Source organism: Cervus canadensis, chromosome 17 (assembly GCF_019320065.1).
Source record: "Cervus canadensis isolate Bull #8, Minnesota chromosome 17, ASM1932006v1, whole genome shotgun sequence".
NCBI lineage: Eukaryota > Metazoa > Chordata > Mammalia > Artiodactyla > Cervidae > Cervus > Cervus canadensis.
This window is the reverse complement of record NC_057402.1, coordinates 18959016-19031104: the sequence shown is the minus strand read 5'-3', so window position 1 is coordinate 19031104 and position 72089 is coordinate 18959016. Positions and strand designations below refer to the sequence as shown.

Here is a 72089-nt window from a genome sequence, read left to right as displayed (position 1 = left end):
ACAGAACAGACTAAACCAAACATGTAGCTGGGACTGAACCTATTTAAGACTTGCTGGTAACAACAGAGATGCCCCCACATGGCGTGCAGACACACGAATAAGAATAAATGTTATTTTAAGCCACTGAGTTTTGGGATGATATAGTCTGCAGCCTTACTATGGCAATAGATGGCCAGAAGTTGACACTGGGAAATGAGGTGCCATTTCAACAAAATGTGATTCTGATCAGGGCTATCGGCTGCAAGAAAACTGCTATAAATGGCCAGAAAAAGTGAGGAAACTCTAATGAAATAGTAGAAAAATCTGACCTGTGGATTTTAGTACTGAAACTTTTACTAAAGTTATTGCCTGGAAAAAATAAATAAATAAGTAAAGTTATTGCCTGTATTTGGAGGATTATGTGCCTGATAAACATACAGAGGTACCAATAAATGATGAAATCTGAAAAGAAACAGCCAGTTTTTGAGCAGTGTTTAGTAGTAGTATGATAATACAAGATTGCAGAGTTGCTAAATGAAATTATTTTTCGACAAATTAAAGGTGCGGCTAATAAGACAAGGAAAATGCCTAACTCAAAAGTTATCACTAAAAATAATATCAGGATAAAGATTCGGTGAAGCCTGTTATCTAATCTTTTATTAAAACTTCTAAATTAATTAATATCCCTTAAAATTATGCCTCTAAAATGAACAAAATGCCATTCAGCAAGATAAAAGTGATGCTGGATGAATAAAGTAGTATTTTTACTAAAACATGATACATCCAAAATACATATAATTGCATCTGGAGAAAGAGGTTTGGGGAAAGAATTATGGACATACTAATAGATTTTGGCAGAAAGTGAAAGTCTCTCAGTTGCGTCCAACTCTTTGTGACCCTATGTAATATATAGTCCATGGAATTCTCCAGGATGAAATACTGAAGTGGATAGCCTTTCCCTTCTCCAGGGGATCTTCCCAACCCAAGTTGGGAAGATCAAACCCAGGTCTCCTGAATTGCAGGTGGATTCTTTACCAGCTGAGCCACAAAGGAAGCCCAATTTTGGCAGAGTGGACTGAAATATACATTTTTAAAAACCCACATATATTTATCGGTAAAGTATAGTTGTGTTAGCAAAAAGCACCACCATCTTAGACAAGAAGAGATTAAGAGTTCTTGAGACATTAATTGCTTCTTGGTCTCCAAAATTCTGCACATAGTTAAATAGACTGCCAAAAAAATGTCTTCCAATCTTCTCTTCATAATTGACCAAGGAGGTGATTAAAAAAAAGAAATTAATTCCTAGAAGGCAGGGCTGAGAATAGTAGTCTATGGACCTATGAAAAGGATATAAGTCAAGGAATATTTTCAAGCCCCAGTTAGTGTCAAGTGGAATTTCAAAATTGTTATGGACCCATGATTACTAAATCCTTCCCACCTTCCAAAATTAAATGGGAGAGTTTGTTGTTATCCCATGACTCTTGTATCATCATATGACAGATAATTTGACTTTAGTTCATAAGTCTTCAGATCAAGAGACTCTGCAACTAGATCTCAACCTGATTAAGAGATGTTGGACTTTGTACCTGATATCACGACTGGGTGAAACTTTTACAAGTCCTGTGATAATGAAAGGGAGAATCAGATGCTTTTATAGCAAGACATGATCTTAACTGTACAGTTAAAAATGAAATCATAGCCTAGTGGTTAGGAGTTTATTGAGTAGCTAAACTAGAATTTTAAATACTAACTTGTACTTTATATTCAATATGGTACTAATAATATATACCTAATCTTATTGTAATGAGTATTTAATGTACCATATGCAAGTCTGACATACCATGATGACTCTGTATATTGTGGTCCATGCTGTTCTCAGCTGAATTACCAGTTTTAATTCATTTTATATCCATTTTTGGCATACTAAAAGACTACATTTTCAATAAGGCAATAGTCATGATGACACACAAAGGCTTTGAAGGCTAATGAAATATTTTAACTGTAATTTGTTCTTACATATAATTCTACCATCAACAAAGATATTTAGTCTATTCAAATGTCCTATTTTTAATGATAATGATCTACTCGTATAACTATGCTAATGATATATGTTAATTTCAGCTATAAATTCTGGTTATTAAACTTTTGTATTACTAATTTATATGAAAATAATATATTAATAGCTAAGAAAAGGTATATTTAATACAATAATTTTAGGTCAGATTCTCTTAGAAATGTTTTTTGAATATACCTATGTTAAGAATTTTCATTTGCCAAGTGGATACAGTAGTTTTGCAATTTGCATTTTAGTTTCCTATTTTTTAATTTTGAGAATCATCATTCAACCATTCTTTTGCACAACAAAATGCTATAACAGCACTTGCAGTGTGTTATGAGTCAGTTTATTATGACAGAGCTATTCAGCCAACATTATACTATTGTTTTCAGAAACAAATCACAAGTTTTAAAAGGGACCTGCTCCTTATTTCTGCCATACACACAAACAGCCAGCCACAAACACACTCAAGTTTTGCGGAAGCAAGTCTAAGTCATAAATACTGATTGTATCTAAAATGAAGTTGCTATTATTATTTCATAATAATAACAGGGAAGCCTGGCATGCTGCAGTCCATGGGGTTGCAAAGAACTGGACAGAGTGACTAAATGACAACAAACTATTACTTTTAGAGGTAAATTTAAAAGTTGGTTACATCTGGTTCTAAAAGAAGCTAAACTGAATTTTAGTAGGTTAATAGCCATGAAATTAAAAGACGCTTACTCTTTGGAAGGAAAGTTATGACCAACCTAGACAGCATATTAAAAAGCAAAGACATTACTTTGCCAACAAAGGTCCGTCTAGTCAAGGCTATGGTTTTTCCAGTGGTCATGTGTGGATGTGAGAGTTGGACTATAAAGAAAGCTGAGCGCCAAAAAACTGATGCTTTTGAACTGTGGTGTTGGAGAAGACTCTTGAGAGTCCCTTGGACTGCAAGGAGATCCAACCAGTCCATCCTGAAGGAGATCAGTCCTGGGTGTTCATTGGAAGGACTGATGCTAAAGCTGAAACTCCAATACTTCGGCCACCTCATGTGAAGAGCTGACTCATTGGAAAAGACCCTGATGCTGGGAGGGGTTGGGGGCAGGAGGAGAAGGGGCTGACAGAGGATGAAATGGTTGGATGGCATCACGGACTCGATGGACATGAGTTTGAGTAAACTCTGGGAGTTGGTGATGGACAGGGAGGCCTGGCGTGCTGTGATTCATGGGGTTGCAAAGAGTCGGACACAACTGAGCGACTGAACTGAATATTACTAAACAATTATGATAAACAGAACTTTACACTGGACTGTCTCTTAAGATCTTGTTCACAGGTTTAGAAGTGATGTGGCTTTGTAACCCCTATAGTCAAGTGTTCCTATCAACATTATGTATCCAGAAAAAAATGAAAACACTAATTCAAAAAGATATATGTACCCAATGTTCACAGCAGCACTACTTAAAATATCCAAGCACAGAAACAACACAAGGGCCCTTCAACAGATGACTGGTTTAAGAAGATGTGATCTTCATACAATGGAATATCACTCGGCCATAAAAGGAGTGAAATATTGCCAGCTGCAGCAACATGGATGGACCAAGATACTACCCATACTAAGTGAAGTAACGTCAGAGAAAGATGATTATTCTATGATATCACTGTAAATGTAATATAAAAAATAAGACAAATAAACCTACATACAAAACAGAAATAGACTCACAGACATAGAAAGCAAACTTATAGTTAGGAAAGGTGAACGACAGGGAGGGGACAAATAAAATAGGAGTATGAGATTAGCAGATACAAGCTGAAAGTGAAAGTCACTCAGTCGTGTCCTACTCTTTGCGACCCCATGAACAATACAATCCATGGAATTCTCCAGGACAGAATACTAGAGTGGGTAGCCTTTCCCTTCTCCAGAGGATCTTCCCAACCCAGGGATGGAACCCAGGTCTCCCACATTGCAGGCAGATTCTTTACCAGCTGAGCCACAAGGGAAGCCCAAGAATACTGGAGTGGGAAGCCTATCCCTTCTCCAGAGGATCTTCCCAACCCAAGAACTGAACTGGGATCTCCTGCATTGCAGGTGGATTCTTTACCAACTGACCTATCAGGGAAGGAAAGCCCTAGATACAAGCTACAATAAATAAAATAGATAAGCAATGAGGATTTACTGTATAGCACAAGGGACTATATTCAACATCTTGTAATAACTTATAATGAAAATCAATATATATATATTTACACACACACATATATATACACACACACATATAACTGAATCACTTTTATGTATACCTGAAATTAATATAATATTGTAAATCATCTATAATTAAATTTTTCTAAAAATGGAAAAGGAATAGGTAAGCAGCTGGGCTTGTTTCAGATCCTCTCTTGCAGTTTTATGCATAAGGACACTTGCATTGGATGGTAAAGGATAACATCCCATAAATACAGTTATCTGGTAGCCCCTTGGGGAGAGTGGCCTTATGCTTTAACTTGGCTGTTTTTACTCAGAAGATCATATCTATAATTCTCTTCTAGAGTAAGAAATCCTTTCCTCTAGGACAACTGTAGCCGTTGGCTCAAATGCTATTTCTCAGCCTGAGGTAACTATGAAAATCTTCTCTTGAGTTCCTCATAATTAATCCTGAGAAGTAGAGTATATTCTGAGACTTGTATTGATATCATTTAAATAGTTTGTTGCTTAATGTCATCACTGATTATGTCCTATATATAACTGACAGGATGAATCACAGATACATACACTTTAAGTATATTCCACATAGCTTGTAGTATATCTACACTTTTGGCATTTCTTGCTTTCTCTTGTATAAGACCACTGGAATTTATTTGTAATCTTTAACAGAGAGTTGTTCATATTTTGATTTGTTATCACAGTTAACTATCAGCTATTTTCTTACTTCATTCCTTAGATCTATTGTTACCCAGTGAAGTATTTCTTTCACCATTAGTACAGTCATAGCATATGGAACATATAAATCATTTCACTCTCTTCTTTAAAATTACTTGTGACAAAGCTTTACTAAGGGGTAGGAAAATGAGATGAAAAAACCTTAGCTGAACAACTGTCAACTCTTAAGCAATTAGTCAACCGTAAATTCTATAATTCATGGCATTTTGCGTTAGTGGAAAATCTTTCGAAATCTAACCTCAATAAATTTTCCAGCCTCAATACTGTTTTTTTTTTTTTTTAAAAGGAAACCATTTGGTCCATTTGACCCTCAGAGACAACCAAGTAGACAGCCAGCGTAAGGTTTTGATAACATATGGGTTAATTTAACAAGGTCTAACCAGTCAGGGGAACTGTTGGATTTAAAGGCATTTAATAAGATTAGACATTCAAACATTATTTGGTGCATTAATTCAAATATGCAAATTGGCACAGCCCAGAGGCCCAGGCATTAAAAAAAAAAATGAGGGCAGATAGAAATAAAATTAAATTTTAGAAAGGTATTAAAATAAAAGTACACTCACAATCTGAAATTGAGAACTGGAATTAGAGTTACTCAGCCTATTAAAGCTCACTGCTATTAGTATATGAGGCCAATAAGGGAGGTAGATTGGTAATGGCGCAAGTAGGTATACATTTAAAATTAGAAATTATCACTTTTGGGGGCATTAAATTTGAATCTTCTATACAGTCTACTCAGATAATTGCTACCAATACTAGAGCATATTTAAAGTATTAAAAATAAGACAGCATTCTATGAATTATAATTGAGGATTTTTGCTCTATAGCTGGTTTGGCATTTCAGGCTCATCATGCTAATGCCTACCTGTTTACTTCTGCTGCCTGTAATAGCCTATTATAATTCAGATTTAGGCCAGTGTGTAAACCACAGAAAGAAAAAGTAAACTCTTGCTCTGAGAACTCAATACCATGGAAATCAACTTTGAAAACAGAAATATAAAATCATTAAAGGCATATCCTGCCAGGCCCTTCTAAAATATAATATTTGTTGTATTTATGAGATAGCGTGCTTTTCTGTAGTTAGAAAATTAAAACTAAAATGAAATTAAAATAGAGCCTGTTTCCACCATGTGGTAAATTAAAGTTATTATAATTCCATACCAAATATGAGTCAATTAATTCTACCTCAGCCAAAGCTCTGATATTTCAGAGAACAGCAGATGTTACCCTTTCTACTACTCCATTAATATACCTAGTCAGTTATTCCACTGTTCTCCCTAGGGCAGAGAATAAAGGCATATTTTCCTTTCTGTTCTTTAAGCAAACCTACTTGCTCCCCAAAGCACAAGATTTAATTATCCTTGCTGCATTATATTTGCTTGAATAGCTACAGAAGCTATTAATGGGCATAACATTTTCTGATCTTTTCTTCAAGAAATTCAACTATGATATTTATGCTGATTTAATTACATCTAGCACATTAATTAGTCTACTGGTAAGAATGAAGGACTTAGGATTGACAACAAAATTTATTTCTATTGATTATTATAATATGCGACAGTTTGGTTACTCGGAAGTTTAGGCACAGAATTCACATATTGTATGTAAGTGTCTGGAAGTAGCAATTGGAGACTCACTGTATTAACTAGCTGTATATGAGAGTATCTACCAAGAAAGGACCCTGGAGCCCTCGTGGGTCCTAGATCAATCACTAAGATCACTAAGCGGCTGTATCACCTTAGAAAATAATTTAACCTCTCTGTGTCTCAGTTCTATCATTTGTAAAAAGGAAATAATGATACTCTTTATGTTACAGGATTCTTTTTATATTGGTTTAATTTCTGTAAAGCACTGAGATCTGGCATACATATTCTCTATATTAAGTGTATTGTCGCTTTTCTTATTATTATTATTGAAAACAAGCAGAAGAGACAGACTGAAAAAACAGTGAATTTATATTTGGTCACTTTGACTATTGAAGTTAAGTTGCTCAGTCGTGTCCGACTCTTTGTGACCTCATGGACTGTAGCCTAACAGGCTCCTCTGTCCATGGGGTTTTCTAGGCAAGAGTTCTGGAGTGGTTTGCCATTTCCTTCTCCAGGGGATCTTCCCATCCCAGGGATCGAACCCAGGTCTCTCACATTGTAGGCAGACGCTTTACCAGAATCTAATAAATATTAACGTACTAAGGGCTATTATGACCATGGATCTGGATTTCTGAGTATGTCAGAATTATTGGACTTCATAGTTTTGGGTAACATGAAATTGCAGTTACTATTTAAAGATAAGAAATGAAGGAGAAATTTGAGGAAAACATGAAAATTTGAGAGTGTTAGGACCAAACATGGGCATTGAAAGAATTTTGTCAGGAAAGGAATGTGAAGGATACTGGGGTGGAGAGAAAGAGATGGTTGTAAAAGGAGCAAGAAGAATTACAGTACAAAAAAACATGGAGAGTGATGTACAGCGTTATAAGCAGTAAACTAAAGACATTAAAGGAAGCTAATGGTTTTCAGTATGAAGTGTACTGGTATCCTTGGCGTGTAGTTTGAGAAGAATCTGGGGGAAAGAAAGACACTGACTGCAATAAATTGGGGAGTAAAGGTGAGCTGAAGCAAAGGAAACAGTTCAGAAAACTGAAAATTTAGATGGTCAGAGTGGCCTTTAAACTTGAGTGAAAAATGAAAAGGAAACAATAACCACAAGCCATCCATAACATGAGATGTCACCACCTGACTGTCTTAAAACCCTTAAGCTCTGAGGTTAGCTTGAAGTGGCTGAGTTGATAGTGGAGAAGCAAAATCAGAGACTCTCCGGAGAAACCCATTTCCACACAGACCTTGAATAATTTGCATATTTAATGTTCCAGAAAATGTGAGCTTCTCATAGGAAATCAGAAAATGCCTATAAAAACAAAAGTATCATGAGTAAGATTTAGCAGAAGCAATGCAAAGCAGATTCAGAAACACAACAATGTCAAATATAGTTTAAAATAAGCACTTCTTAAAGTAATGAAAGTAGGGATTACAAATATGAGCAAAAAGAAACAGATTAGAAAAATGACTAAGCATAGTGAAATGCTTATGAAATAAGTGAAATAAAATAAAATACAAATTCCAGAAATGAAAAGCATATTTAAGAAAGAAAACCTTAAAACGTTTTATTGTGAGTCTGTCAAAACATGAAGATGTAATTTTTAATCAAACATAGTTCATAGTTTAAAGTTATGTATGCATGATATATATTAGTTTTCCATGCTGCATAACAAATTATTGCAAGCATATCAGTGTAAAAACAACCCACATTTCTTTTCTGAAAGTTTCTGTGGGTCAGGAGCATGGCCACAGACTCTGCAAGGCTGTAATCACTGCGGTGGCTAGGACTGGGTTCTTATTGAGTAACTTGATGTGGGATAAACTTGCTTTCAAGTTCACTCATGTTGCTGCAGAAATGACTTCCTTGAAGGTATAATACTAAAGGCCCTGGCTTCTTGCTGGCTGTTGTCTATAGGCTGACCTCAACTCCATGGCACATGTCCTCCCAGCATAGTCACTTTATCAAGCCGGTCAAGAGAGAGAGAGACTCTAAGTGAGTCTAGGACACATCATCGCCTTTGCCCTATTCAACTGGTTAGAAGCAACTCGCAGGCCTCATTAGCACTTAAGGGGAAGGGATGACGTAAGCACAGGCTGTAAGCAGCAGGACACAGGCATCAGGGGTTTACCTTACCTTAGAGTCAGTCTGCCACGTGGTAAAAATTAAAGCCATATAGAAATATATAACACGAAATGCATAAAATAAAGTGAAAAGCAAAAGTGTCCCTCCTCCTCTCCTGATCTCTTGTTCTCCCCAATAGTGTCTGCTATATGTAAGGGTTTCTTTTGCATTCTTCTGGAAAATAAAATACTTTGCCTTATATCCTCCCCAAATGAAAAATGGCCATTAGTACATGCTACTAACTAAACTATGTCACTTCTACCGCCAAATTCATACGCTGAAGTTCTAATTGTATTCGGAGATAGCGTCTTTAAGGAGATAGTAATTAAGGTTAAGTGGGGTTACCAGGTAGAGTCCTAATCCAATAGGACTGCTGTCCTTGTGAGAAGAGGCAGACATCAGGGATGCATGTGCGCAGAGAAAAGGTCACGTGAAGACATGTGAGAAAGTGACAATCTGTAAGCCAAGGAGAGAGGTCTTACCAAAAACCAAACCTGATGCTTGATCTTGCATTTCCAGTTTTCAGAACTGTGAGAATAATGAATTTCCATTGTTTAAGCCACACAGCTTGTGGTATTCTATTATGGCAGCCCTAGCAGATCAATACAGTAGATTATACTTTTAGTGAACCTGAAGGTGTATCTGAAGACATTAATTGGAATGTGGCAAAGAAAAGGATGAAATACATGAGAGAAATATCATGGAAGAGGAATAGAGTAAAACGTACTAACAGTACTGCAGTAGGGTACCAGAAAGAGAGGAGAAAAAGAATGTGACAAGAGGAATATACAAATAAATAATGGCTTCAAGAATTATGCAAAACTGATAAACATCACTCCAGAGCTTTGAAGGGTTTGAGATTTTATACTACTTGCAAATTAACTGGCCAGTTTTACAGAAGTTGGCAGAAGACAAAAGATGCCTTGCTCAGAGAAAGGACTTTATTACTCATGGACAAGTAGGGACATTATAGTTTATGTTTGTTTAAGTAGTTCCTGATCTCCAAATCTGATAAGGAGATGTAGAGGAGGGTCTAGGAGGATAATATTCATAGTAGATTGTGTGACAGCTGGGGAATTCTGAGTTTAGGGAACACAAAATTTTAAAGTGGTGGTCCAGTGGCTAAGACTCTGCTTCCAATGCAGGGGGCACAGGTTTGATCCCTAGTTGCAGAACCAGGATCCCACATGCGGTGTGATATAGCAAAAAAAAAAAAAAAAAAAGAACAGAAAAGTGATTTTAGCAATGCTGCCCAATTTACCTAGAGGGACACACTATTTTTTATTATTCTGATCAGGAAACAAATTTCTCTTTTGATCTGAAGGAAAATTGTATATTCCAAGGCTGTTTTCTATGCAGACAACCTTAAAAAGATAAGCTGGAACAAAGCTCCCAATATCTTTTCATGAGATGTACAGGAATGTAGGAGACCCATGTAGAATTGCTTCCCAACAAAGTCAATGTCTCTCAGAAAGTCCACTAACTTTCAGGATCGAAGAATTTAATGAAATTCTCATATGCATGTGAGTGTGTGTGTGTGTACATATATATATATGAAAATTAAACTGCAAAACACCAAAGGCAAAGAGGAATCTCAGAAGCAGCCTAAAAGACAGCTTACTTCCAAAGAAAGGCAGTAGTCAGTAGTTAACTTTTCAAATTAACTTTTCAAACTTTTCAATATTTAGTCCTGAATATTCACTGGAAGGACTGATGTTGAAGCTGAAACTCCAATACTTTGGACACTGATGCGAAGAACTGACTCATTTGAAAAGACCCTGATGCTGACAAAGATTGAAGGTGGGAGGAGAAGGAGACGACAGAGGATGAGATGGTTGGATGGCATCACTGACTCAATGAACATGAGTGTGAGTAAACTCTGGGAGTTGGTGATGGACAGGGAGGCCTGGCGTGCTGCAGTCCATGGGGTCGCAAAGAGTTGGACACGACTGAGCGACTGAACTGAGCTGAACTTTTCAAAAGTGACAATGGAAAGCTGGCAGCAAGAACTAAAATAACCTAAGAAAAGACAACTATCCACCTAGAACTGAATAACCAGTTTCATTTTTCCAAACAAAACAACAACAGAACAGAATTTGCTACCAAGAGAATCTCACTGTTTAGACAGAGGAACCTCATTATTTAGCCAGAGGAAAAGTGATCTTACTGGAAGGACTGAGATATATAAAGAGATATGATGAGCAAAGAGAAGTGTCAAATATAGTTATAAATCTACACAAATATTTTCTAAAAAGTAGTGATAATTTTTCTGTGGGTTATGACAGAACTCAAATACACAAAAAAACAGCATTTAAATCAGGAAGGGGATTATAGAAGTTAAACTGCTCAGCAGAAGGATAAACATTAACTTTGATTTTAGAGTTTGATAAGATTTAGAAGGCACTATTATAAAATTTACTGAAAGATCAGAAAGAGTACATATCTTTCAGAAAAGTAAAGGAAAATAAAAGGACTGTCACAGCTACCATGAAGACCCCAGTAAAATGTTTAATATAGTAAAACTGATCTTTAGATTAATAGACAGACTCTGAGTAAAACAGAACAATATTATTTCTCCAAAGGAAAAACATACAAATACCTTTGCTGAAAGTGTTTTTTCCAAGATTGCTGATAATTTAACAATAGTTGAAAGAAGATATTTTCCCTAGATGAGTTTTACTGACTACGAAGAACAGACTTTGGAAACTGACCACCAAACTCATCGTTTTCTAAAACTTTTATGTGTCAGTACAGATCCACTTCAAGCTTTGTCTCATATTGGGCAAGTTGACTGATTGTTTTTGTGAATTATCTTTCACAAATAGTATATTTTTTCAGGAATGTTTTCCAGTCTATTATTTATTTATTTAAAGTTGCCTTGCTTTTTGAGTTAATTATTTCAGTGCCTTGTAGATTCAACTTCAGAATGATGCAGACACTTAAATTGTCCATATTATATCAATTTTTGTGTAGCTATTTTGAAAAAAAAAAAAAATGTTCTTTCAGTGAAAATCTGTTCAAAAGCTATATAAGTTAAATTAATCAGGATATAGAAAAAATATATTTTGTGATTTTGACCAGTTTGACTTTATCCTATTAGTGAGTTCCATTAATTCACATCTGCAATAAAAATAGGAAAATACAAAATATGCTTTAATATAAAAAAGATTACATGTTCTGAAACCATATAACAATATATTTCAAAAAAGATAAAAAGTCATACAGAATAAATCAAACATTCACAATTTCAATTGCTGTACATAAAAATATTTTAAAAATACAATTATAGCAGTGGCATTTAATTAATCCATTTCAAACACTGATAGCATTTTTTATGACAACCTGTAATTATATCCTTCACATGTTAGAAGTTAGAGAAAAGATATGTATTATAAATATGTAAAAAGACTCTCTTTTTAAAATGGAAAAAACTACAAATGTAGAAAAAGGGCTGAATTTCAAAATGTAATAAATTACCTCTATTTTAATGTATTCTTTTCAGTACTTCGCACCATCTATAATGGTACTCTTCCCCAGAGGCTCAGCACCTTGCCCTTATATGGGTACTGTTGTTAAGGACTTAAGTAAACTTGGTAAAAGGTCTAATTATTGACAGAAAGTATTTGCCCTTTTATTTTCTGATACACAGTGGTATCAGCATATTATGTTAATTATGGAACAGAGATTGCTTTATAGGTCTGATTTACTAGGCAGAAAAAAAATATTCTCTCAAAAATCAGTTCAAATGCATGTGTTGTAGAATTTCATGCATCTATATTGTTCTGACCCATCTCCTAGCTAATTATACATTGAATGGAAAGGAGGCTAAAGTGCTGACAGAGGATCAAGTGGTATCTTCTGGTGACAGGAGAAAATGAGTAGGCACACCAATATGAATTGACACGCCTTAAAGCAATTTTCTGCCATTGAAAAAGTTAAAACTAATGGACAAAAAGTATTCCTTCTGTTCAGATAGGAGGCTAACTATAATTAAAGTTTCAGAAACAAAAAATAGAAAGTGTTAAGTTTCTACATTTAAGAGTTGTCATATGTCGGGATGGGGAATACATGTAACTCCATGGCTGATTCATGTCAATGTATGACAAAACCCACTGAAATGTTGTGAAGTAATTAGCCTCCAACTAATAAAAAAAATAATAATAATAAAAAAGAGGTTAAAAAAAAAAGTTGTCATAATACTGAAAAATTTTATACTGGTTTTAACATGACTGGAGAAGAAAATTCTGTCCGGATAATCTCCAAAGGTTAATAGTTACAAAAATGTATTTTAGAGTTGTTTTTAAAGTCTGAGGGATCATTTAAAATTTTATTTGAACAATCTGAAGGTTAAACATTTGGAAATTAATTGACTCAAACACACTTATTTCAAATACTCAATCCACCAATAATTACCAATTACAGTTTCCCTCTATTATTAATTACACCCTCTGAAAAAATATGTTTTCCTGTTTTGTTTTACAGTCATATAGCATAAAGGATATCATGAGAGTCAAAATTTAAAAGCAAGGAAAAAAAAATAGTGGAGAAGATCAAAGGGGCAGAATAGATGGACATGGAGCTCACTGCCCCGGACAAACATATCAAAAATACATCTACATGTGGAACAACTTTCACAGAAAGCCAACTGAAAGCTACAAAAGATTTCTTATATAACCAAAGCTACAGGAAAGATCCCCATGTGACTGGGTAGAACAAAAGGGAAAAAATGGAATCAAATGGGACCTGTACCCTTGGGAGTGAGCTGTGAAAGGAAGGGTCCCTTGCTCTGGGAAACTCCACCTGCATGCCTGCTGGTGCGTGTGGTACCTGAGTGCTTAAACTCAGGATTCAGTGCACAGAACTGGGGACAGGACTTGGTATGGCTACATGCAGACAGCCTGGAGGGCCAAGCGTGTACAGGCAGCTATCACTGACCTGCATGGGATGGAGTGAGGGCCCACCACAGGAGCCCCATTATTATCACGCAGAGGGTGGGGGATGCATCTGCCATAGGAGCCCTTTTGTCAACAGCCTGACAGTGAGGTACAGCTCCAGTGGCTGCACAAGTGGAGAGCCTAGACTTGCCAGGAGTGGGACTGATGGCCCAGCCCACAGGGAAAGCTGTGGAGCCAGCAGCAATGGAATTTGTGGGTGCATACAATGGGGGGCAGGCAGCATCCTGGTGACAGCTCCTGAGAAGGAGAAGGCAGTGCCTATTTTTACAGAAGTACTGACTCAGTTCTACTCCTCACACTATAGCTTAGAACTGGGTCTAGGGGCCTCTACTCCAACAGCCAGGGAGCAGACCCTGCATTAGCAGGGCTGTCAACAGCCAGAGAGCAAAGTGGAGGCACCACCAACATCCAAGGTAGGCTCTCATCACTGCAACACCAAATACATCCCCTATCAAGGCGATAATGGCCAGGACATTCTGATGAAAGACATGGCAGGCATCTATAACAAAAAGAGCATCTGCACCAAAAATATTGGACTTACCACACAGTCTACGTAGAGAAGCTCTCACATAAAAACAGCCCTTAAAGACCACAGTAGATAACTGTTTCCCCTAAATTCAGTCAGAGAATTTAAATAAAATGAAAAAGCAGAGGAACTACTACCTATTAAAAGAACAAGAGAAATCCCCTGAAAGAACAAACAGTGAAACAGACCACATGGGTCTACTAGACCCTGAATTCAAACAGGAGGTAATAAAGATGCTAAAGTAATTAAGAATGATTATAAAAAGAAATGCAGATCACTGTAACAAGGAACTAGAAACTATAAGGAGGAGCCAATTAAAATTAGACAACTCAATTGCCAAAATAAAAAACAAGCTAAAGGCGACAAATAGTACACTAAATAATGAAGAAGAATGAATAATCATCTGGAAAACAGAATAATGGAAATCATCCAATTAGATAAAAAATGAAAGCAACACATGAGATTCTATGAGATATTTAATAATATAATGCATGGTAATGTACTCAAATAGGTATTTCAGAAGGAAAAGAAAAAGAAAAGGGGATCGTAAATATATTTGAAGAACTTATGACTGAAAACTGCCCAAACCTAAAGAAGGAAACATATATCCAGGAACAGGAAGCACAGAGGGTCCCAAAGATGAAGAAGACTCACACCAAGACATATCATAATTGAAATGGCAAAGTTAAAGAAAATTAGAGGATTCTAAAGGCAGAAAGAGAAATAGTCAGTTACAAGGAAACCTCCATAAGGCTATCAGTTGATTTCTCTGTAGAAACTTCACAGAAAAGAAAGATATATTCAAAGTCATGAAAGTGGAAAACCTGAAATCTAGGATACTCTACTCAGTAAGATTATCATTTAGAATAGAAGCAGAAACTAAGAATTTCTCAGACAAGAAAAAACTAAAACAATACGATGCTTAATCCAATCTCAAAAACAATACCTAAAGATCTTCCCTAAATAGAGAAGAATCTATATGAAAAAGAAAAACATAATATGAAAGGCAAATGTATAAAAGGACTGAAGGTCACTTAAATCAGTACACAGATTAATAAAACAATCAGAATTGTGTAAAAGAGACAAGTACAATTAATGGCAAAAAGATGTAAAACAGGAGATCAAAATAAAAAAATTGGGAGAGAAAAGTAAAAACTGTAGATCTTATAGAATGTATTTGAACTTATATGACTATCAATCTAAAGCTGGTAGATAAAGCTATGGGTAACCACAAATCCAACAGTTAGAACTCTGTATGGAAGAACTGACTGGCTTAAGACTGAGAAAGGAGTATGACAGGGCTGTCTACGGTCACCCTGTTAGTTTAACCTATGCTGAGAACATCATGAGAAATGCCAGGCTGAATGAGTTACAAGCTGGAATCAAGATAGATGGGAGAAACAGCAACAACCTCAGATATGTAAACGATACCACTCTAAAGGCAGAAAGTGAAGAGGAACTAAAGAACCTCTTGATAAGAGTAAAGGAGGAGAGTGAAAGAGCTGGCTTAAAACTAAATATTAAAAAAACTAAGATCATGGCATCAGGCCTCATTACTTCATGGCAAATTAGAAGGGGAAAAGGTGGATGTAGTGACAGATTTTCTCTTCTGAGGCCCTAAAATCACTGTGGATGGTGACTGCAGCCATGAAATCAGAAGATGATTGCTTCTTAGCAGGAAAGCTATGGCAAACCAAGACATGGTGTTGAAAAGCAGAGACATCACTCTGCCGACAAAGGTCACATATGGTTTTGAGAGCTGGACCATTAAGAAGACAGAGCACAAGAATTGATGTCTTTGAATTTTGGTGCTGGAGAAGACTCGTGAGAGCCCCTTGGACAGCAAGGAGATCAAAATAGTCAAGCTTTAAGGAAACCAACCCTGAATACTCATTGGAAGGACTGATGCTGAAGCTGAAGCTCCAGTATTTTGGTCACCAGATGTGAAGAGCCAACTCATTAGAAAAGCCCCTAAAGCTGGGAAAGATTGAGGGCAGGAAGAGAAGAAGGCATCAGAAGGTGAGATGGCTGGGTGGCATCACCAATACAATGGACACAGACTTGGGCAAGCTCCAGGAGATGGTGAGGGACAGGGAAGCCTGGAGTGCTGTCGTCCATGGTGTTGAAAAGAGCTGACATGACTGGGCGACTGAACAACCACCACCACAAATCAAAAGCATAAATAGAATCACAAACATCAAAAAGAAAGGAAGTTAAGCATATAACGGACACAATGCCGCAGTCAAAAGACAGAGAGTGCAAGACTGAATAGCAAACAAGTACCTATAATATGCTGCCTACAGTAGACTCAATTTCTGGTGAAAGACACACATACATTGAAAGTGAGATGATGGAAAAAGCTATTTCTTGCAAATGGAAATGACACAAAAGTGGGAGTAGCAATATTCAAATAGACAAAACAGACTTAAATCAAAGTCCAAGAACAGACAAAGGAGGCTGCTCTGTAACGGTAAAAAGATCAATACAAGAAGAGGATACTATGCTTGCTAACACATAGGCACATAATTTAGAAGCACCTAAAGATAAAAAACAAATCCTAAGAGACAGAGAGTAAGAAACTGATAGGAACACAGTAATGAGGGAGCCTTTATCACCTCAATGACATCAGTGAACAGACGTTCCAGACGGAATGTCAATAAGGCAATAGGTATAATAAATAACATAGAACAGTTTGACTTACTTGATATCTACTGGACACTACATCCAAAGACAACAGAATACACGTGCTTCTCCAGTGCTCATTGAATATTCTCTAGCATAGACCACACACTAGTATACAAAGCAAGCCTCAACACATTTAAGAGAACAGAAATTATTTCAATCATCTTTTCTGATCACAATCGTATGAAATTACAAGCCAACACAGAAAGAGAAATAAGGAAAGAAATCTGATTGTATGGAGACTAAAAAACATGATACTAAAAAACCAATGGGTCATTGATGAAATCAAGAAATCATAAAATACCCAGAGACAAAAAACAATGAAAACAAAACTTTGCAAAAATCTATGCATTAAAAAAGTTCTAAGAGTAACATTCATAGTAACACAGGCCTTTCCCAGTAAATTAAAACACACACACAACCATATCCTACCACCTATAAGAATTAGAAAATGAACAAACAAAAACCAGATTCAGCAGAAGGAAGAAAATAATAAAGATCAGAGAGGAAATGAATAAAACAAAGATTAAAAGAACAATAGGAAAGATCAATAAAACCAAGAGCTAGTTTTTGAAAGGACAAATTGACAAACACTTAGCCAGGCTAAGAGAGAAAACAGAGAAAAGAAGAAAAGAGAGGGGATCCAAACACCTAGGAAATGAATGATGAGACATAGTAAATACTGCAGAAAAAAAAAAAACACATAAGAAAATACTGTGAAGAATTATAGGCCAGTGAATTGAAGAACCTAGAAGAAATGGACATGTTTCTCAAAACATACAGTCTTTAAAATTGAGTCAATAAACAGATAATTTGAACAGATCAATCACTAGAAGTAAAACTTGATCTGTAAAAAAAAAACAACCAAACCAACCACCCACCCCCTCAACTCCTTGTATACAAAAGTTCAGGACCAGATGTCTTCACTGGGGAATTCTACCAAACATACAAAGAGGACCTAACACTGATCCTTCTCAAACTCTTCGAAAAGACTGAAGAGCAGGGAACACTCCCAAAGTCATGCTATGAAGCTACCATCACCCTGATATCAAAACCAAACTCTGATGAATACAGATGCAAGTCTTCAATAAAATATTAGCAAACTGAAACCGACAACACAAAAAGGATCATAACGCACTATAGTCAAGTCGAATTAATTCCAGGTTGAAAGGATGGTTCCTCACATGTAAATTAATGTCATACACCACATCAAGTGGAGGGAAAAAACCCATAAAATTTTGTCAATAGATAAAGAAAATGCTAGACTGTGTCTAAAAAACCCTCATCAAATTGGGTATAGAGTGAACACATCTCAACATAATAAAAGCCATTTATGATAAACCCACAGTCAATATAATACTCAATGGTGAAAAGTTGAAAGCCTTTCCACTAAATTCTGGAACAAGACAAGGAAGCTGACTCTCACCATGTCTGTTCAACATAGTACTGGAAGTCCGAGCCAAGCAATCAGATAAGAAATAAAAGGTAATCAAGTTAGAATGGAAGAGGTAAAATTGTCATTATATGTAGGCTCTATATAGAAAATCCTAAATTCCCCACCCTAAAACTATTAGAAGTGACAAGTGAATTCAGCAAGGTAGACTAATTCAATATTAATATACAGAAATTTGTTGCATTTCATTACACTAACAATGAAATATCAAAAAGTAAAAAACAATTCCATTTAAAACCGCATCAAAAAAAATACCTATGAATAGCCTAACCAAGGATGTAAAAGACCTATAAACTGAGAACTATAAAACACTGGTAAAGAAAATTGAAGAAGATGCAAAGAAATGGAAAGATATTCCATGCTCTTGGATTAGAATAATACTGTTAAAATGGTCATACTACCCAACGTAGTCTACAGATTTAATGTGATCCCTTCAACTTACCTAAAACATTTTCCACAGAATTTGAGCAAATAATCATAAAATTTAAACAGAACCACAAAAGACCAGAATTATCAAAGTAATCCTAAGAAAAAAGAAATGTAGATACAACCCTCCAGTTTCCTTCAGAAAAAGCTGGAGACATAACCCTCCCACACTTCAGACAATAGGACAAAGCTGCAGTAATCAAAACAGTGTTTTATTGGCACAAAAATAGACATACAAATGGAATAGAATAGAGACCAGAAATAAACCCCACACTTATGATCAATTAATCTTCACAAAGAACACAAGAATAAACAATGGAGAAAAGACAGTCTTTCAGCAAGTGGTGTTGGGAAAACTGGACTGTCTCATGAAAATCAATGAAATTAGAATACCCCTCACACCAGATACCAGGATTCCCTCATAGCTCAGTTGGTAAACAATCTGCCTGAAATGCAGGAGACCCAGGTTCAATTCCTAGGTCAGGAAGATCCCCTGGAGAAGGGATAGGCTACTCACTCCAGTATTCTGGCCTAGAGAATTCCATGGACTGTATAGTCTATGGGGTCGCAAAGACTCAGACATGACTGAATGACCTTCACTTTCACATTACTTTCACACCATATACAAAAATAAATTAAAAATATTTTAAAAGTCTAAATAAAAGGCACAAACTCCTAGAAGAGAACAGAGGCAAAACATTCTTGGACAAAATTGTAGTAATTTTTTTCTTTGATCAGTTTCCCAAGGCAAAATAAATAAAAGCAAAATTAAACAAATGGGATCTAATCAAACTTATAAGCTTTTGCACAGCAAAGGAAACCATAAACAAAAAGACAATCTACAGACTGGGAGAAAATATTTGCAAACAATATGGCTACAAGGGGTTAATTTCCAAAGTATACAAACAGCTCATATAGTTCAATATTAAACAAGCAAACAAACAACCCAATCCAAAAAAAAAAAAGGGCCAAAGACCTGGACACTTTTTCAAAGAAGATGTACAAATGGCCAAGAGACACATGAAAAAATGCTCAACATTGCTATTAATTAGAGATGTGCAAATTTAAAACTATGATGGAGGTATCACCTGAAACTGGTTATAATAGCTATCATCAAAAGTCTACAAATAATAAACGCTGGAGACGGTGTGGAGAAAAGGGAACCCTCCTAAACTGTGGGTGGGAATGTAAATTCGTATAGCCACTATGGAGAACAGTATGGAGGTTCCTTAAAACACTAAAAATAAAGCTAATATATGATACAGCATCCCCACTCCTGGGATATATCTGGAAAAGATGAAAATTCTAATTTGAAAAGATACATACACCCCAATGTTCACTTTGCAGCACTATTTACAATAGCCAAGACATGGAAGCAACACAAGTGCCCATTGACAGATGAACGCATAAAGAAGTGACATATGTGTACAATGGAGTTTTAGTCAGCCTTAAAAAAGTATGAAATACTGCCATTTGCAACAACATGGATGGATGCAGAGATTACCATGCAAATATTAGATGATATCAGTTATATGTGGAATCTAAAAAGCAATACAATGAATCTATATCCAAAGCAAAACAGACTCAGAGAGAAAACAAACATAGTTTCTAAAGAGGGAAGGAATGCTGGGATAAATTAGGAGTATGGGATTAGGAAATACAGACCACTATATATATATATATAACAGGTAAACAAAAGGGATTTACTGCATGGCACACTGAAATATACTCAAGATCTTGTAATAACCTATAATAGAAAAGAATCTGAGAAACTGTGTACATATGTGTATTATATGCATGTGTGTGTGTGTAGATATATATACACATATGTATAGCTGAATCACTTTGCTTTATAAGTGTAGCTAACATGATATTGTAAGTCAACTACACTTGAACAGAAGTTAAAGAAATAATATGAGTCTGTGTAGTATGTGGAAACAAAAGGAGCAAGTAATATGAAGCTCTCTTTAACTGTGAGCTCGATCATTTTCACTGAGAAAAATCAATAAATCCATTTTTGCAAGTTTCCTTATCTATAAAATTCACAGAGTAAGATGATCTCTTCTAGTGTGAAAATAATTTTTTTCTTGAGTCAATGAATGTTAAATAAATTTATTTCCTACTGGCAGAGATTTTTTGGAATTAGAAAAATATTTCTGAGTTTGAAAAAGGTAGGATATTTTAGTGAAGTTGCATACTTTGTGTATGTGTTCAATACATTTTTATTTTCCTCCCATATTTCACTCTTTCTGGTCAAATTAGTGAAGTTGGAAGGGGTTAGAAAAATGAAGTCAGAATTTCCTATAGAATATCAAGGGTCAATTCTCAATTTCTTATCATGATGGAAAATCAAGACTGAGTCCACTCTGGGGGATGTTAGCTTCAATTTTCATATTGTAATTGTTTACTAGTGTGTATTAACAGATTTAAAGCTTTTATGAACTCACTATTATCTCTTAAAAATAAAGCAATGTAGCTCTGTCAGTAAAAGACCTAAGAAAAAGTAGGCACTTGAACCCAGATTGTGATCTTTAAACACGAAGAAAAAAAAAAAGGGCCACTATTTCTCTGAGAATTGTCTGAGTCAAATCTGGAATAGGAAATGTACAAGATGATGACAAAGTATTTTATCTACAAGAAATATAGGAAACTATACAAAATTATCAAGACTGTGAGATGGTCTGGGACCTGGACTCTCTCCAGGAGGGTCAAACTCTCCTTGAGCAACGGAATACAAATGAACTATAAAGAACTAAATATAATTGCACACAAGTGCAGCTGGGGCAATTCTGAACAAAAAGGCCACATGCCAACCATCCTATTTTGATGTGTGGAGCAAAAGCAGGCTTCTGTGAATGATCCCTGAACACAGAATCACCAAAGGGGTGGAGAGACCACCCAAGCTATACCTCCCGCCCAATCCGCTGATCCACTCCTGGCATTACTCTCTTTAAGGAACTAGCTAGCCTCCTCTTGGGGAGTGAGCAAGAACAAAGCTTCTTGTTTTTGTTTTCCCATGCTGCATCACGGGTCTAATAATACCCTGCCTGAAATCCGTGTGGGCCTCTTACCAATGTCTATTTATTAAAAAGTTCAAGGACCTAGGTCAGTAACATGTTTAGTGACCACTAAGGGATGCCCATGGAGCTTCTGTTTATCTTGACCACATAGGGGGGACCTAGGCATTTGAGGGCCGCCAAATGCAGCTTCTTCTCAGCTGACAAGTGGCCACCTAAACCTTTTGCCTCAGTTTCACTGCATTTGGTGAGCCTGCGCAGGCCCCAGAACTCTCATTTAGGCACCACTTGTCCCTTCTCCTTGGTCCTTTGCCTTCTCTTCATCTCTACTTCTTTTTCTGTCCTCTCCTTCCGAGAAAGTGGATGTGGGGCAGCTACAGCCTGACTCCTCTCAGCTTATGACACTAGGCTTCCTTGACTGACAACAGCTCAGAACGACAGATGACAAGCAGAGGTGGGAGAGGCTCGCCTCATACCGTGCAGATCTTGGCCTCGTGGCCTCTCCTGCTGGGAGATGTAAGAGTGATAGAGATTCGAGGCTCATATCAAGTCATGGCTAGAAGTCCAATCTTCACAAAATTCTCATTTTCCGCCCCCCTGTCACCAAGAGAATTTCTATCAGGAACAGGCTGAAGCAGTTAAGACTTTTCTGTGTGAAATGATTGGTTCCTGGCCTTTCAGGAAATTGGAAGTGCCTGCATAGGTACCCACAGAGGGGCGGTTTAAATGGTAATTTCATTCTCTTTCTCTGACTCTTCCTCTAACTCTCCCCTGGTCTTCAGACCTACACTCCTGCCCCTTGCGTCTTGGACACTCCATCCTGGTCACTCTCTTCATGACCCCTAACATCTTTCTGTTGTGTCACCAACTCTGAGGAAGGGAATTCTGTGATCTCCTTTGCTATCTCCCCCTTTGGTTTTGTCACCCTAGTCTTGAGGGCTCCCTCAACCACCCCCAGGATCTCCAGTTGTCAGCCCTCAGATTTCTATGTAAACATGGGAAATGCCTAGCAACCAATTCCAGTATTCTTGCCTGAGAAATCCCTTGGACAGAGGAGCCTGGCAGGCTACAGACCATGGGGTTGCAAAAGAATCAGACACGACTTTTAGCTATGAAACAACAATAACAAGACCCCCAGGCTAAGAAACTCCTACTGTGTGAATGTGTAGCCTCTCTTTCCATTTTTCCAAAAGACTGGGAGGCAGAACTTCTCACATATCTCCACTTCTAATGGCTAACTAGCCATCAGCTCAGTAAGTCTCTTCCTCAGAAGCCTGTTCACTCCACTTTAACATGGCTTTCAGCCTCTAGACCTACCCCTTCCTTACCCTTTCAAGTCAGAAATTCCCAAATCAGAGCTCCCAGTGCTGTCTCCAATCAGGTTTAAAATTAGTTCCCACTTTTGCTTCACAGACCCTTTATCTGATCCAGAAACAGCTGACAGAAATGGGGCAAGTACTAGAGTGCATGTCCCCTTCTCAATGGGTGAACAAGTAATCTATAAGGATAGGTTTGGCAGGTTCTTGGGAGAACCCCAACAAATTTAGGGATGGGTTTATCAGATTGGGATTAAGGTTCTTTCTGACCTGGCAGGACATCACAATTATTCTGGCCCCACTGTTGTTCCTCAGGTGATAAGAACGGATACAAGCAAGGCCAGAGAACATGCAGATAGCCTAATGGCAACAAATCTGCACCACCAGATTTATCAAACAGGGGTGACACAATCCCAGATCATGACCCACAATAGGACTAGTGGGTCCTATACGCGCAAAGCTAGTATGAGACATTGTATTACTTGTGTATCAGAAAGAATGAAACTTGTATGGTGAAGCCTGTAAACTATGATAAGGTCTGATAAGTTACACAGGAAAGAGATGGAAACCAGGCAGTCTTCTTGAGCCAGGAGACAGGGCCATTCAGGAAGTACACTGGGATAGACCCTGATTCTGCAGAAGGGAGGCTGACACTGGCTATGCATTTTATCACCCAGTCTGCTCTTGACATCAGGAGAAAATTTAAAAAGTGTCAGTCTGGGCCGCAAACCTCATGTCAACCTTGGTAAAGAGATCCTCAAGGTCTATAATAACTGAGATTTAACAGAGGAAGCCAATAAGAATAGGATAGGACATTTGTAAAGAAGATGAAGCTTTTGGTTGCTCTGATTCACCCATCACCTTGAGGGGACCCTAGAGGCCAAGAAGACCAAAGAAACAGTGGAGAAGCCTCCTGGGCCACAATCAGTGGACATTCTGTCAAAAGGAGGGGCACTAGGAAGAGGGAATGTCCCAAGTACCCTCTTGTGAGATGCCAGAAGGACAACCCTAACTGGCTCCAGTTCCTCCCAAATTTGTCAGATTCCTACACATGAATGAATGGGCCTGAAGTGCCTGCCTAACCCTACTCAATCCATCCTCATCACTCCAACAGAGCCTCAGGTCACTCTTGATGTGGCAGGAAGGAGAATGGAATTCCTTACGGATACTGGAACTGCCTACTGTGTTCTGACTTAGCTGGCTGGCCACGTCTCCAACTATGGCTGTACTGTGATGAGAGTTAATGGACAGACAAAGCTAAGGTGATTAATATTTCCTTTTACCTATAATTATTGCCCATTCATTTTTGTATATGTCAGAATGACTGTCCCCCGCCTCAAAAGGAAGAGACTTACTAGATAAAATGAGAGCCAGTATTTTCTTAGAACAAGGTGAGATTCAACAGATGACAAACCAGAGCAGAGAATACACCTATTGGCAACCTCAGACAGCCTGCCTGCTGATTCCTAAGGTGTTTCCCAAGGACTTAAACAGGTAGATTTGCGGGACTGAGATATTTCTGTGCCAGGAAGGGTGAAATATGCTTCCCTGATAGAAGATTAGAGGGACAGAGAGAAGATGGTGGAGTAGAGAGACGTGAACTCACCTCTTCTTATGAAGACACAAAACCACAACTAACTGCTAAAAAACCATTGGCAAAAAATGTTAAGTCTATCAAAAATAAAATATCCTATACCCAAAGATAAGTCTTAATATACCAAGTCCTTTAGCCACAAACTGGAAGTAGGAAAAACCACTAGGCCATTCAGGTATGACCTAATCAAATCCATTACGCTCATACAGTGGAAGTGACAAATAGATTCAAGGGATTAGATCTGGTAGACAGAGAGCCTGAAGAACTGTGGATGGAGGTTCGTAAGGCAGTGACCAAATCCTTCCCCAAGAAAAAGAAATTCAACAAGGAACAATGGTTGTCTGAGGAGGCCTTACAAATAGTTGAGAAAAGTGAGAAGTGAAAGGCAAAGGAAAGAAGGAAAGATATATCCATCTGAATGCAGAGTTCCGAACAATAGCAAGGACAGATAAGAAAGCCTTAAGTGAACAATGCAAAGAAATAGAAGAAACCAATAGAATGGGAAAGACTAGAGATCTCCTCAGGAAAATTAGAGACATCAAGGGAATATTTCATGCAAAGGTAGGCACAATAAAGGACAGAAATGGTATGGACCTAACAGAATTAGAAGATATTAAGAAGAGGTGGCAAGAATACACAGAACTGTACAAAAAAGGTCTTCATGACGCAGATAACCACAATGGTGTGATCACTCACCTAGAGTCAGTATTCCTGGAGTGTGAATTCAAGTGGGCCTTAGGAAGCATTACTACAAACAAAGCTAGTGGAGGTGATGGAATTCCAGTTGAGCTATTTCAAATCCTAAAGGATGATGCTGTTAAAGTGCTACATTCAATATGCTAGCATATCTGGAAAACACAGCAGTGGCCATAGGACTGGAAAAAGTCAGTTTTCATTCCAATCCTAAAGAAGGGCAATGCCAAAGAATGTTCATATGCCCTCACAATTGTGCTTGTTTCACATGCTAGTGAAGAATTCTCAAAATCCTTCAAGCTAGGCTTCAGCAGTACGTGAACCAAGAACTTCCAGATGTTCAAGCTGGATTTAGAAAAAGTAGAAGAATCAGCTACAACATTGCCAACATCCAGGACCAGATGGCTTCACAGGCAAATTCTATCAAATATTTAGAGAAGCGTTAGTACCTATCCTTCTGAAACTATTCCAAAAATTGCAGAGGAAAGAACACTTGCAAACTCATTCTATGAGGCCACCATCACCTTAATACCAAAACCAAAGGTACCACAGAAAAAGGAAATACCAGGTTAATAATATCACTGATGAACACAGACACAAAAATTCTCAACAAATTCTAGCAAATCAAATTTAACAATACACTTAAAGGATCATATACCATGACCAAGTGAAACTTATCCCAATATCTCTGATATTTTTCAATATTGCAAATCAATCAGTGTGATACAGCACAACAAATTGAAGAATAAAAACTATATGATCATCCCCATAGATGCAGAAAAATCTTTTGACAAAATCCAGCACCCGTTTATGACAAAAACTCTCCAGAAAGGTAACACACCTCAACATGAAAGTGAAAGTGAAAATTGCTCAGTCGTGTCCAACTCTTTGTGACCCCATGGACTATACAGTCCATCAAATTCTCCAGGACAAAATACTGGAGTGGGTAGCATTTCCCATCTCCAGGTGATCTTCCCAACCCCAGGGAACAAACCCAGGTCTCCCACATTGCAGGTAGATTCTTTACCAGAGCCATAAGGAAAGCCCAAGAATACTGGAGTGGGTAGCCTATCCTTTTTCCAGCAGATCTTCCTGACCTAGGAATCAAACCAGGGTCTCCTGCTTGTGGGTAGATTCTTTACCAACTGAGCTATCAGGGAAGCCCTTTACCTCAACATAGTAAAACTCATATTAAGACAAAACTACAACTAACACCATACTCAATGGAAAAAAGCTGAAAACATTTCTTTTAAGGGATACAACAAAATGTCCATTCCCTAGTCATAACAATCACAGAAGAAAAAGAAAATAACTCCAAATTGGACAAGAAGAAGTAAAACTGTCACTGTCTGCAGATAACATGATACTTCACATAGAAAATCCTAAAGATGCTATCAGAAAACTACTAGAGTTCATCAATTAATTAGGTAGAGTTGCATAACACAACATTAACACACAGAAATCTCTTGCATTCCTACACACTAACAATGAAAGATCATAAAGAGCAATTAAGGAAACAATCCCATTTATCATCACATCAAAAAGAACAAATTACCTAGGAGTAAACCTACCTAAGGAAGCAAAAGACCTATAGTCAGAAAACTATAACATACTGATAAAAGAAATAAAAAATGACACAAACAAATGGAAAGATATACCATATTCTTGGATTGGAAGAATAAATATTGTTAAAATGACTATACTACTCAAAGAAATCTACAGAATGAATGCAATCCCTATGAAATTACTAAATGCATTTTTCACAGAAGTAGAATTAAAAAATGTTACAATTTGTGTGGAAACACAAGAGACCCTGAAAAGCCAAAGCAATCTTGGGGAAAAAAATTGGAGCTGGAGGAACTGGTCTTCTTGACTTCAGACTATATTACAAAGCTACATTCATCAAGAGAGTATGGTGCTCACACAAAAACAGAATTATGGATCAGTGGAACAAGATAGAAAGTCCAGAGATAAACTCATGCACCTAGGGTCACCTAATGTGTGACAAAGGAGGTAAAAATATACAATGGAGAAAAGACCGTCTCTTCAATAAGTGTTGCTGGGGAACTGGAGAGCTACATGTAAAAAATTAAATTAGAATACTCCTTAACACTATACATGAAACTTAACTCAAAATGGATTGAAGACCTAAATCCAAGGCCAGACACTAAAACTCTTATAGGAAAGCAGAGAATACACTTTGACATAAACTGCAGCAAGATCTTTTTAAATTCAACCCCTGAAGTGATGAAAATACAAACAGAAATAAACAACTAGGCCCTTATCATAGGAGAAAATATTTTCAAATGAAGCAACTGACAAGGGATTAATATAAAAATATACAAACAGCTCATGCAGCCCACTATAGAAAAATATCAAAAAATGAGCAAAAGGTCCAAAGAGATATTTCTCCAAAGATGCCCTACAGGTGGCCAAAAAGTACATGAAAAGATGCTCAACATCATTAATTATCAGAGAAATGCAAATCAAAACAACAAAGTATCTCCTCACATCCATCAGAAAGGCCATCATAAAAAAAATCTACAAATGATAAATGCTGGAGAAGATGTGAAGAAAAGGGAACCCTCCTATACTGCTGGTGGGAAATAAATTGGTAAAGCCACTATGGAGAAGAGTTGGGAGATTCCTTAAAACACTAAATACAGAACTACCATATGATCCAGTAATCCCATGCCTGCACATATATCCAGAGGGAACTATAATTCAAAAAGACACATGCACTCCAATGTTCACTGAAGCACTATTTACATTTAGTCAGGACATGGAAGCAACCTAAATGTCCATCAATAGAAAAATGGAAAAAGAAGGTGTGGTACATGTATACAACAGAATATTACTCAGTCATAAGAGAGAAAGAAATAATGCTATTTGCAGCAACATGAATGAACCTAGAGCTGGTCATACTGAGTGAAATATGTCAGACAGAAAGACAAATATCATATGGTATCACTTAAAAAATGGTAAAAATAGGCTTATCTAAAACAGAAAGAGAGTTATAGATATAGAAAACAAATTTATAATTACCAACAAATAACAGGTAGAAGGGATAAACTGGGAGATTGGAATTGACACATACAGAGTACTATATATAAAATAGATAATTAATAAGGACTTACTGTGTAGAACAGGGAAGTCTACTTAGTACTCTGTAATGACCTATATGGGTAAAGAATCTAAAACAAAAAAGTGGATACATATATAACTGATTCACTTGGCTGTACATCTGAGAGTAATAACATTGTAAAACAACTATACTTCAATCAAAATTTTTAAAAATCAAAATAATATGGGCCAAGAAAAGGTTAAAAAAAATACACTAATAACAGATAGTGCTATTAGTCACTCAGTCATGTATGACTCTTTGTGACCCCATGGATTGTAGCCCACCAGACTCCTCTATACATGGAATTCTCCAGGCAAGAACACTGGAGTGGGTTGCCATTTCCTCCTCCAGGGGATCTTCCTGACTCAGGGATTGAACCCAGGTCTCCAGCATTGCAGGTAGACTCTTTACCTACTAAGTCACCAGGCAGAGAAATTAAACAAACAATCCCATTTACCATCACATCAAGAAGAACAAAATGTGTGTGCCTGCCTGTTGCGGTCAAGGCAGCTGCAGGCTCGAGTGTGGTAAGGCAAGTGGAGGAGCGTGGAGATCTGGCTCAGACCCACATACAACAACTTAGCGAAGCCACTGGCAAAGATAATCACTTTTTAATTCTGGCTTCTGCACATCTAGAAAAATTGAAACTTTTGTGCTAAGAAGACAAAAAATGTTCAAATCCATCAAATCTTCAACAACCTTACAGACAGGCTATTTGGACAGGACATATTTTGTGTAGAACAAGCTAGGAGATGAAGATTTTCTTGAAGCTACTGCACAAAAAGAGTTGATCAATTTTCTTTCAGAGCCAGAAACTTTACTTAAAGAAAATAATGTGCATCTGAAACATTGTGATTTCCTTGGGGATGAACTCCTGGAATGTATCCCTTGGAGACGAGGAGCTCTACTCTACATGTATTGTCATTCTCTGACCAAAAGGAGAGAATGGCTGAGAAGAAAATCCAACTTGCTTAAAAAGTACCTTGTTGGTGGAATCAGTTGTTGAATTTTCAGTGTCCCATCCAGTTAAATAAAGGTGTTTCTTTCCAAGACCTAGACATAGCTAATTAACTGAGTGAAGGAATATTTAGTGACATTCATTTGCTGGCTATGATGTATAGTGGAGAAATGTGTTATTGGGGATTGAAGAATTGTGTGGATCAACAGCCAGAAAATCATGAAATTATTAAATGCCATTACCGTCTTTCACAGGAGGCAGGTCAGGTGGTCAGTCTGGTATTCCCATCTCTTAAGAATTTTCCACAGTTTGTTGTGATCCACACAGTTAAAAGCTTTGGCATAGTCAATAAAGCAGAAATAGATGTTTTTCTGGAACTCTATTGCTTTTTTGATGATCCAGCGGATATTGGCAATTTGATCTCTGGTTCCTCTGCCTTTTCTAAAACCAGCTTGAACATCTGGAAGTTCACGGTTCACATATTGCTGAAGCCTGGCTCGGAGAATTTTGAGCATTACTTTACTAGCGTGTGAAATGAGTGCAATTGTGCAGTAGCTTGAGCATTCTTTGGCATTGCCTTTCTTTGGGATTGGAATGAAAACTGGCTTTTTCCAGTCCTGTGGCTACTGCTGAGTTTTCTAAATGTGATGGCATATTGAGTGCAGCATGTTCACACCCTCAGAAATCTGTATGCAGGTCAGGAAGCAACAGTTAGAACTGGACATGGAACAACAGACTGGTTCCAAATTGGGAAAGGAGTACGTCAAGGCTGTATATTGTCACCTTGCCTATTTAACTTATATGCAGAATACATCATGAGAAACTCTGGGATGGATGAAGCACAAGCTGGAATCAAGATTTCCAGGAGAAATATAAATAACCTCATATATGCAGATGACACTACTCTTATGCAGAAAAAGAACTAAAGATCCTTTTGATGAAAGCAAAAGAGGAGATTGAAAAGTTGGCTTAAAACTCTACATTCAGAAAACTAAGATCATGACATCTGGTCCCATCACTTCATGGCAAATAGATGGAGAAGCAATGGAAACAGTTACAGACTTTATTTCTGAGGGCTCCAAAAACACTGCAGATGGTGACTGCAGCCATGAAATTAAAAGATGCTTACTCCTTGGAAGGAAACTTATGAGCAACCTAGACAGCTTATAAAAAGCAGAGACATGACTTTGCCAAAAAACATACATCTAGTGAAAGCTACAGTTTTTCCAGTGGTCATGTATGAATGTGAGAGTTGGACAATAAAGAAAGCTGAGCACCGAAGAACTGATGCTTTTGAACTGTGCTGTTGGAGAAGACTCTTGAGAGTCCCCTGGACTGCAAGGAGATCCAACCAGTCCATCCTAAGGGTAATCAGTCCTGAATATTCATTGCAAGGACTGATGTTGAAGCTGAAACTCCAATTCTTTGGCCACCTGATGTGAAGAGCTGACTCATTTGAAAAGACCCTGATGCTGGGAAAGATTGAAGGTGGGAGGAGAAGGGGATGACAGAGGATGAGACGGTTGGATGGCATCACTGACTCAATGGACATGAGTTTGAGTAAACTCTGGGAGTTGGTGACCGACAGGGAGGCCTGGACTCCTGAGGTCACAAAGAGTCGGACACAACTGAGTGACTGAACTTAACTGAACTGTTTTTTTATTATATATCCTTAAACTTGTGAAGGAATGCTTCTTTAATTTAAAAAAAATGGCATTTGTGTTATTCTAACTCAGTTTGAACTACTGATACCCTATAACTAATATTAAGGAGGAATCCATTTTATCTCTATAAAGATTTCTTCTCTTACTTTATAGTTTTCTTATTTTGGTACAATATACATAACATAGAATTGAACATTTTAACTGTTTTTAGATCATTCTTTAATTTCCTTATCTTGAAGTTTGCTGTGCTTCAGAGATTAAAATCATGTCACCTTTTTGCTTTGGATATATCCTATGGATATATTTAAAAATTAGTAAATAGAAAAATGGTGACTCAAATCCAGAATAGTATTTCCACAATAAAATAAATAATGAAAGATTTCACAAAATAATTTTCATTTGTTTTACCACATACTACTAATTGCATTTAAAATTTTTAGTCTGTTAGGCATTTTATAAAAATTTTAAAGTGATTTTCATATTTTGTTTAAAGGAATATGCATGGTTTATTAAATGAATAATGAAGATAAAACCAAGTTAGGTTAGTCTGCCATTAGTCATATCTCTATGGCACATCTTTCCATACATTTTGAAATTTTAACATTTTTTGTCTTTAATTGTAGGGGCGAGTCTTAATGTTTAAGAGCCTAACTTGGTATCCTGCTGACAGTCTTTCTATCTCAGTTCCTACTGTTGTCCTGGGATGACCTGTATGATGCCTTGCCAATATCCCTGAGCTGCTTTGATTGGCTTCATCACATTCCAGGAACTTAACTATCATGGCCACACCACAGATATCACCATCCTAAGTTTTTCTTTCTGTAATCTTAAATTTCAATAACTAATGAGATTCTCATCATTCCAGCTTTTCACTTTCTTACTGAAACTAATTTTTCTCTCTTTTCTGTCTCTTTAGCTTCTTGATAGTTTCCCCCTCTTGCTGCCCCCTTTTCTCCTTACTTTCAGCCACTTTCAGATTTTCTTCCTTCTCTGTCCGGCCTTGGCCTTATGGGGCACCATATGAAGTGCTCTCCACAGCCCTTTCAAATTTATCTTCCCCTTGTCCTTCAACCTAACCATTATCATTCCCTCTTCTTTTATGGAATGCTGAGTTCCAGGTGAAGTTCCCATAGCTCCTCAAACTGGAGTCACTCTAAGTATCTCACCTTCAACTTCAGAAGAGCCCTCAGTGTAAATAAAACCTTTCATCTGTTGCTAGCATGGCCCCTGCCCCTTTTCCACTGTGGCTAATCCAGACCTCTGATTTGCCTCACTTTTCTCTGGCCCCTTGTTAGTTTCCCTATCACATGGCCTTAGTCCTGTCTAACAGAAAACAGACTATAGGAGATCACTGTCTGTGTCCCCACTTTGCCCTACTCATTTTCCCACTTTTTAGGGGAAAAGAGGTCTCCTGCTTCTTACGGGAAGACCACTTTTCCTCTATGCTGGTTTTCTCCTTTTTCCTGGAGCTTCTCTTTTTTTCAGCCAATACCCTGCAGGTGTTGCTCTTTTTCATCCTTCTCCCCTTTCCCCTTCTTTGCTTTCTCGTTTTCTTGTTTTTCACTTACTCTAAATACAGTTGACCCTTGAAAAACACAGGCTTGAACTACATGGGTCTACTTAAACATTATTTTTTTTCGATAGTAAATACTACAGCAATACACAATCAGTGGTTGGTTACATCTAAAGAAATCACAGATATGGAGGGCTGCACTCAGATTTCTGACTGCCAGAGGGTTGCACCCTAACCCCCAGGTTGTCAAGGGTCAGCTGTACTTTTATGTGATGTTACTCATAGCCAAGGTTTTTACAACCTGTAATGTTAGGCTGACTCCCAGACTTACATTTTGAATCCCTGCTTTTGCTCTCTTAACCTTCTTTCTAACTGCTTATTATATATCTTCACTTAGACATCCCCTAGTAATTTTAATTTCAATATTTTCAAACTAATCCTCATCTTTCATCTAAAATCTTTACTGGTTCACATTTTCTCTTTTTTCGGTCTTCCACAAAGCAGGGCAACACAGAAGGCTGGAACCTTCTTTCTTCCACTGACCTTGCCAGCCTCATCTCTGCAGATCTCGCTGTGTGATCATATTCTAGTTCAGTGCTCCTTAGGCTCCTTTTTGATAAACATTCTGATAGTCCCTCTTGGGACAAGGAGAATCTCTCCCTATCTCTCCGTGTTCATCCTTACACAGCTAAAAAGATGTTTAGTCTCCTTATCATTACACAGCTAAGAAGATGTTTATTTAACTTAACTTTTAACAGGTTTTGCTATGAAAATACCTCTGTGCTTTCTGAATATTTAAATCACAGATTTTCCACCCTCATCCCACCCTTTCTGGAGCATCATGATCAGTTCCAAGTTTACCAGTCACTTCCCCCAGGGGCTGTGCATTTTTATCCCCTCGATATCCTTGTGGCTTCTGACTGGAATGCTCTGCCCTTCTTTGTGGCCAAGTGAATACCTATTTTACTTTTAGAACTCAGTTCCAGTGATACTGTATTCAGAAGGCTTCTGCCAGCCCTTTTCAGTCAAAGTTACATGTTCCTTTGCTTTTACTCCCTCAATCTCTCACACTGATCACATTGCTTTACAGTCATTTGTCCTATGAGTTGGCAAACTCTATGTTTTAAAAATCTATCCTTCTGCATAGTGCTTATTGAATGGTAGGCCCTTAGTGTTGTTCTTTGAATTAATAAGAGATGTGATTCCTAAGTGCCGAACTTTGCCAGAAAAGGGTTACTGCTCTTGGATTCCAAACTGCCGTGTCTTCTGTACCAGTGGTTGACAAGGCCCAGAGAGAATTATTCCTGAGAGGAGTAAGGTATTATTTAGATTTAGAATCACAGAAAATAAGGGAACTTTGTCTTCAGAAGCTGGGAGCTCCATGCTGTCTTCATGATCATTTTGAAGCACTTCACCTGGGTCTCTCACTGGTCAGTACACTAATGAGGGTGCTGGTGCTTTTAGTACAATATTTTCATCCCCCACATAATTGGAGAATAATTTGTAGATCATAGCAGTTACAATGCTTTCTACTCTGATGTATTACAAAACAATGAACAAAAGCCTGCTAAAGTAAATTCTGTTTCATTTAGAATGGATTAACTTCAAGATACCAAATACTCCACCTAAGGAAAGTACTATAATTCACACATCAACAATTATTATGTATTTACTACATGCTAGGTTCATACTAGGTATTGAGAATACAGATTTGTAAAACACCGGAGTTTGCATTCTAATGAAATTAATGCATTTTTAGAAATAAATGTGTAGTGTGGTGAGTGGTGAGTGCTATGAAGAATAAAGCAGGGCATGGGGCTAGTGTGACTCTCGAGAAGGATGGTGTTTTATTTAAGGTGGTTGGGGAGGCACCTCAAAGCACCTATCTACTTCAGCATTTGTGTTGCTCCTCTGTTAAACATGATCAAATGTTCCAATACACATTCAGTATATTCATAAAATTTGTCTTTCTTATGGAAGTTTTGATGCTGAAATGAATGAATCACTACCTAGGAACTTCTCATTTTGATCTCATTTAAAGGATTTCTCCCCAGTGTGGGGTTTACTAATGGGTAAATGATAACCTAAAAGCCTTGTAGAATTTATTACACTTGGAGTTTCTCTCCATTTTGAGCTCTTTGATGGTTACTAAAATTTAAACTCTTGTTACAGCATTTTTCATAATCTTTAAATTGCATGTTTTTTTTCCAGTACGAATTTTCTTATGTTAACTAGGCTTTGAGACTTAGTTAAGGCTTGACTGCTTTGAGGCATTTATAGTGTTTCTGGCTAAAAGGAATTGTTTGATGCGGATTAAGGTGCACATCATGACTGAACACTTTCCCTTATTTCTTCACTTACAGCACAGTGAGGTGAAAGTTATGGCTAAAACCTCACAATACAATTTCCATTCTTGCCTTTACAATCCCACTGGGAATTCTCTGATGTTCTCTGAAGGGGGAATTATCTCTAAAGGCATTCTCAGATTCATTTTAACACCATTTTTTAAAAAACCCACAGCCGGCTCATACGCGAGTTGTAGACCACATGTAACTTCTCTCTCTTCACTTTCCAGGGCTCCTTTTTTTTGGCTCCCATGAGGATATCCCTTCTGCTACAGAGTACAAGATTATGTAGCTCTCTAGTATCATCTCTTTGTATTATTTTTGAACACAATATGAGCTATCATGTTATGGAAGTATTACATTAATATACATTTAATACATCTATAATTAAAGTATTCATTATGTATTTGTGCTGCTGTTCCTTAATTTTTTTTCTTATTTCTAGTGAAAATTTCCAAGTAGAATGTTTTGGAGCATATAAAATTTTTTAAAAAGTCCCATAAAAAAGAATAAAATACCAAGGAATAAACAATGACATGGTCACTCAACTAGAGCCAGACATCCTGGAATGTGAAATCAAGTGGGCCTTAGGAAGCATCACTATGAAAAAAGCTAGTGGAGGTGATAGAATTCCAGTTGAGCTATTATTTCAAAACCTAAAAGATGATGCTGTTAAAGTAATACACTCAATATGCCAGCAAATTTGGAAAACACAGCAGTGGCCACAGGACTGGAAAAGGTCAGTTTTCATTCCAATCCCAAAGAAGAGCAATGCCAAAGAATGTTCAAACTATTGCACAATTGCACTCATTTCACATGCTAGCAAAGTAATGCTCAAAATTCTCCAAGCCAGGCTTCAACAGTATGTGAATCAAGAATTTCCATATGTTCTACAGATATAAGAGGCAGAGGAACCAGAGATCAAATTGCCAACATCCGTTGGATCACTGAAAAAGCAAGAGAGTTCCAGAAAAACATTATTTCTGCTTTATTGACTACACCAAAGCCTTTGACTGTGTGGATCGCAACAAACTGTGGAAAATTCTCCAAGAGGAGGACATATCAGACCACCTTACCTGCTTCCTAAGAAAACTGTATGCAGGTCAAGAAGCAACATTTAGAACTGAACATGGAACAATGGACTGTTTCCAAATTGTTAATCAAGTATACTCTGCTATTAAATAAAAACTTTAAAAAATAGGATTAAAACCTAAGAGAAAATATCCCCGAAAGAAACAGTATCTTTTAAAGCCCTAGAACCTAAAGGGGAACCAACCATTGCTCACCAAATTCTGAAAACACGAACTCATTAGGCTCTGCCAATTCCCTTGCAACACCCTGATTCTCCTTGTTTCAAAGCCTAGTGGGGATTACTGGTTTGTGCAAGACACAGGAGCTGTAAATGAATCATCCCTATTCACCCAATGGTGTCAAACCCATGCACCCTCTTCACCCAAATGCCAGGGAGTGCTCAGTGTTCTGTGTTGGACTTACAGCATACATTTTTCTGCATCCCCTTGCCTCTGGACTCAATACCTTTTTGCCTTTGAATGGTGGGACCCTGACACCCTGGAAGCTACTTGATACACTTGGACAGTGCTTCCACAGGATTTTCGAGACAGGCCTTTCTTTGAAAATGCTTTAACAGAGTAGTTGAAAGAGAATGGAAGTCAGTTAAAAAATCTTGATGACTTACTGATTAGTTGTGAGACAAAATGAAATTCAGATGAGAATACAGTTAAGGTTTTGTTTTCTGGCAGAAAAGGGATATGAAGTCTCATGTCTCAGATCTCAAGACTCTGATCTCACAGTAGCAGATTCAATATTTAGGATTTGTTTTGACCCCAGGGTGAGAGCCCTGACCATAGATCAGAAGACAGCAATTAGTGCATTACTATCTTCAACCACAAAGAGACAACTCTAAGGCTTTCCTGGGATGGCTGGGTTCTGTTGTACCTGGATTCTGAATTATGGCCTTATAGCCAAAACTCTATATGAAACCTTGATGGGGGAAGAAAGGGAACCACTACAATGGAACAGGGACCACCAGCATGACTTCAAGACTCTAAAGTCTGAATTGAGCAGAAAACCAGCACGGGGGCTTCAAAATTTAGACAAACCTTTTATCCTATATGTTCATGAGAATAGTTCTAGGTGTCCTGACCCAAAAACTGGGGTCAAAGACTAGTAGCTTACTTTTTAAAACAACTGGACTCAGTAGCCCTGGGATAGTCAAGCTGCCTGCAGGTGGAGTAGCCACCGTGTTGGTTAACTAAGGTAACATTTACACGTATTAACACTTCATCAGTTACAATCCATGCTAGAAGAGCACCACTTGTTGCCTGGGAAGGTTGAGAAGATACCAGCCTCTCCTAATGGACACCCTCAACATTACCTTAAAGATGTGTCAAACTTTGAACCCAGTAACTCTGCTTCTAGCTGTTGAGAGACTTATTGCATCAGTGTACAAAAACTATAGAGCAAAATTATTCCAGCAGGTCTGATCTTCTAGATGAACCTCTTTACAGCCCAGCGGTCCAATGGTTTGCTGATGGGAGTTGTTTTATAGAAACTGGAACCTTAAAGGCAGGGTATACGATAGCCCAGAAGTCATAGAAGCTGAGTCTCTGTCACCCCAGACTTTGACCCAGAAGGCTGAAATCAATGTATTAATTAGAGCTCTGCAGTTAGGGAAGGATAAGAAACTAAATATTGATACTGACTCTAAGTATGAGTTCCATGTGCTTCAAGCTCATGCTGTCATTTGGAAAGAAAAAGGATGTTAACTGCTGGAAACTCTCCCATAAAACACAAACATTCAATCCTGGCTCTTTTAGAGGCAGAGCAGCTCCTGACCCAGATGGCAGTAATCTACTATAGAAGGGTGGATCTTCTGTGAACCAAGAGAACAGAAGAGCTGATCCAGCTACAAAATAGGCAGCTTGAGTGCAAGAGGTTGAGCAGGTTGTGATCTTAGTGATCGACCCCCTCCCCCTTGGGGCTCCCTGGCTTTCTCCAGTATTTCCAACAGGAATAAGAAAAACTGAAAAAACAGCGTTATGAGAAAAGAAGCACTGGTTGGTATATGAAGGATGACAAGGTGCTTATTTATCTGAGACTTAAACAGTGGAAATACAAGTTTACCTTGCCACCAACTAGGGATACATGATGGAATTTAATGCAAAAGACCTTTTTAGGGAAGGTGCTTAAAAGAACAGCAAAATAAGTGACACTGACCTGTCATCTGTGTGTTCATAATAACCCACAGACCCATATGATCCCCCCCTCACTTCTCAAGCTAGTTCATCACCAAGAGAAACACCCAGAGGAAAAGAGACCAGTTTATTTCACCCAAATGACCCTACAGTTAAGATATAAATATCTTCTTGAATTTGCTGACACCTTCACGTGATGGGCTGGAGCCTTCCCTACTCCAACTAAAAAGGCTACTAAAGTCTGTAAGTCCCTCTTAAAGGAAATAAGTTCAAAATCGCTCCAGAGCGATAACAAGTTTTCTCTTATAGCCAAAATCACACAGGGGCTCTCAAGGGCTCTAGAAACAGGTTATAACCTACACACCTCCTGGTAGCCCCAACCTTCAGGAAAGGTAGAGAAAATGAACCACAGTTTAAAGAAAACTTTAGCAAGACAGATTCTTGAACCTTAGACCAACCGGTTTCCTATTGTACTCCTCAGGGTCTGTACAGCCCCCAGGAGTAATCAGCAATTCAGCCCATTTGAAATGACCTATGATCTTTTCTTACTATTGACATTCTCTCTGAAGAAGAAATGAGCCAAACTGAGCAGTTTATTATTAATCTCAGACAAATTCACACAGCAATCCTGGACTATGCCAACAAACCACTGTAAGATCCTGCTTAAAACAAAACAAAACAAAAACAGAAGGGGCAGTCCCTTCACAAATTAACCCTGGAGACCAGGTTCTTCTTAAAACTTGGAAGGAAGGATCCCCCTAATATCGACAATTGCCAAAATGAAAGGGTAATCTGAGCCCCCCCACAGCCCCACAGTCAAAATGCAAGTGATACCTAGTTGGGTAACATTTGTCCACAATAAAGCTCTTACCTCCCAAAACTCTGCAGGCCACGACAGAGGAATACACCTGTGAGCCGGCGGAAGATCTGAGATACCTATGCAAAAGACAAGACAATCAACAGATAAGTAACAACTGATGTGGTGGGTTGTATTCCTATTTGCCACTCTTATTGGCATATTTCTGATTGCATTTTGCTGGTCTGCTCAGCGACTCCCACCAGGAATGCAGCTCCTTTGTCCTCACTGGGTCTAAAGGAAATACTCCACAAGCATGCCCCACCCATTGATTCTGATCACTTCACTGGTCCCTGTAACCAGAGGACAATGGTGCAAAACTCACTCATCAACATTTCCAGAATCACATCTGAAGGAGGACATTTAAGAGAATGCTGGATAAGCCATCAGCAATCTCAATTAGGTACTGTCCCTGCTTGCAGTCCCTCTGAATCTGTTAACTCCAGTGGTGATTAATGATCTAAATGGAGGATGGTTGCCACCCTCTTGATCTGTTAGTCTTAGCTGTGCCTTTCTCAGATGCCAGTAGCAAAGGTAGGCTACTGAGCATAATCCCTGCACACAGTACCAGCAAAGGAGTGGGCAGACCATGGAAGCTATGCCTCCTGGCCAACCTGGTGATCTGCCCCAGCTGTTACTCCATTTAAGAAACTAGCTCACTCTCCCACTCAGGGAATAAGCAAGGGCACCTGTTTCTTGTTTTTGCTCCCTCACACTGCAGCATAGCCATCAATAAAGTCTTGCTGAAATCCTCAGACCTGTAATAAGTTTCTATTGATTACAGAGTCCAAGGACCCAGGTTGGTAATAGTTGTGTCAAAAGAACTCAAGAGCCAACATGAAGGGGATTCTGTTGTCCAAATATAAAACAATTTGACCAATAACAATAACTACCCTTGTTGAAAATAACAGATACTTAAAATCCTAATATGTATCACATATACTGAAATGAGATAACATTTAATGAAAATACTAATACATAAAAATACTAATTTTCAATGTTGTAGGATACAAGTAAATCCTTTCCTTATTTTGAAAATAAGGAAAATATTTGGAAAATAATGTGAAAGAATTAAGCAAGCAAAATAGAGGAGAGGGAGACTAACTTTATGGGAAGTTTCCAGATAATAATATAAGAATGACCAGAATAACATTTTGTAATGCCCAATCAATCTACTGAATCTAAGTACTTGATCATCAGTTAACACGTAGGAAGCAGTCCATTTCTCTAAATCATACTGGAGTTTGATCTAAGTTGAATATACATTTTATGGGAAATCTAGAAGATAGAGGAAGATGTTTATACTTTGAGGATGCAATCAGCAAAATTCAGATGGAGAATGATTCTATAATAGTTGGTTTTTCTCAAAAGAAAGTGGCAAGGAAAAAATAAAGAAATATGAGGCATGTTAACCAACCACAAAGTGTGGGCTTCATTTGGATTCTGATTAAATAAACTGTCAAGAAGAAATGACACTTATGAAGATATTAGAAATTTTACTCACTTATTTAAAGATAATAATCAACATTTTCTTATTATAATAGTATGGTTATGGCTTTTAAAACTATCATTGAGTGATAGTGAAATATGTATGGATGACATGACAGGATGACAGATTTGCTTCATAATGATATGGAGTTGGGAAATGGATGAATTCATGAGTCTCATGAATTGACAATTATTGAAACTAGGATGGGTACACGGGGGTTGATCTCATCAAGGTGTCTATTTTAGTATGTTAAATTTATCCTGACTAAAAGTTTTAAGTACAGATTTTGCTGCACTATGAAGGTCAAAGTGCAGCTCCTGACCTAAAGGTATATTTAATTCCATCAGCTTTTTAATTACACTTGGATCTTGGCAGATAGCTTGACTTTCTCCAGGTTCATTTTATAAAAAAAGAGGGGATCTCTTTTAAATGTTTATGGACAAATGGGTAAGCCCCTCACCTGGGATTATTTTGAATTGTTAATTTTTATTAGTAGAAAAAGGCTGAAAAAAAAAAAAAGGCTGTATTCCCCAAGACCTCTAAAATCAACAAGATATATTTCCACATTTAACAAATTTAATTCTATACTAAAACAAACTTGTTTTCTCAGTTCCAAATTTCTTCTTTTTATTAGAGAAATTTAAGTTTTTAATTAAATCAATGTTTGCTTGCATCATCCTGCTTTTTACTCTTCCATCTTAAAGTCAGTACAGGGAAAATTGTGAAAATAGTAGGATCTTGATCTATCACTTGTTAAGTGGCAAGCTTGTGTATTATTTTATGTTTTTATCCTTACTAAAATTCTGCCTCACACGCTTTCATAGGAATCTGAAACAAAGCCCATGGGATCTAGATCTGAGAGCATGTATCTGATATTAAATGTAATCCCAAATAGGTCATAAACTGTCAAGAACCAACAAATATGAACACAGTCATACATTTTACCTTTCTAAACGCAGAGATAATAGTAAGGGATTGATTTCAGCTTGGCTTTCCCAGTTTCCGGACATCCATGTCAGATCTCCATCTTGGAGAATGAGGTCGTCACGATTCTGGTCATTGCTGTCTTCCGTCGTCAGTTCATGTCTTCTCCAGGGAGTGCCTGCACCATCTCCTCCTTCCTCACACTTATCTGAAGGCCCTCTGCTTGGGCCTGATTTGGGACCTGGGCGAGCTCCTCTTTTGCCAGCTTTAGTTTCTCTCCTGCCTGGCCTTCCTTTCTTACTCTGCAATTCTCAACACGCATCCTTGTTGTGCGGTGACAGCATGTCCCTGATGCGCCCCACGGGCAGCAGCGGAGCCCCACGCCAAGCAGGACACAGGGGAGCCAGCCAGGCCGGAGAACATCCGGGACTCGCAGAAAACCAGGTTCTGCGAGCTTGGCCTCGGGCGCGCGTGCAGGCTGGTCTCACGGCCCGGGTCTCAGCAGACCTTCCTTAAAGGAGCCGATGGAACTTGAGGTATAAGGACTGTTTCCACCAGGCTGAGTCCTTAACCAGGGACGCCCCAAACTGCTCCAGAGTCCATCCACCCCGCCTGGTACCTGGAAGCTCAGTTGGTTCGGAGGTGCTCCTCATTCACATCCAAGGCCGCTCTGGCCACACGGAGGAGGGGATGAGCCCCGGGCTCACCGACCGCACTGCTGACGGGAGCCCGCACACCCAGAGAATCCCGGGCTTGCCTGCCGCTCCTGGAGGTCCCTGCCCTGGCCTACAGTGGAGGGGTGTCATCCAACGGAGGTGGACGGCACCTTGCTCCACCGAGGTGAGTGGTCGTCAAAGGCCCTGCTCTGAGCCGTCCAGCCTCAGGCTCCGCCAGCCTGTTTGAGGGTCCTCGTGGGGAGCCGGGTCTCTCTGCATCCTCCGAACAGGTTAAAGTTTGGGTCACACAGCTCGTCCCAATCCACGCTGTAAGCAGAGGAGGGGGAAAGGGGCCCTCCTCTGCCTGCTCCGGGGCCTTTTCCTGCCTCGGTCTCCTGGAGGGACGTTTGAGGCTGGGCCCCTTTCCCAGTTTCCTCGGTGAGGGGGTTGTGTAGGGGTGGTGGTGGGGGGCTTTGTTGGCAGCGTCCTCAGAGACGTCAAATTCTAGCTTTAGGAGCCCACTCCTGGAAGAGTCAGCCACTTGGGCATTAGCTCTTCCTTCTGAGGACGTGGGGACGTGGCCACTCCGGCCTTCGGAGGGCAGGCGGGTCAGTGTTCCCCGGACTCGGCGTATACTCCGCAGTGGCTGCGGCGGGCCAGGGGCCCGAGCTCCGTGGGCTCCTTCTAGGGGCCAAGCGGTGCAGGCGCAGACGCCACGCCAGCTTTCTCCTTCCGCGCTGCGTGGGCCTCTCTTCTGTCTTGGGAAGACATCCCCAGGGAGCCGTCCAGGATTGGGGAGTTCTTATTTACGGGAGAACTAACGTTTTTGTTGACGGCTTGCTCGCGGCTGCCAGATACTCCTGCCGGAGACGCCGCTTTTGTTTTTAAGACTTCTGGGGTCCGGCAAGAGTTCGAAAGATCTAGGAATTTTCAAAATTCCTAAACTTTTCTAAGCCACACTTTAGTTGCATTTTGTAAATTTTAGTAAGTTGTTTTTTGAGTTTTATTCAGTTAAAATATTTTTCGGTTTCTCTTTTGATACTATTTAATCAGTAGAAATTGGTTAGCAGGCGCCAGGAAAATTTCCGACAAAGCTTTACTAGGTTTTGCGGTGCAGCTGGAGGGAGCAAAAACAAGAAACAGGTGTCCTTGGCCAGCTGGTTCCTTAAATGAGATAACAAGGTGGAGGTGGGTGGCTTGGGCAGGAGGTATAGTTCGAGTGGTCTGTCCATCGCCTTGGTGGGCCCGGGGGCAGGCATCACCAGCAGTAGCCTGCTTTTTCTTGTGGCATCTAAGAAAGACAGAATTGTTTTGTGGCATTTTTGCGTCGTTTTGTTCATAATTGCCTAAGTGTGAAGTTAATTTCAGTCCCTGATAGTTTCTTTGTAGTCTGTTGGGCAAGGAGACATTTGTCCCGGCCCAAGCACTCTGGTAGAAGGTCTCAGGCCCTAGCCTATCTCACACTGACCCATACCTTATTTAGAAATGGTGCTGCTTGATTTCTAAATCATTAGGAATTTTCATCTGTCTTTCTGATAACTGTTTTCTAAATCAATTCCATTGCTGATTGAGAATATACTTTGTATAATTCCTGTTCTTTTAAAATTAAGGTCTGTTTTATGGCTTAGAACGTGGTCCATCTTGGTGAAATCAACATTAGCTTGAGAAATATATGGATTCTGCTGCTGTTGAATATTCTATAGATGTCAGTTAGATCAGGTGTACTGTAGTGCAGGTTATGGAAAGCTGTGCTGAATTGATCCATCAACTGATGGAGGATACTGATGTCTCTGACTGTAATGGTGAATATTTCTGTTTCTCTTTTCAGTTTTATCATTTTTTTTTCCCACCTGTATTTTGATGTTCTGTTAGGTACATCTGCATTTAGGAGTTTAATGTCTTTTGAAGATTGACCCTTTTTATCATTATGCAATGCCCTTCTTAATCCCAGATAATCTCTTCTTCTGAATAAGCTTTATGTGAAGTTAATGTAGTTATTCCAGGTTTCTTTGGATGTTTGTTAGTATATCTTTCGCCTTTCCTTTACTTTATACCTAGATGTAGTTTTTGTATGTAGAGTGTGTTTCTTGTAGTCAACATATTTCAGCATCTCGTTTTCTTTTTTCTGTTTAAACCACTCTGATAATTTCAGTTTTTTCAGTTGATGTTTTTCAGACCACTTGAAAAGTGATCATTATTATAGTTGGATTATTATCTAGTGTTTTAATTGAGCTGTTATGTGATTTCATTTTATTTCCTCACTTAGAATATCAATTGTATTTTTTAAACTATTATTTAGTGGTGTTCCTGGATTTTATAAGATACATATTTTTAACTAATCTAAGTCCACCTTCAAAAAACACTGTACCACTTTCAATGTAGTGTAGGTACTCAGAACATTTCCAGTTTCTCTTGTTGCTTCTTATATTACTGTATTTGTCTGCTTGGGCCACTATAACAAAATACCACAGACTGTGTGCCTTAAGGGCTTACTGGTGGCTTAGATGGTAGAGTCTGCCTGCAGTGCAGAAGACCTGCATTTGATCTCTGGGTGGGGAAGATCCCTGGAAAAGGAAATGGCAACCCATTCCAGTATTTTTGCCTGTAAAATCCCATGGACAGAGGATCGTGGCAGGCTATAGTCCATGGGGTTGCAAAGAGTCAGACACGACTGAGCAACTTCACTGCTACCTGCTGTATGCCTTAAAGAAAAGAAATTTATTTTTCAACAGATCTGAAGTTTGGGATGTCCAAGAACAAGGTGATAACCAGTTCAGTGGCTGATGGGAGCTCTCTTTCTGGCATGTATTTATATGGTTATCTTCTTGTTACATCTTCACATGGCAAAAAGAGAGTCCAAGCTCTTTGATGTCTCTCCTTTAAGGATACTGATCCTGTTGGTTTGGGGCCCCACTCTGATGATCTCAATCTTAATTAGCTTCTTATAGACTTTATTTTTTGGGGCTCCAAAATCACTGCAGATGGTGATTGCAGCCATGAAATTAAAAGATGGTTACTCCTTGGAAGGAAAGTTATGACCAACCTAGATAGGATATTAAAAAGCAGAGACATTACATTGCCAATAAAGGTCTATTTAGTCAAGGCTATGGTTTTTCCAGTGGTCATGTATGGATGTGAGATTTGGACTGTGAAGAAAGCTGAGCACCGAAAAATTGATGCTTTTGAACTGTGGTGTTGGAGAAGACTCTTGAGAGTCCCTTGGACTGCAAGGAGATCCAACCAGTCCATCCTGAAGGAGATCAGTCCTGGGTGTTCATTGGAAGGACTGATGCTGAAGCTGAAACTCCAGTACTTTGGCCACCTCATGTGAAGCGTTGACTCATTGGAAAAGACCCTGATACTGGGAGGGATTGGGGGCAGGAAGAGAAGGGGACGACAGAGAATGAGATGGCTGGATAGCATCACCGACTTGATGGACATGAATTTGAGTGAACTCCAGGAGTTGGTGTTGGACAGGGAGGCCTGGCGTGCTGTATTCATGGGGTCGCAAAGAATCGGACACGACTGAGCAACTGAACTGAACTGATGCTCTATCTTCAAATACAGTCACATTGGGGTTAACATGTAGGTTTTAGGGGGCACAGTTCAGTCTGTGGTAATTAACATCATTCATTTCACTTACTGATGTACTGTAATCATCCAATGCATTTTCACTAGTTTTACTGTAAGCAAAGACTATCTTTTAGATCAATTAAGAAGAGAACATTATTTTACCTTTATTCCTTCTCTGATAGTCTTATTTATGCAGATTGAAGTTCTGATTTATATCATTTTTCTTTTGCCTGAAGATCTTAACTTTTCATGAAAGGCAAGTCAGCTGGCAATTTCCTGTTTCTTGTTAGTTTGAGAGTCTTCATTTTTTCTTCACTTTTGATGAGTGATTTACTGGATATAGAATTCCAGGTTGGCATATTTTTTTCTTTCACCTGTTTATTTTTCTTAACTCTCTTGTATAATTTCTAATGAGAAATTTACTATAATCCATTTTCCTTGTATATTCTTTCACAATTTTCTTCTGTTTGGTGTTCTACAGTTTAAATATAATATGCTTGGGTGGTTTTCTGTTTGTTTATATTCATCTTGCTTATTCATTGAGTTTCTGTAAAATGTGTTTTGGTGACTGCCATTAATTTTAATAGATGCTCAGCCATATCTATAAACCAAAATTTTTGAAACAAAGACTGATTGAAATAAAGAGGAATATTTATTTGTGGTTTGCTAGTACTGCAGCCTGGGAGTCACAGATTCAACAAGCACTCGAATTGTGTTCTGCTAGCCTGTAAACTCGGAGAAGGCGATGGTACCCCACTCTAGTACTCTTGCCTGGAGAATCCCGTGGATGGAGGAGCCTGGTGGGCTGCGGTCCATGGGGCTGCTGAGAGTCAGACACGACTGAGCGACTTCACTTTCACTTTTCACTTTCATGCATTGGAGAAGGAAATGGCAACTCACTCCAGTGTTCCTGCCTGGAGAATCCTAGGGATAGCGGAGCCTGGTGGGCTGCCGTCTCTGGGGTCGCACAGAGTCGGACACGACTGACGTGACTTAGCAGCAGCAGCAGCAGCCTGCAAAATAGAGGAAGCTTATAAAGGCAAAAGCTGTAAGGCCACAGTTAGTCACATAAGTTTTTTGTCAAGAATTGTAATTGAATCTGTCAAGAACAGTGCTTGTTAAGCAAGGATTTGTTGGGATCTGACATGGTTGCCTAGTTACAAGCAGTGAGAGGGACTTGAGACCATAAAGTTGCAGTTGGTGGAGATTGTTCCTAATATACCTGGTGATATCATTGGGTTTGATATAATTAGGAGGAAATTCAAGTTCTCAGTGGTCTAGAGATACATCTTGGACCAGATCCTAAACGGTTTCCTGTCCCCATTTTTGTGTGTCTGAACTATGAATACTCCCTTACAATTTCAATTTGTCATCAGTCATTATTAAAATTTTTTCTGCTCCATTATTTTTGTTTCTTTTTCTCTTGCTCCAATTAAAGGTATGCTATAGTTGTTTTTATTTTTCTCTTAATACTTCAGTTTGAAATATCTTTGTTTGTTTAAAGAGACTTTGTTTTTTTAGAGGAGTTTTAAGTTCACAGCAAAATTAAGTGGAAGATAACATATAGTTCCCACACACCCCCTACCTCCATCGACATGCAACCTCTTCTGCAGTCAACATCCAATAACATAATATAAAAATGTCAACAATCGGTGCAACTTCACTGTCACATCATCTCCCAAAGTCTGCAGTTTACACCATAGTTCATTACTGGGTCATTATCAAATTACATAGTTCATTATCAAATTTTATTGACAGTCCTTTAATTCACTGATTCCTCAGTTGTGTTGTCTACTGATGAGCCCATGGGGGACATTCTTTGTTTCTGCTACTGTGTTTTGATTTTTAGTATTTGCTTTTGTCTCTTCTTGTAGTATCTATCTCTTTGCTGATATTACCCATGTCATTGCATATGTCTCCTTTTTCTCCATTAGAGCCTTTAACATGTTAATGATTGATATTTTAAATCCACTAGGTCCAGCATCCATGTCCTATCAGATCGTGGTTCTGATACTGCTGTGTATCTTTAGACAGTGTTTATTTTTTCTTGCTTTTTGGCAGAACTTTTACTTTTTTTTATTATAGAGCAGACAGATTATACTGGGTAATAAGGCATCAGAGATGTAGGTATGATTCCTGCGTTGGGACGATCCCATGGAGGAAGAAATGGCAACCCACTCCAGTATTCTTTCCTGAAAAATCCCATGGAAAGAGGAACCTGGCAGGCTATAATACAAAGAAGAATGCGCACACATGCACGCACACACACACACATACACACACATGCATGCACGCACACATGCACACACAATAAGAAATCAAGTAAATAGGCTTTTAGTGAGAATTTATATTAATTTGGCTTGGAGCTGCATTCAATGTTTGTTCAACTGTAGTTGCAAGATGCTTTGAATTCCTCTGCCATTATTTTAATCTCTCCTCTTGACTTGGGGGCTTCTCTGTACTGCTACTCAGAAAGAGTAAGCATCTTTTAGCTCTTTTAGCTATTATCTCCTGGAGCAGCCTCATTGTGGTGCTAAAATGTGGGGGAGAGGGAGCACTCTACAATCTACATCTACGGATGACTTGGCTGCAGCCATGAAATTAAAAGATGTTTGCTCCTTGGAAGAAAAGCTATGACCATCCTAGACAGCATGCTAAAAAGCAGAGACATTGCTTTACCAACAAAGGTCCATCTAGTCAAAGCTATGGTTTTTCCAATAGTCATGTATGGATATGAGAGTTGGACTATAAAGAAAGCTGAGCACCAAATAATTGATGCTTTTGAACTGTGGTGCTGAGAGAAGACTCTTGAGAATCCCTTGGACTGCAAGGAGATCCAACCTGTCCATCCTAAAGGAAATCAGTCCTGAATATTCATTGGAAGAACTGATGCTGAAGCTGAAGCTCCAATACGTTGGCCACCTGATGTGAAGAGCTGACTCATTTGAAAAGACCCTGATGCTGGGGAAGATTGAGGGCAGGACGAGAAGGAGATGACAGAGGATGAGATGGTTGGATGGCATCACTGACGCAGTGGAGATGAGTTTGAGTAGGCTCCAGGAGTTGGTGATGGACAGGGAAGCGTAGGGTGCTGCAGTCCATGGGTCACAAAGAGTCAGACACAACTGAGTGACTGAACTGAACTAGTTTATGGCTCTGAATCTCCCTGGTGGCTCAGATAGTTAAGAATCTGCCTGCAGTGCAGGAGACCTGGCTTTGATCCATGTTTGGGAAGATCCCCTGGGTAATGGAATGACAACCCACTCCAGTATTCATTCCTGGAGAATTCCACGGACAGAGGAGCCTGGTAGGCTATAGTCCATGGGGTTGCAAAAAAGTCAGACACAACTCAACTATTAACATTGTAATTTTTATGAATCTAGCAGCTTCTGCTCCCACTAAGCAGACCTTGGCTCTGATTCTCGAGATTCACCTTTCTCTCCAAATTTAATAGTGGCAATTTGCGCTGAGATCTCAGATTGCTAATGGATCCAAGAAATATCACCAATTTTTGGATTGTCCAGGTTTTTTCTTTTTCTAAGAATCAGAGTGACTGCTTCCAAAACCTTTATATTTTTAAGCTGAAAGTAGAAATGCCTGTTTTTCTAATTTTTGAAAATTGATTTTGTGTAAATTTAAATGACTAAGCATTGCCATTTCAACTGCCTTTAGTTCAGAATATTTGAGCAGTATCATGTATGCTGTAGCAATCTAATTTTTGCATTAAATATTTTGAGGCATCCTTATTTTAATATTTGAATGAAATCTTAAATAGAAATTCATCTGAATTGGTCAGGCATTTCTATTAAATATTTTAAAATCTTACACAAATATAATAGGTATATATGCAAAAATATTCTTGGTTGGAGTGCAAGAAACACTTTTTTATGTGCTATAGCAATTAGCTGTGATTTACTTGAATGGAGATTTATTAAATACGTGAGGAATTCTCTGTCCATGACTATACAAAAGTGTTATTATCCCTTTCCCAAATAAGAGCTAAGTAAATTTGGTTTAAAATGCTAGTAGTCTAAGGCAGCAGAGGTGTTGGAAGTTTGCTTTCTCTGCAACTTCGAGGAGACCATCTTGATGTCCCATTAAGGCTGTAAGCACTGACAGGAAAAGACAGCTTTTTTTTTTTTCCCTCATTTTAAAGGTTTTGTTTACATTAAAAATACAATCTCATGTTAAAGGGGGAAAGAAATCATTGTGACGCTATAAATCTGCAGCAAATTTTGTACATCCTGCAACTGTACAAATTGGGGACCTACTAAGGTGAATTAGAGATGCCGATTCTACAGTTTTCACAAGTAAATAGGAGACAAAAATAGAATCAGTCACAAGCCACTAGAGAATTATAGCAGCATGTCATGATGTTGATTTTTTATTTTAGCAAGTAGACTTTAATGCATGTTAATGATTTGAGCAATTATCCATATAGGTACTATAAATAATCTGATGCACATATATGCATACTCTAAAAAAATATGTGAAATAATTGCATTATCAGGTGATATTTTTCCTGCTCTTGTATGTTAACTTGTCTGTATTTCAGTTTCATTTTCTTATGAATTTAGTTTAGAGATATGGTAATTCAAACATATTTTCAAAATTACTCTAATTAAAAACCAATTTTCTTTTGACAATGTATTATACTTTATATCTGACATGTTTCTAGTACAATTCAGAACCAAATGCCTGGGTTTCTTCAGCCTAAATTGCTAATTTGTTCATAAAGTTAAATCACATTCAAGTACCTTAAGAAAAAATTCTAGCAGAAATCTAATTACTAATATTATTATTATTAAAGTAACATTAAACCAACCAAAAGTAAAATCACTAGCTGTTTATTACTTTGACAAAAATTTTACATTTTCTTGTAAATATTATCTCAGCTTTAGTAATGCCACTGAATTTTTATAGCATAGTACATGTGCTTTGATTTATGACTTAGATTGTAGTTATAGTTAAGAAAATATTATTCTCTCAGATTAAAAAAATATCAAAGGGAAAAGGCACAGTAAATTTTATGTGCTGTAGTAACTAGAAAATTATGACAAAGTTGATGCATACATATGGCCAGTTTTCACCTAAGCACTCAAGATGCATGAGCCTCTTTTCACAGAAATCAGCACTTCATCATTTTCAGCCTTGGCAATGAGAGTCTCCCCAAAGAAACAAGAAGTGTCTTGTTTGCCCAGTTCTAGAATTATGTTTGACTGGTGCTATTTCTCAAAGTCACATCTTAATTTGTTTTCTGGGCTTCATTGGAAAGTGTTTGATGCATCCTCACATTCATGTTTGCAGTCCTGAAAATGAGTCTTTCTGGAATAAGAAGACTGGAGAGGACTTTTTTAAAGGGCTTAAAATGAAAGTATATGACAAAGATAGAAATATTATGAAAGAAAATAATCTTCAACAAATATAAACTCACTTGATGATAAGGACTTTGGGGAATAGTAATGCAGTGTTATGTTCTATACTCCGTTGAAGCTTATGGGCAAATCATTTTAGTTCAAGACAGAGTTTAGTCATGCTTTAATACATTTAGTAAAAATAAATTTTATAATGAAATAGATTCACAGTAGCAGTTATCCCTCTTTGAACTTATCATTGATAGTTTATATGAAGAAGTGACAGCTGAGCCCTGACTTCAAAGATTCACATCACTGGGGGTAAAGGAAAGAGTCCAAGCTGAGAGGTCAGTGTGAACATTCGCACATAGTGTTGGAATGTGGAAGATATTCTCTGTAGGAGAAAATATTTTTGTTTCAGCCAGTGGAAGATACGTGGTTGTTAGAATTTAGAACTGATACTTGGGTATGGCCAGTTTGTTGAAGGCATGGCTTCAGAATTTAGAGACATTATTTTGGAAACATTTATGGTCTGGGGGCAATAAGGAGGTAATTACAACTCTCAATTGTAATTGTCAATTGTAATTTCCCAGTTACAAGGAAATAGGAAAATACTTTTTGGAAATATAAATTAAAAGGCTAGAAGATTGTGATAGGTTTTAGGGATAGAAATAATATATCTGGTAACGGATTAAAAATGAAGGTGAGAAAAGAGTCAAAGATAACTGATGTCAAACTTAAAGTCTTTGGGACTGTTATGCTCTAATAAAATGCGAGGAAAAGCAAACAGCAGATTTTAAAGAAGAAATTACTGTTTGTTTTGGATATCGTGATTTTCAAGTAGTGGTATGTTATTAGAGGGGCTTCCCCAATGGCTCAGTGGGTAAAGAATCCATCTGTAATACAGGAGACATGGGAGATGTGGGTTCGACCCCTGGGTTGGGAAGATCTGCTCAAGGAGGTAATGGCACCCCACTCGAGTATTCTCGCCAGGAAAATCCCATGGACAGGAGTCTGGCAGGCTACAGTCCAGAGGGTCACAAAGAGTTGGACATAACTGAGCAACTAAGCATGCATGCATCTTATTAGAGAGCCATTGTATTCATCATGATAATTTGCCTATATTATAGATGATAAATTAAGTCTAAAAGAGGCTAAGGTCACATGATCTTGAGCTATGTAGCAGACATTTGAAGTCAGTTTTGTCTAAAACAGCAGCTCTTTTCTATAAAGCATATGTTTCTTTTTGTCAGTGTAAGTATGACTGGTTGTATTTAGTAAAGGACTCGAGAATGTGCAAGAAAGCCCAGATAGGCCAGGCTGCTCGCTTTCTCCTACAATTTCTACTACTTGGAACATATCATTCAACCACAGTGAGTTTCAATGTAGTTTTAAAATGTGGATAATAGCACCCACCCTAGGCTTCTTGAAAGGATTAATGTAATACTGTTTTAATAAATTGAAGTAACATCAAAATTCTCCAAGCCAGGCTTCAACAGTATGTGAACCATGAATTTCCAGATGCTCAAGCTGGATTTAGAAAAGGCAGAGGAACCAGAGATCAAATTGCCAACATCCACTGGATCATCAAAAAAGCAATAGAGTTCAAGAAAAACATCTACTTCTGCTTTATTGGCTATACCAAAGCCTTTGACTGTGTGGATCACAGCGAACTATGGAAAATTCTGAAAGAGATGGGAATAGCAGGCCATCTGACCTGCCTCTTGAGAAACCTGTAGGCAGGTCAGGAAGCAACAGTTAGAGCTGGACATGGAACAACAGACTGGTTCCAAATCAGGAAAGGAGTATGTCAAGGCTGTATATCATCACCATGCTTATTTAACTTATGTGCAGAATACATCATGAGAAACGCTGGGCTGGAGGAAGCACAAGCTGGAATCAAGATTGCCAGGAGAAATAACAATAACCTCACATATGCAGATGACACCACCCTTATGGCAGAGAGTGAAGAAGAACTAAAGAGCTTCTTGATAAAAGTGAAAGAGGAGTGTGAAAAAGTTGGCTTAAAGCTCAATATTCAGAAAACTAAGATCATGGCATCCAGTCCCATCACTTCATGGCAAATAGATGGGGAAACAATGGAAACAATAGCAGACTTTATTTTTGGGGGTTCCAAAATCACTGCAGATGGTAACTGCACCCATGAAATTAAAAGACATTTGCTCCTTGGAAGAAAAGCTATGACCAACCTAGACAGCATATTAAAAAGCAGAGACATTACTTTGTCAACAAAGGTCCATTTAGTCAAAGCTATCGTTTTTTTCAGTAGTCGTGTATGGATGTGAGAGTTGGACTATAAAGAAAGCTGAGCACCGAAGAATTGATGCTTTTGAACTGTGGTATTGGAGAAGACTCTTGCGAGTCCCTTGGACTGCAAGGAGATCCAACCAGTCCATCCTAAAGGAAATCAGTCCTGAGTATTCATTGAGAAGACTGATGCTGAAGCTGAAGTTCCAATACTTTGGCCACCTGATGCGAAGAACTGACTCATTTGAAAAGACCCTGATGCTGGGAAAGATTGAAGGCAGGAAGAGAAGGGGACAACAGAGGATAAGATGTTTGGGTGGCATCACCGACTCGATGGACATGAGTTTGAGTAAACTCTGGGAGTTGGTGATGGACAGGGAGGCCTCGTGTGCTACAGTCCATGGGTTTGCAAAGAGTTGGACATGACTGAGCGACTGAACTGAAATAAAAAAAATATAGAATTTTATATAAGACTGGAAAAAAGTGGGTCCTATCCACAGACCATAAATATCAATGGTTTTTTGCTAGGCCAATATATATGACATGACATTGAAGGGTGACATCAACTTTTGACTCATATTTCTTAAGAAGGTGAGTTATGAAAACAAAGATCCTGTTACATCTTTGGAGGCCACAGAGATCAAGACAGTGTGATATTATAGAACAGACTGAGAATTCTAGCTTTGGCCTTTTTGCACTCCACTGTATCAGTGGTTTCAAAAGTGAACTACCCTTTACTTGTGGGGCAGTCAGATACCTGAGAAGCGACAGTTAATCACAGTATATAGTTAGAGTATGTGGGCATGTGACAATAAAGGTAAAATTGTGACCTCCCCCTATTATGACTCTTGATACAATAGGGATAACAACTATTACAGCAACTTCAAGAAACAGTTTGAACAAGATCTCATATTTGTGTCAGGGAAGCTGGTGCTGGTGCATAGGACTCTCAAGAAACAAGAGAGTCTACACATAGAAAACCTTTATGTGCTGGACAGTCAGTGGTTCAGCTACCTTCCTCTCCTTTGAAGAGGCTGGGTTACTGAGCTGGTAGCATAAATTGGCATCATCTCCCATCATGGCAAACACAGACCTCCCATTTTAGGGGTAAAGGAGTAGGAGAACTTACTTGATTTATTGTTTGTTTCTAGGAGTTATTCCAGAATCTTCCTGTCTTTCTTCTGTGAAGGATGACAGATACCTCTGCGTATATTAGAATAGTGATGAACTCTGTTTCTTGCTCTCTAGATATGTTTTATCAGATACTGGCACATCTCATCTCAATGGAATTGAAAATCTTTATATTTGTGTGGCTTAGGGGAAATAGGTCATCTTATTTGCTTTGATTTGAATATTAGTTTATTGCAAATGAACCAAAAAAAAAAAAAAAGTGTTCCACATGTTCTGTGTCAGTTCATTCCCATTATCAGTGCACTACATAGTCGTTTGGGACCAAAGATCAAGTTACAATTAGCGTACTATTTCAATTCCTCCACTTCTTGGTATGTATTCCTGTGCTTGAGTCCTCTTGGGAAATGGTGTGACAGCCAGGACCAAGTCAGGACCCAGGGTAATGTCGATCTCCTAGTCAAAAGCCTGGTGACATCTTGTAAATATATGAAAAGAATTCACATCCTTGTAAAGCTTTATTATAAGGCACAGAAATGGAACCAATCTCTGTATTGGGACAAAAATCATAGACCTTTGAAAAGTGTTTCCATAAGAAATAAGAGAAGTTTGAATATCTTCTACTTATTTATTTATTAAAGTTCAGAAGGACATTTGATGAGATCGAATAGCTTAAAAGGATCGTTGTGAAAAGTATAATAAAGGTTATTGTAGAGGAAAATGTGATTGACAATTTCTGCTTTAAAAGTGCACTTGGAGGGAGTAAATATAAGACAGGGTAATAGAAAAGCCCATTTTGTGAAATAGAGGATAAAGTTAAGAAATTAATGAATCATAAAGGCAAAACATAGAAGACACGGAATAGATCTCAGATGCCCAATGTAGTCTCATTTAATTAATCTTTTTACATATTTATTGATTATTATAATTTTATATAAAGCACTATCCTGATTGTTTGGGACCTAACACTTAGCATAGCAGACACTATCCTTTTACTGAAAGAGGCTAAAGTCAAGCAAATGAAACAGAAAATTAAGTAATTATGGTAAAACATGATAAATTGTCTGATCAGGTAAGTATAGATTGCTAACAGAGTGAATAATGTTTATATGAGAGTACTCTTAATAGGATCACAGAGTCTTCTTAGAGAAAATGATATTTAAAATGAGATCTGAAATATGATAGTAGGTAGGTAAAGAAATGATGTGTAGGATTTCAGAGAAAATACCATGTATAATACACCATTAGGTCCATATAGAGGAGAGAACAGGCTTCCCTGGTAGCTCAGATGGTAAGCAATCCGCCTGTAATGCAGGAGACCTGGGTTCAATCCCTGGTTTGGGAAGATCCCCGGGAGAAGGGAATGGCTACCCACTCCAGTATTCTTGCCCGAATTCCACGGCTGGAGGAGTCTGACAGTCTACAGTTCACAGGGTTTCAAAGAGTCAGATACAACTGAGAGCCTAACACGCACTTTTCACACACAAAGGAGAGAGCAGGGCTTCCCAGGTGGCTCAGTGGTAAAAGAATGTACATGCCAAGCCAAAGACATGGGTTTGATCCCTGGGTTGGGAAGATGTGCTGGAGAAGGAATTGCAACCCACTCCAGTATTCTTGCCTGGAAAATCTTGTGGACAGAGGAGCCTGGTGGGCTGCAGTCCATGGGGTCACAAAAGAGTCAGACACAACTTAGTGACTAAACAATGACAACAAGAGGAGAGAACACAGCACATTGAAAGAAATGAAAAACATTCTGTTTTTGGTTGAACAGATGGTCCATTTCTTTCGGCTGCGTAATTCACTGGGTTAAGCTTAATTAGGCCAGATACTGGCAAACTCTGACTCAAGCCAAAAATTAAGAAGCGGTAGCAGGAGCCAGTGTGTCTAGAGACCTGCATTTCTTACTGTGACTGCACAAAAGTTGAGTGCACACAGACAGGAAATTATTAGATTTCACAGGACTTTGACACATTCTAGTAGTTTATTGCAATTTCTTATTTTTGATCATAGATGTTGTGTTCTTGGATCTATGAACATCCTCCATTACTTTGATTAGAGTGCATTGAAAGCAAATATCTTCCAAAATTAATTTTTAATTAATTTTTCTGTGAGATATCTCTGCATCAAATGCATCTTTTATTTACCCTGAACCTTGAATACTGTATTTCCCAATTTTTAATCTACCAAACACTGTAATCTTCACTATAACTCTGTAAAGTCAGTGCTATTTTTTTTTAAACATTTGTTACTTTACCCATGAGAAAACTAAGACACGGGGAGCTTGAGTTACTGGCCAAAGTGTTCAGAGCTAGAAGAGTGGGGATAGTTTTCAGATACATTTATTCTAAGTGCAGAGCTACCTTCTTAATCACTATATTTTAAAAAACCTATCTATAGATAATTTTTTAAAGTAATATCATTGCTGATTTAAGAAATGTGAGGGAATGAGAAAAACAGACAAGATAAAGGAAATTAGTGAAGAAAGAAGAAAATAGAAAATTTATCTGAGCTGAAACAAGAAGTTTATTTCACCAAATGCCACCATATACTCCCTATAATGAAATATGTGTGTTTATGAGACTGTGTAGCTCTTCTTTAAGCATCTAGGCCAAAAATTTATATTTTAAAAAGAAGTAGATTGATAACAGTTTTTTTCCTGTAATTTGAAAGTTTTTTCTAAATTTATTGAGATTATTCTTTCACATTTTCATGTGAAATATAATCTCAGAGTTTTGTACACAGAAAATATATGAATATTGTGTGAGATACAGCACAGAAGAAATTGTACCATTAACATATTCTTCATGAAAATGCCTCTGGATAAAGAATGCAAACTAGTAAAGTGAGCGCTAACTAGATGGAGTTCAAAGTCCTTATAGTGAGTGGTAGAAGTCTTGTGGATGAGAGGCATTAAAAGACAGCCAGGGTGACTGGAACCAGGAGAGGAGATGCTATGGCAAGAAACAGACCTGAAGAAGTGGAATAGCGAATTAGATCAGATAGGGTTTCATAAGCCAAGTTAAGCCATTTAGTAAAAATAGTGAGATGCCAATAGAAAACATTGAGAAGAATCACATTTAGGTTTCAAAATAATCTTTGTTTCTAGTGTGAAGAATGGTAGCAAAGGTGCTGAAAACGAGTAGACAGAAGTCGCGTCGCTCTGGGATAATTCTAGTGTTTTTAATATCACCCTTTTTGTTTACTGTTACTCATAGTAACCCATGTAATGCAAAAATAGAAATATTTAAAAAATTAAAATTATATCTGAATGTTACAATAGTATTTTCATTTTTTTAATAATCATATGAATATTTTCTGAGTAAATCCAACAAATGAACTGAAACATTATCACAAATTAAAGCTCAGTAAGATCATAGGTTAGAAGTATGCATAGTTTCTTTAATAGTGTGAACTAACCAAAGCTTCTTAACCTAACATCTGTCATAAAAATATATCCCAGATTAAACATGTGTTACAAGAAAAAATTAAAATTGGTAAAAAATGTACCTGCCAATATTTCTCAAACCTATTTGAAATGCTTTTTTCTTGTACTAAACTCAAGGTAGAAACTATGAGTGAAGTGGTAGTTGCATAGCTATGTCCGACTGTTTGCGACCCATGGACTGTAGCCTGCCAGGCTCCTCTGTCCAGACAAGAATACTGGAGTGGGTTGCCATTTCCTTCTCCAGGGTCTTCCTAACCCAAGGATTGAACTGGGTCTCCTGCATTGCAGGCAGATTCTTTACTATCTGAGCCACTAGGGAAGCCAGAGAAACTATATGGGAATGTAACTGATAACAAAATGCTGCTGCTGCTGCTGCTAAGTCGCTTCAGTCTTGTCCGACTCTGTGCGACCCCATAGACGGCGGCCCACCAGGCTCTGCCGTCCCTGGGATTCTCCAGGCAAGAACACTGGAGTGGGTAACAAAACAATGAAGTATGCATAAAACAAAACAAAGGAAATGTCACCATTGCTAAAGAAAAGTTTTGAGTCATCTGCATTAAGGTGCTCAGGCAATCTGTGAGAATTTATGAAGCTGTGAAGAAAAGGAAGGCATTATCTGAATGAACCTATGAATTTATATATAGGAGCATAATAAACAAGAGCAGATGACTATGGAGACAGAAATGCAGTTCAACAGGGGAGAGGAGAAACAGTATCATGGAATGCAAAAAGTTACGAGTTTCAGTGGTAAAATGTGTTCAAATGATTTGAAGGCTACTTAGGAACTTGAAAAAAATTAGAACTAGTGGTTGAGTGGTCATACATTGAGGGGTCATGATGACAAGTAATTACATGGTTTATTTGGAGATATTTAAACTAAGTAAAATAGATCATTAATTGTAGACACATCTCGGAGATATTGTGGCTTTGTTTCCAGAACACAGAGATAAAGTAAATATTAAAATAAAGTGGGTGACACATATTTTGATTTTCTAATGCACAGAAAAGTTATGTTTATACTATACTGCAATTGAGTATAGTATAAAGCCTCCGATAGCATTATGTCTAAAATAAACAGTGCACTTAACCTTGATTAAAAATAATTTATTGCTACAAATGCTAAACTTCATCTGAGCCTTCAGAGAATCATAATCTTTTTTGCTTGTGGAAGTTCTTGCCTCCAAGTAGATGGCTGCTGACTGACTGATCAGGGTGGTTGTTGCTGAAGGTTGGGGTGACTGTGGCAATTTCTTAAAATAAGACAACAATGAAGGTTGCAGCATTGATTGATTCTTTGTTTCACAAATAATTTCTCTGTAGTACCCAATGGTTTTTTATGGTATTTCACCCACAGGAGAACTCTCAAAATTGAAGTCAATCCTCTCAAACTCTGTTGCTGCTTTAATAGCTGAGTATATGTAATATTCTAAATCCTTTGTTGTTGGTTCAACAATTTTCACAGTGTCTTCACTGGGAGTAGGTTCTATCTCAAGAAACCGCTTTCTTTGCTGATCCTTAAGAAGCAACTCCTCATCTGTTAAATTTTTATCATCAGATAATAGCGATTTGGTCACATCTTCAGGCTCCACTTGTAGTTCTCTTGCTATTTCTACCACATCTGCATTGACTTCCTCCACTGAAGTCTTGAACTCCTCACAGTCATCCATAAGGAGTAGAATCAATGTCTTCCCAACTCCTGTTAGTGTTGATATTTTGACCTCTCCCCCTGAGTCACAAATTTTCTTAATGGCATCTAGAATGACGAATCCTTTCCAGGTTTTCAATTTACTTTGCCCAGATCCATCAAAAGAATTGGTTTCTTTGGCAGCTATATTGTTATGAAATGTAATTCTTAAACAATATGACTTGAAAGTCTAAATAACTCCTTGTTCCATGCTGCTGAATTCAGGCTGTGTTAGCAGACATGGAAACAATATTAATCTCATTGTCCATCTCCACCAGAGTTCTTGGGTGACCAGGTGCTTGTCTTGGCAGTGAGCAGTACCAGTTTGAAATGGTTTTTTTTTTTTTTTTGGGCTGTAGTTGTCAACAGTGGGCTTAAAATAGTAGATAAACCATGTTGTAAGCAGATGTGCTATTGTCTAGGCTATATTATTCCATTTACAGAGCATAGGCAGAGTAGATTTAACATAACTGTAAAGGGTCCAAGGATTTTCAGAATGGTAAGTGAGCACTGGCTTCAACTTAAAGTCACCAGTGCATTGGTCTCCAACAAGACAGTCAGCCTGTCTTTTGAAGCTCTAAAGTCAGCCACCAATTTCTCTTCTCTACCTATCAAAGTCTTCTATTGCATCTTCTTCCGAAAGAAAGCTGTTGTGTCTCCATTGAAAATCTCTTGTTTCATGTAGCCACCTTTATTAATGACCTCAGCTAGATCTTCTGAGTAACTTGCTGCAGCTTCAATGTCAGCATTTATGATTTTACGTTATGAAGAGGGCTTCTTCTCTTAAACCTCATGAACCAATCTCTACTAGCTTCATACTTTTCTTCAGCTTCCTCACCTTTCTCATTCTTCATACAGTTGAAGAGAGTTAGGTTAGGGTCTTGCTCTGAATTAAGCTTTGACATAAGGGAGTGCTGTGGCTGGCTTGTTCTTCTATCCAGACCACTAAAACTTTCTCCATATCACCTATAAGGCTGTTTCTTATTCTTATGTTCACTGGAGTAGTACTTTTAAGTTCCTTCAAGAACTTTTCATTTGCATTCACAACTTGACTGTTTGGCACAAGGCTTAGCTTTTGATCTGTCTCGGCTTTAGACATGACTTCCTCACTAAGTTTAGTCATTTATAGCTTTTGATTTTAAGTGACTCTTTTTCTCACTTAAACAATTAGAGGCTTTTAAAGCTTATTAATTGGCCTATTTTCAATACTGTTGTGTCTCAGGGAACAGAAGAACCAGAGGAGAGGGAGAGAGAAAGAGGAATGGCTGATCAGTGGTGGAGTCACAATATGCATAATATTTATCCATTGTTTATCATCTTATATGGGCACAATTCATAGTGCCTCCAAATACAATAGTAACATCAAAAGTCACTGGTCACAGATCGCCATAACAGGTATAGTAATAATGAAAAAGTTTAAAATACTAGGAGTATTAACAAAATGTGATACAGAGATGTAGAATGAGCAAATGTTATTGGAAAAGTGGGACTGACAGTCTTGCTTAATACACAGTTGCCACAAAGCTTCAGTTTGTGAAAAATGTAATATCTGTAAAATGCAATAAAGCAAAATGCAATAAAATGAGGTATGAATATATATCAATCAACCCAAACACATATACTGTCAAATTTTATGGCACTTTAAATTCAGTGACGTTTGAGTATCTTTTCACTGACACTTGATAAACCAAATTAAATGACAAGGAAAAACTTTGAATTATGCATGTAATTGCAAAAAGAAAGAACATAATCAGGGCATGTGAATTTTCATTACATTCTTGAATTTATTTACAATAACTTTATCATTAACTTTCTTTTGTAAAATGGAGTTCTATCTGCTTTCATGTCCTCCAAGAGGCACTTTGCAAAATAAATAATGGTTGTGAAAACACAAACATTTATAAGAATTTGATAGGTACAAGTATTCCTAGTACATCCCAAGTTTCTAATTGTTATGAAGCAAGAATGTAATAGATAAGTCTCAAATTTCTTGAATCTGTCAGCAGGAGAATTTTCTAGTTCTTATACTAAAATGCTATATAAAACTTCAATTGTTATGTAAAGTTACAATAAATTAAATAAAAAATGTTTAATTCAGAGTTTGAAGAAATAACCACAGAAGAAAATTAAATTGGCTGTTGTTCCATTCTCCTCCTTTCTTCATGCTTGGCCTAACTTTTCCTACTCTTTACTGCAGAGATAAAGAATATGAAAAATAATATGTCCACTGTACTTTTTCTTTCTAAATTTGCTTTTCTTTACCTATCTTGGGAAAAGTTAAGGCCGCTGACTAGATAGGAGCTTGAGTTTGAAAAATAAATCAGAACAAGCTAGTAATTCTGTTATCAAAGAAATTCTGATCTAATACATATTTTTAAACAAGAAGTAGCTAGTAGTTCTGTTAGCCTCTTTTATTTACCATAGTGTGTTGAGTAGCATCAGATTCTTCATTCTTTGAGAATGAAGTATATATATATATTTTTTTTTATTGATGAAACAGAATTTTTATTGACATATAGTTGATTTACAATATTAGTTTCAGGTGTATAATATAATGGTTCAGTATTTTTATACATTATATACCATTAAAAAGTTATTAAAAGATAATAATTCCTTGTGCTATACAATATATCATTGTTGCTTGTCTAATTTATACATAGTAATTTGTATCTGTTAATCCCATACCCCTAACTTTTTTTTTTCATTTATTTTTATTAGTTGGAGGCTAATAAGTATATTTTTAAATTGTACATACCTCTACAAATTCCAGATAAATTCCTAATTTAAATTATTGCTTTCCTTTGTACTCTTTGAGAACATGACTACATATCACTATCTGCTCTTTCAAATTGGATCTACAAATAAATAATAAATACTGTTATTATCTTCATTTGCAAAAAAATCCTGAATATTGTAATTTTGAAAATAGTTATGTTTAAAACTATGACTTTCTTTGCTACTTGAGTTTGTTGTATTGCAGATCCAAATATAACTCGTGCTATTCTTAGAAGATATTTAAAGATTTTGTCAACAGTGCGTTTCATTTATCTGAATTGAAGTGAGATTATGTCACATTTTAGTGAAGTCTCATTTATATTAGGAAAAATAAACATTAGGTTTGTTATAAAATTTATGGTTTCTAAATCATGCACACAAATGTTAGCAATAAGTGTATTTTAAGATTGTTTTTAATTATAAATTAATGGAAAAAGATTGTGTTTGGCCAGACAAAGCAACTAGATGATGTATGTAATTATTATTTATTCATTAAAGTGATTTTGTCACACGACTAATTGCAAGCATTTCATGCATTAATTTGTATCTTATCTCATATAGAAATATTTTCATATTTCATATGTTTTGTATTTCTAGAATATATTTTCCACACTCTAGATTATTGTCCAAGCTATTATTTCTAGAGCAGAGTATTTTAAACTACTTATCTTGGTGTTATAGTCATTCTAGTATCTTAATATCGATTGCTTATACACAAGATGAAAGAGGTTATTTTCAGGATGCCATTGTTTTAGTGGCCTTGTTCAAACTGCTCAGCAGAAAAAGGCCAATGTGAGTGTCTGTTTACTGCATTATAAATTACTTGTGTCTTGTACATTGGCATTAGAGACAGACTGAAAAATGGATACTCTAAGGTGGAACTTCTTAAAACTGTAAATTTCTTAGGTCCTAGAACATCGCATACCCTAGAGAGACCTTTTTTGCCTTAGCATGCAGTTTAAGGACTCTGTTCATAATATTGTAGGAATTTCTTCTGCCAAATAGTTGTATGAGAAAAGAGAAAATCCTCCTATTTTCTTTATGAAATTCAAATGAGAAAGTTGAAGCTAAATTTGAGAAACAAAGTATGTAATTAACCTTTAAGCAAAAAAAAAATATATATATATATATAATCTAAAATAAATTTTTACAAAAATTGATGGGCAGCAAAATAGCAAAGTTTCTTTTGCTCTTGATTATAAAATTTGATTAAAACTGTATTGCAGAAGAGAGATAAGATTATTATCCTTTGGGGATGTTGAAATGTATCTTTGATATGCTTTATATTTTTTATTTCTGGCAGTTGATTATCTTTCAGAAAGAAAAGAAAAAAGTATGTTTTGTTGAAGTATACTAAATGTTGTCTCCTCTGGGAAGGAAGTAGAGTTTAGTGATTCAGTTGGATATGTTGAAGTTAGCCTTGAGAGAGTTATGAATATGATATTGTCTCAAAAATTGTTTATCTGTGAGGATTCATTTTATGATGTGTTTTACATAAGCCATATTCAATGTATTATTTCTTGATGGAATCCTTCGTGTATCTAGCATTAATTTAACGGGGCATTTTAATATTGATGGTAAAAAACATAATGTGTATTCTAAAATATTTTATTTGTCTTATCTTATTTGATTTTTCCTTGATTCCTGAAGATAGTTTAAGGAAACACAATTGTTGTCCCAATTTCACAAGTTGGGAAACTGATCCAAAGACTGTCAAGTTCTAAACCCAAGCTCATTAAACTCTATTGACATAATTCTCTGTTAGTTATGCAACTGAGATTGGAAACTCTTGCTTTACCCACAGATTAAGTGCACGCTGTGTGTTTACTTTTAAATGATGATGATGAAATGCTCCAAAAACCAAATCCACATCTTGTATTTGTTCATTGTGTTGTTTTGTTGAACCCTAATGTTTCAGAGTTCCCTTAGCATCTGCTAAAGTGATTAAGAAAATAAAATGTTTTAATAATAAAATAGCCCTTATTTGCTCACTGATTTAGAGCTATATTTTCCACCCTAAAGAAAATGACAATACCTTTATGTTAAGGATATTAACTGTGGAAATTTTTCAAAGGGAGAAAGTAGTTGGGAAATCTCCTTTGTCCAGATCTCTCCTCATGTAATTAGACATCTACTGTTTTGCTGCCCAGCATCTGTATAACTTTCTGTAAGCAGCTCATTTTTGTGTGTGGGAAATTATCCTTCTACCAGGGTCTCTTTTGGTGGCTCAGCAGTAAATAATCTGCCTGTCAATGCAGGAGACCCCAGTTTGATCCCTGGGTCAGAAAGATCCCCTGGAGAAGGGCTAGGCTGCCTGCTCCAGTACTCTTGGGCTTCCCTGGTGGCTGAGATGGTAAAGAATTCACATGTAACGCGGGAGACCTGGATTTGATCCCTGGGTTGGGAAGATCCCCCGGAGGAGGGCATGGCAACCCCCTCCAGTATTCTTGCCTGGAGAATCTCCATGGACAGAAGAGCCTGGTGGACTACAGTCCATGAGGTCACAAAGAGTCAGACACAACTGAGCGACCAAGTACAGCACAGCCCATAGACTTGCCTTGGTGCTCATTACCCGTTCAATTATTCTTAGGTTCCTTTTGACTAGTTGTAGAGCACTCCCTGTGCTAGTTGTAAAGCACCACCTGACCTGCCTCTTGAGAAACCTGTATGCAGGTCAGGAAGCAACAGTTAGAACTGGACGTGGAACACCAGACTGGTTCCAAATTGGGAAAGGAGTACGTCAAGGCTGTATATTGTCACCCTGCTTGTTTAACTTATATGCAGAGCATATCATGAGAAATGCTGGGCTGGAGGAAGTGCAAGCTGGAATCAAGATTGCCAGGAGAAATATTAATAGCCTCAGATATGCAGATGACACCACCCTTATGGCAGAAAGTGAAGAAGAAATAAAGAGCCTCTTGATGAAAGTAAAAGAGAAGAGTGAAAAAGTTGGCTTAAATCTCAACATTCAGAAAACTAAGATCATTGCATCTGGTCCCATCACTTCATGGCAAATAGATGGGGAAACAGTGGAAACAGTGACAGACTTTATTTCTTTAGGCTCCAAAATCACTGCAGATGGTGATTGCAGCCATGAAATTAAAAGACACTTACTCCTTGGAAGGAAAGTTATGACCAACCTAGATAGCATATTAAAAAGCAGAGACATTACTTTGTCAACAAAGGTCCATTTAGTCAAGGCTATGGTTTTTCCTGTGGTCATGTATGGATGTGAGAGTTGGACTATAAAGAAAGCTGAGCACCGAAGAATTGATGCGTTTGAACTGTGGTGTTGGAGAAGACTCTTGAGAGCCTCTTGGACAGCAAGGAGATCCAACCAGTCCATCCTAAAGGAGATCGGTGCTGGGTGTTCATTGGAAGGAATGATGCTGAAGCTGAAACTCCAATGCTTTGGCCACCTCATGCAAAGAGTTGACTCATTGAAAAAGACCCTGAGTATGGGAGGGGTTGGGGGCAGGAGGAGAAGGGGATGACAGAGGATGAGATGGCTGGATGGCATCACCGACTCGATGGACATGAGTTTGAGTAAACTCCGGGAGATTGTGATGGACAGGGAGGCCTGTCGTGCTGTGATTCATGGGGTCACAAAGAGTCGAACACGACTGAGCGACTGAACTGAACTGAACTGAAAGCACTCCCTTTAGATTTTTGAGCTACCCACTCTGTCCAACAAATTCCCTGTCAATTAGTTTAGTCTTTATCAATTTAAGTTACTTTGGTTAAGGAATATTGTCTTGTATTGTTTAACTGCTAAGACTTTTCACTTTTTCCCCCATAAATCAGGCTCCTCAGTATGATTCTATCATTACAATACTGAAGAAGAGGCAGGAGTGTGAGAGACACAGTCTTAAGGAAGTCTGGATGAAAAAAAAAAATTAAGTAGAAAATCTACTTTCTTGGTCCCTAATTAGTTTTAAGAAGAAGGAACATGGAGGGAGGATGGCAAGTGTTGAGATAAATGTATCCTCCTTGCCCTTATCACAATGGATGTTACTGAAGGAATATTTAAAAGAACTGTGGGCAAAGTCAAAACCAAGGGGCTTTTTATTCCTCAGCTATCTATTTTGCACTTTGGAAAATTACTGAACTATGACAATATGGGATAAGTACACATGATTATTATCTGTAGTGTAGATTGTTTAGTCACCATGAATGCCTTCTTTTGGATTCCTTGAGTTCCCCTGAAGTTCATTGGTTCCTGTAACACTCACAAAAGTATCAAATAGTTCCGTCATTAGTCATGTAGCAAGATGTGATTATGTGGTCAATAAGCACAAGGAGATCACTTCCTTGATAGGATTTGAATAGAAGTCACAGTCAAAATTCAAGGGATATGAAGCACTGGCAATAGTTGAAATGAGGCAGTCAACCCCGAAGTGACTTGTGGAGCTTACCTTGGATAGAGTAAACACTTCTCAAACAGCAAATGGTGAACAGTGATGAGGTGGAGAGTAAATGCTGATGCTTCCAGGATCAGGAGGAGCAGATGTGCTGAGCAGAAACTGATCCTCACCAGCCACTTGGAGCAGGGACCTAAGAGGGCCAGAAACAGTGGCAAGATGGAACTCTAGTCTTTTCAGAGACCTCAAGAACAAAGCAATATTTCCTGTAGCTCCCAAAATATCATCTTAGGAGAAATTACAGAGAGGGAGCAGAACATAGATGATTGATTTAATAGTTTGAAATGAAAGAGGCTGTAACTGGCTGATTTAACATTAGTTCTTCTTTTTTGGATCTGACTACTCTTATCTGCAAAGTCACAGAATAACTGATGAAAAGTGACTTAAACAAGATAACAGAGACCTATTTTTATCTCACATAACAAGAGTCCAGAGATGGACAGTCCCAGATATAGTACAGAGATCAAATTCTGGATCCAAATTCCATTCATCTTTCTGATCTGTCATCTTTAGCATGTCAGCAAAGTCTTGCTTCCCGGTTATAGGATGGCTGCAGAGGCTCCAATCATCACCTTCTAAACCCATTCAAAGTCAGAAAGAAGGATGTTGAGGGATAGGTGATAAAGACAATGGTATATACATTTATTTCTTATATATAATATATGTGTGTATGTGTGTGTGTGTTGATGTTCCTGTTTTTATTAGGAGAAATATATTTCTGAATAACCTTAAGCAGACTTTCAGTTTCCAGTTTGTTATATGAAAAGCTTAGAAAACATCACTACATTCCTAACAACAAATAAAATGCTGAAAGAAAGTAAAATATCAGCAACTCTTCTTAGATCCCTAAGAGAAATGAGGTCACAGGGTGAACTGTGGTCCCCTTCCTCTAATTGGAGAGATTGACAGGCTAATAACAGGGAATTACAGCTTATGAAAGTGGAAACCTACTAACCAAAACTTCCATGAAAACCAGTGCCAGAGTAGTTTACCTGAACTATAACTGATGCATTTCTGAAGGCTTAGTGTGTAAAAATGGGAGATAAAAGCATCAAGTTTCCAGGGGAGATGGTTATGGCAGAAGATAGACAATAAAAAATAAACATATATCATCTGATATGAAATTAAAATGTAAGCTTCATGAGAGAAGGGATTTTTGTCTGTTTTGCTTAGCCATTAGAGCATCACCTAACATATAGTAGAAACTCAATACAGAAATGGTGATGAATGTTGCAAAAATAAGTATAGCATGATAAGGTGATAGAGAATAACAAGTGAGTGCTACTTAAGCTGGAGGGATTGATTTAACTTCTCATCTTGGATGAGATGACATTTTAGCAAAGACTTGAATGTACTGAGAATACCTTGGAGAATGTTCTAGGAGAAGGACAAACATAAGCAAATTTTCAAGGAAGGCAGTGTGCGTGGCACATCTGAGAAACCAGATCGTGTAGGGCTTTATAAGTCATAGGAAAGACTTGAATCTTATTAAATGTGATGGAGGAGACGGGATAGTCACAACTTGAGTATTGTTGTGATCTAATACATGTTTTTACAATATCATTTTGGTTGATCTCTGGAACAAAGGCTGTAGAGGATCAAGGATGGAAACTGAGAAACTAATTTTTATGCGATGGTTGTCTTTATTGTCACATTATTAACTCTTTATTATGACTTCTTTCCTCATGGTTGAGAAATATTATTCTTTGAAAAATGTCTTCACCCAACCTAGAGCCGATTATATAGAATGAAATAAGAAAGAGAAAAAGACAAATATTGTATGTCAACATATATATATATGGATCTAGAAAAATAGTACTGATGAGTGTATTTGCAGGGCAGGGATAGAAATACAGATATGGAGGACAGACTTGTGGACACAGACTTGGGGAAGGAGAGGGTGGGAAGACTTGAGAGAGTAGCGTTGAAACATATACATTACCATATGCTAAATAGATAGGTAGTGGGAATTTGTTGTATAGCCCGGGAAGCACAAGTGGGTGCTCTGACAACCTGGAGGTGGGGGATGGGGTGGGAGCATGAGGGAGGTTTAGAGGGAGGGGACGTACACGTACCTACGGCAGATTCACATTGTTGTATGGCAGAAACCAACACAACATTGCAGAGCAATTATCCTCCAATTAAAAAAAAATAGAAATTATCTTCACCCAAATGATTTATACATTAAACCACAAGGAGAGCAAATGTTAAAATTCATATCTACAAGAGGACCAAGTGGAATCTGTAGAAAGAATTGAAAATCAACATTATTGTTAAAAATTTAGTGGATCAATTAAACAACAGGTTGATACAGCTGAAAAAAGAATAAATTAACTGGAGCTGATCTGACTTATGAATTATGAAGCCGTTTGGAGAAATATAGAAGTGGAAAGTAAGTGAAATGTTAAGAGACACGGGAAATAGGTTGACAAGTTCCAAACATTATATTCAGGAAGGTATTAGAATTAGTGAAAGTAAATGTATGCTGGTATACAAGGTGAAAATTTTCTGGAGTTAATAAAAAGTATTTTCACAGTCAACAAATACAAGGAATCCTTAGCAGAACAATCTAAACATAAAACCACCCTTTAATATTGTCGTGAAACTGCAGAACACAAAAATGAAAAAGTACTATGAAAGAGTGAGAAAAGACCTACTATTAGAATTTAACCTGACAAGAGATAGATCAATGGCAAGAACAGAATCCAAAAGGAAAAGAAGCTATAACTTAAAATGCTAAAACTGATAAGATAAAATAGCTCTCAACTTGAAGGAGTTCATAGGGCCTGGGCTCCATCTCAGGCCTGTTCATGCTGATTGTGCTCGGCTGCCTCTCCAATGGACTCTGAACTCTGTGTTCAGTGTCTATGGGAACGACAACAGAAGGATAAGACCCCCTCTGGACAGGCAAATCTTGAAGATCATATCCAGGTTACTCATAGCCTAAGAGAAAACATACTCTAATAACCCGTGCCTCCAGATAGGTCATAAATTTTTTCTGTATCTATCAGAATGTAACCACAGGCTTATCGGTTATTAACTGGTTGGAATATAACCATGAGCTTATTGATTATTAACTGTTTGAACACATAACACATGAATGATGGGGTTATTGTGATTGTATTTACCCTTCCTTTGTTTATGTAAGTCTCAAGGAATTTGGGGTGGTGGGTTCAGACACCTACACATGGGGTATAAAAGATTTTCACAAATGCTGGTCGGGGTCCTTGGCCAAGAGGAGACTCTGCCTTGGGCCCGCCGGTGTAATAAACTGCACTACACTATCTGCATTGTCTTCCTGAGTGAGTTTGTTTCCTGGAACGCGTGGCTATAACAAACTGAAAACTCTGTACCCAGTTAAATTAACATTCAGGATTGAGGGTGAAGTAAATATATTTCCACTAAGTAAAGACTGAGTGAGTCTGTCATCCCTGAAAACAATAATTCTGAAGAATGGAAGTTATTCCAAAGAAAGAAATGAGGTGCAAGTAGGAAATCAACAAATGAATTAGTGAAAGGTTGTTGCTGAACCTTGAAATACCAGGATTCTTGGCCTCTGGAGGAGAAGAATTCAGTACGAGGCCAGAGAAGAGGCTTGATCTCTCAGGCTTTTGTGTAATAGAGTTTTATTAAAGTATAAAAGGGATAGAGAAAGCTTCTGACATAGACATCAGAAGGAGGCAGAAAGAGTACCCTGCTAGTCTTTCAGTTCAGTTCAGTTCAGTTCAGTTCAGTCGCTCAGTCGTGTACGACTCTTTGCGACCCCATGAATCGCAGCACGCCAGGCCTCTCTGTCCATCACAAACTCCCGGAGTTTACTCAAACTCATGTCCATCGAGTCGGTGATGCATCCAACCGTCTCATCCTCTGTCATCCCCCTCTCCTCCTGCCCCCAACCCTCCCATACTCAGGGTCTTGTTCAATGAGTCAACTCTTCACATGAGGTGGCCAAAGTATTGGAGTTTCATCTTCAGCATCAGTCCTTCCAATGAACACCTAGGACTGATCTCCTTCAGGATGGACTGGTTGGATCTCCTTGCTGTCCAAGGGACTCTCAAGAGTCTTCTCCAACACCATAGTTCAAAAGCATCAATTCTTTCAGCACTCAGCTTTCTTCACAGTCCAACTCTCACATCCATACATGACCACTGGAAAAACCATAGCGTTGACTAGATGGACCTTTGTTGGCAAAGTAATGTCTCTGCTTTTTAATATGCTGTCTAGGTTAGTCATAACTTCCCTTCCAAGGAATAAGCATCTTTTAATTTCATGGCTGCAATCACCATCTGCAGTGATTTTGGAGCCCCAAAATATAAAGTCTGACACTGTTTGACTGTCTCCCCATATATTTCCCATGAAGTGATGGGACCAGATGCAATGATCTTAGTTTTCTGAATGTTGAGCTTAAAGCCAACTTTTCACTCTCCTCTTTCACTTTCATGAAGAGGTTTCTTAGTTCCTCTTCACTTTCTGCCATAAGAGTGGTGTCATCTGCATATCTGAGGTTATTGGTATTTCTCCTGGCAATCTTGATTCCAACTTGTGTTTCCTCCAGCCCAGCATTTCTCATGATGTACTTTGCATATAAGTTAAATAATTAAGGTGACAATATACAGCCTTGACATACTCATTTTCCTATTTGGAACCAGTCTGTTGTTCCATGTCCAGTTCTAACTGTTGCTTCCTGACCTGCATACAGGTTTCTCAAGAGGTGGGTCAGGTGGTCTGGTATTCCCATTTCTTTCAGAATTTGCCACAGTTTATTGTGATCTACACAGTCGAAGGCTTTGACGTAGTCAAGAAAGCAGAAATAGATGTTTTTCTGGAATTTTCTTGCTTTTTCGATGATCCAGCGGATATTGGCAATTTGATCTCTGGTTCCTCTGCCTTTTCTAAAACCAGCTTGAACATCTGGAAGTTCTCGGTTCACGTATTGCTGAATCCTGGCTTGGAGAATTTTGAGCATTACATTACTAGTGTGTGAGATGAGTGTAATTGTGTCGTAGTTTGAACATTCTTTGGGATTGCCTTTCTTTGGGATTGGAATGAAAACTGACCTTTTCCAGTCCTGTGGCCACTGCTGAGTTTTCCAAATTTGCTGGCATATTGAGTGCAGCACTTTCACAGCATCATCTTTCAGGATTTGAAATAGCTCAACTGGAATTCCATCACCTCCACTAGCTTTGTTCGTAGTGATGCTTTCTAAGGCCCACTTGACTTCATATTCCAGGATGTCTGGCTCTAGGTGAGTGATCACACCATTGTGATTATCTGGGTCATGAAGATCTTTTTTGTACAGTTCTTCTGTGTATTCTTGCCACCTCTTCTTAATATCTTCTGCTTCTGTTAGGTCCATACCATTTCTA

At 37.9% G+C, this 72089-nt stretch overlaps 1 pseudogene; it reads left to right on the top strand.

Moving 5' to 3' along the window:
- Nucleotides 1-22169: 22169 nt before the first annotated feature.
- LOC122454910 lies at nt 22170-31720 on the top strand (annotated as a pseudogene).
- The last annotated feature ends 40369 nt before the right edge of the window (nt 31721-72089 follow it).